The following is a 72089-nucleotide window of genomic DNA, read 5'->3' on the forward strand; positions in this document are numbered from 1 at the left end:
ATTAGCTTTGATTATGTTCAGCTGGATCCTGTTCTTTTCAGGGATCGTTTATGTATTTATTGACCGATGCGGTCGCTTGTATATTGTTTATGTTTTGCCTTGATGGCCGGATTGTATTGGTGTAACCTCTTGTACTCTTAACTTTATTATTTATCAGAGGGGTCTTGCAGTTGAGCAGACCCGGAGATGTAGCCCTTTAGGGGTGAACTCCGAGATCATTATGGTGTTATGTGATGTTATTCTCTTATGTTTCCCTTATTCAGCTTTTTCTTGTATGATTAGCTTATGTTAGAATGGATAAGTGGATAAATGGAATTAACTTTAAATGCTTCTATTCAGTCCTTTCTTGAATGCCATGTTGATCGAATGCTTAAGTGGTTTAGATGAGATTTATCGTAGATGCATGTATGCAATCATTTTTTATAATGCAATAAATTGGAATATGAAATAATGTAACTTAGAGTAATGGAATTTATTCAGTTGTTGTTAAGGAAATTAAGTAGGCTGGAAAAGATCTCATATGTATATGATGAAATTTTAGTGTATTAGAATATTAGAGGTATGGTTTGTAATTTTTAAATGAAAAGCTTGAATGAAGATTATGAATAGATCTTATGGTTGAATCTGTGCTTGTGATTTATATTTCCACCTTTTGAAAGAAATTATCCTGATTAAGAATTATCTCGTTATTAAGATAATCAGCTTATTGGATTAATTGTGTGAGTTAAGTGAATTGTGATATTTAAGTAATCTCGTTGGGAAACTCTTTAGGTGTTAGTTGATGTCTTCCGCTATGTAATCTGAATCTTTGATATCTTGTTGTATCTTAATGTGGTGTAACTTTAAAAAAAAAAAATTATTGCACTCTATTCTTGTGTTATGGCTTAATCCCTTCAGGGTTTCCTGGCGGGGCATTACATCTACCAACTCTTGCTAATACTTAACAAAACAACTTCATCGACCTTAAATACAAATCAATTAGGTTGGTAACACAACAAAAAAATCTAATCCTCTCATCGAGATTACAAATAAGTTGGTACAAGCATGACTATTGGATTCATAGCAATCTCTACACATCGATCAAGAAAACCTCAACCGCTCCTTGATTACCACTTCATCGAGCTCAGTAAATCATCATGCATTTTGCATTAGATGAAATACACTTTATTCATTCCCTAGACAAACAATTGTGCCAAAACATTTTGAACTTGTCTTCATACAATGACCTTACGTGTCACCATCATTACTACTCAACATCAAATCATAAACCAACATAACCAATTTAACAACCTTAATCGGTTAGGGTTTAACAAAAACAACTGGTAGGGTTTGCCGGTTACATAACATAGAAAGGGTTTAACCTTTTACTTTGATTACTGGTTCAACTCACAAATTTACAAACTGGTTTACAATAACCTTCTCAAAGCTCTTCCTACCGGTTATAAGACAATATCAACAATAACAATAATATCAGCACTATCATTAATATCATTACCGGTTCAATTAACATCAATGACAACATAACATATCATTAATGCAATCTTCATGCAAATGCCAACAAGTTCGTGGGGAAGGGATTATGTTAGCTAATGGCTAAAAATGAAATAGAAGATCTTAGAAAAGTTGAGGAAGAATGATCTGAAAGTCTTCCTATGATTTTGTTCGTTAGCATCACAGATGAATTCTATTCTAATATTACTTATTTTCTTACATATGGAGAGTTTCCTTCATATTTGAATCACAAAGAAAGGAGGAATAGTAAGATTCAGGTTGCAAATTTGGTCCTTTAGGAAAATGGTTTGTATAAACGAAGTGTTGACGACACTTTCTTGCATTGTTTTGACAATAAACAACAAATGAAGTTATTGGAACCACTCCAAAAATTATCTTGTGGTGGTCATTTCTTCGCACCAGTCACTACTCATAAGATTTTTTGGGCAAGGTATTATTGGCCCAATTTATTTTAGTATGCATGCAAATGGGTACATAAATGTGATTTTTGTTGGCAATTTATAGGTAAGTAAAAACTTCCAATAGTACCCTTAAAGTAGGTAGTAATTGAGGAACCATTTCAATAATGGGGAATTGATTTTATTGGCATTATCAATCTACCATCAAGTGTGAGACATACTTATGCCTTCACTTCAATTGACTTCTTCACCAAGTGGGTGGATTTCATCGCAATAAAGCATGCTACTTCAAAGGTAGCATGTCATTTTCTCAAAGAAAACATCTCAAGATTTGGTGTTCCTCATAAGATTATGGTTGATAATACTATTGCTTTGTCATCCTATGAGATAACATAATTTTTCGTTGAATATGGTATCACACATGCTCATTTGTCTGACTATTATCCACAAGGTAATGGGCAAGTCAAATCCAACAATAAGAATCTTGTAACTATCACAAGAAGCTAGTGGATGAGAACTAGAGATAATGATAAAAATATTTGTATGATGCATTGTGGGAAGATCGCATAACACCAAAACATGCAATTGGCATGTCTGTATTTCGGTTGTTGTATGGTTTAATTGTTGAAATTCCAATCACTTTGGAGTTACCTACTCTAAAGTTGGCAAAGGCTATTGCTGATAAAACCTTTGATAGTTCCATTGAAAAGCATATCATGTTTCTCTTGGAATTGGAGGAGAAGCGTACACAAGTAGATGATGGGATTATGGAGCATCTGAGGCAAGTTAAATTTCTCTTTGAAAAAAAAGCCAAACTACAAGACTTCAATGTTGGATACCTTTTCATATTATAGGACAAGCGAAAAGAACTAAAGGGCGTGCATGAGAAGTTTGATTCCCTATGGAAAAATCCATTTACTATTCATCATTTGTGGTGAAGGTAGTTATTTCTATTGGCAGTGGGCCAACATCCCTCGCGGGGATTCACGACATGGTTTAACAGCTTCCTGTGGATTATATAAGTCTAGTGGTTGTACTGGGCATTGACAGGTCGATCTTTTGGTGCAACGACAACCCTAGCTTGTAACAAGTGGTATCAGAGCTTGGTCACAGGTTTGAATCACACAGGCCACGATGAGTGGCGCTGGGAGGGGGATTGTTGCCAGTGGGCCAACGTCCCTCATGGGGATTTGTGACATGGTTTAACAGCCTCCTGTGGATTCTATAATTCTAGTGGTTGCATCGGGCATTGACAAGTTGATCTTTTGGTGCAACGGCAACCCTAGCTTGTAACAATTTCTCACATGCCATGATGAAATTCCTTTCTCATTGCCTCACGATAGACAACATCTAAAGATGTTCACTCAATGAAACTCTCGATGATTTGTTAAATGTATGTACATTTTTAGCATCTTTCCTTTTTCATTTTTGCCTTTTTGTGTCATTGTTATTGCTTGACTCTATATCCCAATGGAATAGATGAAGGCACTTAGAGTTTTGGCTTCTACTCCCTTAGTTGTTTTAAAGAATGACTGAGGGAAGTTCCATAGTTAGAGCCAGTTTTTGTCCTCAATATCATAAGTCAAATGAAATTAGGATACCCCCCTTTAAATTTTAATTTTTTTGTGCCAGATGTTCTTTGGCACAAATTTCCAGGTATTTCAAGGATTTTGTGTTTCTTTCATTCATTGATGTTTATGCCTTATTTTTCACTTTTTTATGTTTTTAGTATTTTGGGGGAATTTTAAAGTCTTTTTGTAAAGTTAGGTTTAAAACTCAATTTTATAGCTTTTCACCTCTTGCTAAGTCAAAATTGTAAGAATTTCCCTATAGCAACATAAGATCTAGAGGCCAATGAATAGAACAAAAAAAAGAGAACAAGATAGACAAGAACAAATTGTATTGTCATCAAGATGCAAAAATTGATGAGCTATACAATGTACATGAGCCTGCTTATAAAGGCAAAGCCATAGGGAAATGAGAGCACACAATCATGACATGTGGCCAAATAAGATACAAGGGTAGGTAGGGGTAGATAGGAGAAATAATAGATAATTCCACTAAAGCTAGATCATTCATCGAAGGTGAAATTATCATTCCACTATAAGTGGATATGAAAATGTGATAACAAGATAACACCACCAAAGGTGGAATTTCTCCTACAATCATACTCGCTAGATATGCAATTCCCTAAGTGTCTCATATGCAAATTATTATGAAATGCATTATCCTAAGTCAACTTAAGTAAAGTGTAATTACATGAGACATAAATTACACAAACACCCTCCCTCCCTTAAGTGCAACTTAGGGGAATATAGACTCAAGCTAACACTGCAAGATGGGTCCCAACTACTAGGCCATGATAGGTACCCATGTAAAAATGCAATGCAATCTCTCACAAATGGAGAAAGGGAGAAAACCCAATGGGAAATAACTCCTCCCCAAAAGAGAGACGAGAACACAAAAGAACTATCAAAGAAGAAGGACAAAACCTCGAGAGAGGAAAAAGTCCCCCCCATAAGAGACAATGGAGAAGTCAACTAACCCCCCTGATGAAATATCATGCACCCCTAAGAGAGCTTGCCACTGATGAAACTTACTCTCAGTGAAGGGTTTGGTGAAGATGTTTGCAACCTACTCTGTTGTAGGACAATACTGCAAATCAATGACCTTCTCCTGTATTGGCTCAACGATGTAGTGCATATGAATCTCGACGTACTTGGTCCTTTGATGGTGAATTGGATTCTTTGAGATCTGAAGGGAACTCTAATTGTCACATTCAAGGAGTACAGGTCATGGAGTGGTGAAGCCAAAATCTATGAGAATATTTTGAAGCCAAATAGCCTTAGTAGTTGCATTAACAACCCCTTGATACTCAACCTTAGATGAAGAAAGAGCAATAGTATGTTGCTTCGTGCTCTACCAACAAATGGGGTCAAAACCAAGATGAAAGTTACAACTTGAAGTGGAATTACGATCATCAAGATCACTAACCCAATCAGAGTCTACGTAACCAACCAAGGCGAGTTCTTTGCCTATTGCATAGTGAATCCCAAAGTGATGTGTACCCTATATGTAGTGCAAGATACATTTGGCAACTTTGCAATGAAGCTCATGTGATTCCTAAATAGTTCGTGAAACCATGTCAACCACAAAGGATATATTAGGGCATGTGAGTCAAGTAGATGAGACTCCCAACAAGTTGATGTTGTAATGTGGTGTCAACAAGTGGAGTGGAATAGTTGCCCTTAATCTTGACTCCTAAAAGAAAGAGAGTTGGAGTAGGCTTAAAATCAGCCATGTGGAACTGTGTTAGAAGATCAAGAGCATACTTGGGCTAATTAAGAGTAAAACTAGAAGAAGACTATGAGATCTCAATATCAAGAAAGTAGTGCAAAAGGCCCAAGTTAGACATAGGAAATCTCTCATGCAAAGAATATTTGACACTACCAATGATGGATGAGGTACTACTTGTAATGGTCAAGTCATCAAAATAGAGCACAAGTAGAAAATGAGAGTCATCCTATTGCAAAATGTAAATAATCAGATATAAATAACACCTAGTGAATCTTGTAGAGAGAAAAAAGGAATCCATCTTAGCATACCAAGTTGTAGGGGCCTTCTTGAGGTGATAAAGAGACTTCCTCAATCTATAAACCAAATAAGAATCATGAATGATTTTTTGTGGTTGCCTCATGTAAATCTCCACTTTGAGATCCCCATGAAGAAAGGCACTCTTCACATCCATTGGATGTACAACCCAACTATGAGCTACAACAATAGCAAGTGTCAAGTGAATGGAGTTCATCTTAGCTATGGGTGAAAAGGTCTCAGTATAATCAACACCAGGAACTTGGGAGAAACCTTTTGTAATAAGCCAACCTTTGTACTTATCCATACTACCATTTGCTACAAAATTAGTCCTACCGATCCACTTACATCAAACCATCATTCTCCCCTTAGGGAGAGGGACTAACTCCCATGTTTTTTTCCTCATAAAGGAACTATACTCTTCCTCCATTACTGAATCCCACTCGGGAACCTTAATGCTTCCTTAAAGGATTATGGATCAGAAGCTATAGCAATGTAAGCATGTGGAAGATTAGTGTTGTGACTAAGTTCATCGAGTGTCTAAGGGATCCCAAACAAGAGAACCTGATGACACAAGAGTCTATCGAGCCCAACGAGGTCTTCTAGGAGATGAAGGATGAGCTTCATCAACTTCAACTGGACCCTGTGGAGGTGTGAGCCTACGAGTCGAAGTTGAGGTGGAATCATCATCTGAGTCACTATCATCACTTTCCACTATGGAGGAAGGATGAGGAGGATGAGAGGACAAGCTAGGAAGCTTTCCTCAAAGTGAGCACTCCTCTCAATGAATACCCCATGTGTCTCTAGATCCATAAGTCTATATGCCTTAACACCTTCTAGATATCGAACAACTATGCAAGGCCTATTCTGAGGTTTTGATTCCTTGTGCTTCTATGGAGGAATGTGAGCCCATGCTAGACACCCAAAGACCTTGAAGTGCCTCATAACTGATTTTCTACCACACCAAGCCTCACAAGGATTCATACCCTTCAAATCCTTATGGGGAACTTGATTTTGGATGTGTGTGGCACAACTAATAGATTCTACCCAAAAAGTGGAACCAAGAGAATGAGCATGTATCATGCAACTAGCCATCTCCTTAAGGGTTTTATTCTTCCTTTCTGCAATACCGTTCTATTATGGAGTGTGGGTAATTGAGTGTTAAAGATAAATCCCCTCAAGAGTATAAAATGCCTCAAGTCTATTGTTCACATATTCCCTTCCATTGTTTGTGTAGAGAATCTTGACTAGCTTCCCTAATTGCTTCTCAACATAGGCCTTCATGGCTAGAAATTTGTCAAAATCTTCACTCTCGTGAACAAGAAAGTAGACCCAAGTGAAGTGGGAGTAGTCATAAATGAAGGTGAGGACATAGTGGGCCTTGCTAAATGATGACACTAGAAATGGGCTTGCTACATCACTATGAACCAATTGAATAACTTCCAAAGCTCTCCAAGACTTTCCTTTATGAAACTTATCTTTGGTATCCTTGCACATGGAACACCTTGAACATAAACCATCTGAAAATATAATTTTATGTAGATGTGTAACCATGTCCTTATAGGTTAACCGCTAAAGATAGTGATAATTGAGGTCTCCAAACCACTCATGCCATAACTTACTTTTTGAATTTGAATGAGTGAGCAAGGCTATAGAAGGAGATCTAGGCACAAAGTGGGAGAAAGAATAAAGCCATGTGTTGTGATTTTATTGTCCCACTAATACCAAGTTATCATTCTCAAGTTATTTTAGGACAACTAAACTAGGTATAAACTCAACTTTCTTTCCATTTCCATAGTGGGTGATTAGGTATATTGAGAAAAGGTTGGTGTTCAAGTTAGGAACATAGAGAACATTCTCAAACTTTCCATCATCCATGCAACCAAACCCTTACCTTCTACTTTCACTTGTGTAGCATCACCAATGAAAATGTGAGGTACCTTAGATGGCTCCAATGAGGAAAATTTCTCCCTTGTAGAACCCATGTGATGAGAGGCACCCAAGTCAAGTATCCACTGTAGTGAAGAACCTATTATTACCACAAAAGCTTGACCTTTTCCTTTTTACTGTGAGGAAGTGGATGGAGATGAGTCCTTCTTCTTGTAGGTGGATGGAAATTTGACGTTGTTCTTCATAATGATTTTTGTCAACTCATCAATTTATTTTGAGTTGCAACAATGCTCATCATGACCAACTTTCTTGGAATATGGACAAGTTGTCTTCTCCTTCTTAGGTTTATTTCCCTTCTTAAAAGAATATGAAGTATTTCCTTGTTGTGGAGAGGATGATTGTGGTTTTATCTTATACTGCTTTTGGTTCTTGCCTTTTCCTTGATTCCTTTGATTTCCTTGATCAGCCACCAAATCCTTGGACTTTGAAGACTTGATAATCCCCATGTTGATTGACTTAGCTTTCTCAAGCATCAACGTTTATACGAAGGCATCAAATTATGGTGTAGTAAATGAAGCACTTGAAGTCAACTGATGGGTTTGGAAGCTAGAAACAATAGCCGCATACTCTAATGAAAGCTTGTCCAAAAAATTATAAACCAATTGTACATCCTTATTGTCAATGCCACAATCCTTGATTTTTTCTCTCGGCTCAATTACTTTCATGACATAGTCTTGGATTGTACTAAAATCCTTGAGATCCAACATTGTGAGTTCATTGTCAAGCTTGTAGCCCCTAATCTCATCAACTTGGCCATACAATTTGCCAAATATGTCCCAAGCCTCTTTAACTATAGTACATTTACCAATGTGAAAGATGAGGTCATCTGATACATACTTTCTCAAAGTTCTAAGAGCCATAGAATTTTTAGTGAGTCATTCCATTTGAGCATTTGGATCAACTTTAGTATCTGCTAGTTCTACCATTGTTTCATTCATGTAATGAATTAGTCCTTTTTCCATTTACTTACTCCATGCTTTAATTTTTCATGATGTATAATTATGTGGAGTTAGAAGTGGTAATTTAGGAGAACCCATAACTAAAAATGAAAGAGTCCAAGATAGAGAGAGGCACAATCACACAAGACACCCAACCAAATTCACTCAATCAAAGACCCCCTCCCCCCCTCTCCCCAAGAAATCAATGATGATTTGGCACTTTATACTTAGTGCGTGTACAATGGGCCACTTGCAAGCAAGGGAAAAGTGGACTTTTGATTTCAAGATTACAACTACCTCAAATAGGCTATAGTAGACTCAAACCAATAATGCACAAGACCTTAACTGAGATCCAAGCATGTACATGTGCCAAATTAGGCCAAAAAAGACCAAATTTTGAAAGTGATATTTCTACACACAATAATGAAAAAAGTAATAGCACCACAATAAAGTACAAAAAAAATTATGCACTTTAAAAAAAGTGACACCTAAAAAGGAGGTCATATGAGCCTAAATGGAACCCGGGAAGTTGCAGAAATGAGGATTGGATAGGTACAATTGTGAAAATCATATTTTTTAAAAATCTATCCACCAAATAAGAAACTCACTACACCACTATGGAGAGAATGAAAAATTAGCCCCCAAAAAAAAAATGCACTAAAAAAGAACTCAAAATGACCAAGTTATGAGCTTTCAAAGTTGGATTGCAAAATCAAAAAGCTAAACAGAGCGATTAAATTTTTTTCAAAAGGTGTTGATGTAGTGCTAACATCAGCAATTGCCAGGCTTAAATTTGACAATCGTATGGCCATCATGACAAAAATACCCCTTTCCTACATGGCAATCTATACGGTATGGACTGGTGACGCATCCATATGGAATTATTGACTGTGTTGCTGATGTGTTGGTATAGATTTTGACATGTCAATGTACAAACATTAGGTTGGCAAGTTGGCATGGTCATATGGATTTGACACATGGTTGTATGGATGTTTGCATGGCAAGTATAATAAGTTAACATGTCACTCTAATTGGATATGTGACATGGCATACGACGGATAATGTGTCACATTGACTAGAGAAGTGATGTGGTGTATGATTGATGGTGTGTCACGTTGATTAGATAGGTGACGTGGCATGTTGATTGTGTAGCCCGTACAATGATGTGACCTATTGACTCAGTTGTTGAGCTGGCAGTATCGATGCCTGCGTGGATTGCTGACTAGATAGGTGATAGTGAAACAGAGTGTGCCATGTGGCACTATCATGGATTTCATACATGAATTGGCACTGATGTGGCTTCTTGCATTGCAGATGATTGTATATAGCCATCAAATCAAATGTCAACATGTGGCATTATCTCTATAGGCATGGCCAAATATAAATGTACCACATGGCACTAACATGTCACAGGTAAAGATTTGTATCGGTGGTAGTGATAGAGGTGGTTTCCAAAGATGTGCGATTAGAAGGAAGCAGCCCAGGGGTGGCATTAAGGTGGGTGGCGTCGGCGAATAATGATGGATGAAATGTGGAGTGGAATCCCCAGCGATTGAGGACTTGTGGACCTGTGGCACCGAAGACGTCCGACAGTGGATGGGATAGTGATCGGCGAGGAGCAAGAGACAATAGTGGTTGTGGTCTAGAGGGAGCCAGAAGGTCCTAACGCATGTGATCAACCAATCAGAGCGGGAGGAGTACAAAACATGAGGTACGATAGTAATTGTGATTACGGGGTCATACCCTGTTCGTCTGCAGATGCAGGGTACAAGACCCGCAAAAAAAACATAAACCTCCCCCTAGAAAAACAAACCCCACTTTGATTGCAACAATAATTAATGAAATACATAGACAAAGATTTTATATTTTTTACAAATCTTATCGTCGCAAGAAGGTCGAGTTATACGACTCGGCCTACTAAATTTTTTGTGCCCTGAAAACAACTTTTTTTCAATATAGGCAAATTTATAGTCAAAATTTATGGAAACGGCCTCCCAAACGCAATGGTAAGATCAAATTAGGCATCAGACGCTCCAAAAATTCAATCTTCCTCAAATATAAAAAAATGTAAATCTACAAATGCACCAAGATCTCTTCAAAATGACTACACAATGACACTCCAATAGCTCTTATTCCATGTAAGCATTTGTATATAGCAATACAAGATCTAGAGGCCAATGAATAGCACAAAAGCAAAGAGAGAACAAGCTATACAAGAATAAACTCTATTCTCATCAAGATGCAAAATTTATTCAACTATACAATGTAAATGATCCTGGTTATAAAGACAAGACCATAGGGAAATCATAGCACACAATCATGACATGTAGCCTAATGAGATACAAGGGTAGGTAGGAGAAATAATAGATAATTCCACTAAATTTGGATCACCCATCAAAGGTGGAATTATCATTCCATTATAAGTGGATATGAAAATGTGACAACAAGATAAAACCACCAAAAGTGGACTTTCTCCTACAACCATATTCCCTAGATGTGCAATTCCCTAAGTGTATCATATGCAAACTACTATGAAATACATTATCCTAAGTCAACTTAAGTAAAGTGTAATTACATGAGAAATAAATTACACCAACGGGGTTTTAAACCCGACTTTACATCAAATAATGTTGCAAGTTGCATTTCAGATCTAGAAACCCAAAATGCAAATGTATTTCGAGTTTCTAGACCGAAAATACATTTAGAGTCCTTTTAGGTTTCTTTAGTGCATTTCTTTTTAATCACATTTAAATCATTTGTATTGTTTGTTTTCATTTCATTTTTCTTTCCCAAGCTTTCTCTAAGCTTTATGAATTCTTCTTTTCAGTGTCATGTTTCTTTAATGATTTTTCATTCTTTTTAGGTAAGCTTTTGTTTATTGTTTTTGTTTTTCTATTAGTTTAGGGTCATGGTTTCAAAACCCCAACCCCTTATTTTGATTTTTTATTTGATTTACTGTTATCCTCAATTTTAACATTGGGTAAAATTGAGGTAACCCCACAAATGTTTCGCCTATTTGTGGCTTTCTATCTCTATGCATGCTTTTCGAGATGTCTTCGTCATTACAAGCATGATTGTTACTTGGTTTTCCCATTTTTCACTAAGTGTGAATCCTAGGTGCAAATGAGGTTCATAAACCTGACTTACACCAAGTGTGAATTTTGGGTGTCAATCGGGTTTATAAACCCGATTTACACCTCTTTATCACCTTTTTGCCCTAATATGGAAATCATCTTTGTAAACCCAAAATGCACTTTGACAAGTACAAATTGGGTTTACAAACCTGATTTGCATGTATTTATGACACTTTAAGATATTTATTACCCCCCTTTTTGCAATTTGAATTAGGAGTCTTTCTCTTTATTTTAAATACTTTTTCTTTGCATTTTGACTTTAATTTTCCATTCCAAACTAATCTGAGATTGTGGAAGAGAGGGATCAATTTCGGATTTTGTAGTTTTTTTCTCATTTTTCGAGTAAGATTTTTCCTTCTTACCTCTTGTTCTTCCTTTTGATGTATCTTATCAATTTCAAAACCCTTGTTCTTGATCTTTATTTTTGATAGCATGATTTGAATGCATATGCATTTCTTTTCTTTTCATTTGTTTAGTAGCAATACCCTATTGTGGTGTTGTTCAGGTTCATCGACCTGAACAACACCACATTTGTGGTGTTGCTTGGGTTGATGGACCCGAGCAACACCCATCACGCCAAGCTTTTTGTTTTATGTAGTGTTTCAAGCTACCCTAGTCGTGATCCCCAACTACACCATGTTGGATGTATGGGGATATTGTTGAGATAATGTGCAAATATGTGCTTGTGAGATATTTGAGGATGACTGAGTAATGTGTTGTCAATGATGTCAAAATATTCCTTTGTGTGTTCTAGTGTTGCAGTCAAATCAAGTGAGTTGGTTTGGATAGTGTGTTTTTTATTAAAGTAAAAGTAGGTTTTGAAGGGGCCCCAAAACCCTTTACAAAAGGACCTTACAAGATAAAAGCATTAAGAAACTAGGAGGAATAAACATTAGGAAAACCAGCAAAATAACTAGAAAAAACCAGCTAAAAGCCCCAAAAAACCAGCCAGACCTGAAAAAAGGAACTAATTTATATTTTTCAGGGCATTAGCCAAGTTACTACTAATCCCATATAGTTCTTTGATATTATCCCTAAGATTAGGGATATCCTTAGCAGAAGTAGTAGCAGCTTTCTTAACACTTGCTCTAGTTCTCTTTGCTGCTCCACTAGGTGTAGCTTCCCCACTTCCAATCTCGATTGCATCTTCATCCATGTCGAGGTCCACCACCGGTTTGGGAGAGCTAGAGTTATCGAGGACCTTCGAAATATCCTCTAGGTTCTTTGTAACTGCAGATAGGATATTCGGGATAATACCCAACAGGTTTTTCATTGCCACTTTCCCTTCTTCCAGATGGTCAATCTGAGCTACCATTTTTTTAACTTTTTCCTCCATTTCCTGCTTCTAATTCTTGTCATCTTCCTTCCTTTTCTCATCCATCTGTTTCCCATTTTTTTCCAAGTTCTTCAATAGTTCATATGTCCATATGTCATAACCCAATCTAGCCTCAGTGAGTTTTTTAAGGTTATCCAGGAATAACCCTTCTCCAACACTTTCCTTATCCTCGCTCAAACTATCCTTATCCATATCCTTCTCTGGTTCCTTATTCTTCTCCCTCTTAGAAATCAAATCATTTTCCTCATTATCCTTATCATCCAAATCCACCATAGGTTGGTTGTCGTTGCCTAAGCTAGCACTGTGAATTGGGCTATCATTGTCGGACTCGTTATTGCCTTCTTCATCCTCTACACCCACATCCTCATCTTTCCAACCATCCTCACCCTCTGATTTGTCTGTTTCCATTTCACTACCCTCTTTTCTAGTTTCCTTTGTTTCATTCTTTTCATCATTGGCTTTCATCCCAATGGCACTCTCGCTTTTTTTTTCTAGAAGTAGCCTCCTCCTTGTTGGGTTCTCCTTCCTCCAGCTTTCTCTTGCCTTTCCCTGGAGAAGCAGATAACCTCTTTTTTTTCCTGCATGGCAATGATTTTACAGTACTCATAAATGAGCAACAGGAACCCAAAATGGAGCACCGGATTCGAGGGATTCTTGTTGTGTTTATTGAGTGACCTAGAAAGGGACCTAAAGAGATAGTAGGGTAGAGAGACCCTTTTCTTATGCCTGAAGTGTTTTAATAACACAAAGTGATAAGTGTGGGCCCTAGAAAAGTGGCCCTCAATAGTTATGTATTCCATTATGGCATTCAAAACCCAACCCTAGATTTTCTTGATATTGGAGGCTTCATAATAACCCCCTGTGGCTTTTCCAATTTTATCCCTCCTTTTCCTTATGCGAGAAAAGATTTACCGCATTATTGGAAACTTTAAGATCTCTAAAAAAATTGAGCCCTGAGTGGGGCATACCTGTCACAGTCATGATGAGGCCTACGTCCAATTTGAACCTCACACCATAGATTTTAAAGGACCCATGACTCCAATTTTCAAAAATTTTGGAGACTGCGAGATTAACCCTACCTTTGTCGTAATCAACCAGCTTCTCCATGAAACTCGTTAGGGATCCTTTTTCCACCTTCGCCCAAACTTTTGGCATATCCTTCCATCTGGACATGTTGTCTAGTTCCTCCCTCCTTAAATCACCTCCCATATTCAATTTCAGACTTTCACCTCTATTCTTCTGCAAACTCAAAACTTTCTTCCCGTTGTCTCTCAAGATTTTGAAAAAGATGACCCACAAAGTGTGCGAAGTGATATTATATTTGATTGGGATTCTACCACTTTGCCAAGTAATCATTACCTTTGTGTCAATGCATAAATTACTCATATCAACTATCATGATTATGCAGTCCTTCTTTCCCCGTAAATCTATCCTTTCCGAGGAGCTCTTTAATACTCATATTAATGTCTTCCCCGTGCCAAATTGTTTGAGATTCAGAGTTAATGCCTAGGTTCGCCAGACAGTCCACCACCATATTTTTCTCTCTAAAGGCATGATCTATTATTATTTCTTTAAAACTAGCAATAATTTCCCTAGCTTTCAAAATAATGTTTTCAATGGACCACGATGGCTCTATTTCCCCCTTCAAACACTTAATATTATTAAGTGAGTCTCCCTCAAACCATAATTTATTATGATTTAGGTTCTTAGCAATAATTAGAGTATTCAGTACAGCTGAGGCTTCAGTGAAATGACTGGTTTGACTCCCCAAAGGACCAGCAACCGCCACTAGGCAATTTCTAGCAAAATTCTTGACAATGCCCCCATAACTAGCTTTACCCGGATTCCCCTTAGAAGCCCCATCAAAATTGGTCTTTATCCATCCGTAAGGTGGAAAACACCAAGCAAGACCTTCTCTGCCCTTCTCCTTACTAGATTTGGTAGTGGAAAGGTTCCACCTATCATTGAAGTCTTCTTTAGCAACTGGTCCATCATCAACACCATTGATGCATTCAAAGATACTCCTGTAAATTTTATCCACCGCCACTTCAGGGTTGGCACTTTTATCCCTAAAAATCATGTTGTTGCACTCTTTCCAAATATTCCAGATAACATTAGGGATGGTAAGTTTCCAAAGCTCCACAATATTTGGGTTGGAATTAGGGCAATGCCATTGCTGCCAGGATTCCCCAAGAGAGTTCGGAAAAACCCAACTCAGCTTCCACCTACTTAAAATAATTTTCCAAATTTCCTAGCTGAAAGTACACTGATGGAGAATATGGCAAGAAGACTCTTCTTCCTTGCAACAAAGAGAGTTTGGATAGTGTGTTGCAGATGAGTTGTTGTAGATTAAAAGGTTTTGAGATAAGTATCTTTAGTATATTCATCTCAAGTTTCACTAGTTCCATGGAGATTTAATCAAGTTATGAGATCCGGTATTGCGGTTGTTTTTTCAGTTGTTCAATGTTAATCAGTGTTCTAGATTTTTCTCCGCATTTCTCTGTATTGCAATATCTTAGTTTGCAGATTTGGAAGAGTGTTTGGGATGTTCTGTTGTGTCCTCAATTTATATGGTTCATGATTTGGAGGTCCGCAAGTGGATTTTTCAGTTTGTCAGTCACTGTAGTTAGTGTTCTTGAAGTTCGGTATAATGATGATGATGATTCTAGTAAGTTGTATTGGTGAGGTTGTTGTTGTGGTAATTCATGATGCTTGTGGATGTTTCTAGATTGTGTGCTATTCATGTGGTTTGGTTCTCATTGATCGGTGAGTGCGTTATTGATTATTTTCCTTGATCCGATGGTGTTCTTCATGTTCTTGGTTGACCTGATGATTGTAGCATGTTGTGGATTTCCAAGGCATAATTATTGAAGGTGTTTCATGTTCGAGGTGTTGATTTAGATCCATACCATGTCTTAGCCGACATTGTTTTGGTCCACATTCAATATTGTAGCATGTATGGTTATATTTTTGTAATTTATGATGTGTGTTGAGCCAACCTTGAAAGATAGGTTGATGATATGTATAAATAAATGTAATACTCATGTGAGAGTGGTATTTACGTGTGCAAATAATGCTTTGATCTGTTGGGAGCAGTGAAGTAGTGCGAAGAAGTGTGAAGAAGTGTGAAATAGCAGAATATGTGATATGTGCCTAACCAGAATTGTAACCAGGCATGAGGAGATGTTATTCTATCAGTTCATGATCTTCCGAATGTAATCTGAATGTGTTTGTAAGACAGTGAGTCTTCCCTAGGGTTGTAGCCCTTGTTGTTGTTGTTAATTTTTAGCAGTGAGCTCTAAGAAGTGTGCCTGAATGCATGTGAATTCCCCATTGTAATATTTCATATACTTCTAATAGGGTATCATCATATTGTGGGTAGGTTCCCACCATGGTTTTTCCCTTGACCGAGTTTTCCATGTCAAAAATCTTAGTGTTATGTGTGTTATTGATGTAGTGTTGATTTATGCTTTCATTGTTAATTATCAAATCTAAAATTGTGTTTGAGTTAAGAAAATATTTTGAGAAAATTGATTCACCCCCCCTTAGTTTTCTGCCTTGTTGCCAACATTTGGTATCAGAGCAGGTTCCTCCAAAGAATCTTGATTATTTGAGGTGATTTGGGATGGCAACTTATAAGATGGATAGTCCGAGATTTGATGGATAAAACTACACTCTTTGTAAAAGTTGGATGGAGTGTCACTTGAGATGTATTGGTGAATGTTACTGGAAGATTACTAAAAATGTGTATAACATTCCTCAGAGTGGTCCTACAACTCTGGATGAGATAAAGGAAGTTGAACACAATATTAGAGGTAAGGAAGAATTATTGAGTGCCTTGATTGATTCTGAAATGAAAAATGTGATGGATTTGTAGATTTCTCATGAGATCTCAAAGAAGTTAAAAACTTTGTATGAAGGTGACAGTCATGTGAAGATTACCAAGTTGTAGAGCTTGAAGAGAAAGCATGAGTTGTTGAAGATGGGCAAAGATGAGAACATTACTTCTTTTATGTAAAAAGTGAATGAGCTTGTGTGCAATATCAAATGTGTTAGTGGAGTATTGAAAGTATCAAATATTATTGATAAAGTGTTGAGATCCTTGCCTCTTGCTTACAAGCACAAAGCTACTACTATTGAGGAGATCCGTGTTGGCATATGCACACTCCAATGAGACATTGTATGTGATTGAAGGTTTTGTCATTGATGGCAACCTTACAATCCTATGGCACCGGCAAGGCATTACACCGGCAAGTTAGTGCACCGGCATCAACGATTAGACTCTACACTGGCACTCAGGACACCAGCACCGGCACAGAGAAAGGAAGTATACCGGCACAGAGGCCGATAGGATTTTGTTATATTATATTTTGTTTATTATTGTAAAAACTTTGTAAGATGACTTGGCATGTTGTAAAATGACTCTTATATATAAAACAGATCATTGTAGACATTTTGTAAGGAAGAAATGAATAAGGTTATGTAAGTAATATATGCAAAATATTAAGGAAGACCTATTATACGAAATATAGGGTAAAGGGTTTATGTAAGTAGCAGAGCAGCAACTGGTACTAAATCAAGCATTATAGATGCTATTGTAAAGTAGTACAAGATACTGGATTTGTATAATCCACATTGTAAGTCAGTGAGACTTCCCATTTGAGCAGTGAGCTCTAGGCAATTGGCCTTCCTACATGTGCAGACCCCTATTGTAAGTAATATTCTCTTATTGGCCAGTAAGTGGATATTGTGGGTCACAAATCCCATCGAGGTTTTTCCCACACCGGGTTTCCTCGTTAAATCCTTGTGTCATGGTGTGCTTTTCATGTGGATGTTTTTAATTCTGTTTATTGCATTATTTCTTGCATACCAGTACACTATTACAATATATTCTGCATGTTTTAATATAAGAAATTTTGTACATCGGTTAGATACTGATTCACCCCCCCCCCCCCTCTTAGTATCTGTGGGAATCCTAACAATCTGTACCGTGACTAAAGTGACTAGAGACATGCTAAATGGAAAGATTGATGCCTTTGAATTGAGTCACTTTGGTGGCTCTCTTCCTAAGACTGAATCTACATTCAAAGCTATTATTTCCAAAAAGAAGAGATATAATCTAGGAGAAAGTTCTTCAAGAAGGGTATCTAGATATGAGAAAGAGATGAAGGAAATTGAAGAACAAGAGCGAGAGATTGATGAGTTTGAAGCACTTATTTCCAAGAGATTTCCTAAAGGAAAGTATGAAGGGAAGTTGCCTCTTAAATGATTTTCATGTAATAAGATAAGACATTTTTCTTCAAGGTGTCCAGAAAGAGTTCCTAGGAAGTGATACAAGGCTAAATATCAGAAGAAATGTTATTATGCTATTGATGAAAGTGTAACAGATGATGAATCGGAGAAAGGAAATTTAGGTGATGATGAAAGGGTATTTATTGCTATCAAGGAAGATGATCTAGTGCCTACTAATTCTACTAGCTATATTAATGAGGAGAAAGCTTTAACTGAGAAAATTGAAGAGAAAGATGAATGGGTAATTGACACTAGTTCTCTCATCATATGACATGTTATAAGAGTAAGTTTATGAGTATGGAAAATTATGATGGTGGTGTAGTAAGATTTGGTGATGATAAAGATGGTATAATCCATGGTAGAGGTTCCATTTCTCTTGAGGTAAGAACAATACTGATGATGTCTTGTATGTAGAAAGTATAAAGCATAATCTTTTGAGTGTTGGATAGATGGTTGACCAGGGATATGATTTACAATTCAAGAATGGCAAGTGTAGAATCTTAAGTGGTTCCAGAATTGAGATTGCATCAGGGACAAAGACTAAAGGTAATATCTTTCACTTTAATACTAATGGTAAAAGTCATTTGATTCCTCATATTGATGAAAGTTGGTTATGGCATAGGAGGGTGTGTCATGTGAATTTTGATTGCATGGTTAAGATAAGTTCTACTCAGGCAGTGAGAGATCTTCCTAAGTTGGTAAAGCCTACTAATCCAGTATGCAAGGAATGTCAGTTAGAGAAGTAGACAAGAGTTACTTTTAAAAGCAAACAGTAATGTTCTAATGGATTATTGGATCTTGTGCATACTGATTTGTGTGGTCCTTCTAGAGTGAAAAGATTATAGGGAGACAGGTATTTCATGTTGTTGATTGATGACTATTCAAGGATGATGTGGGTTACTTTCTTAAGGGAGAAGTGTAAAGCCTTGGAGAAATTTAAGTTTTTCAAATCCATGGTTGAGACTGAGATAGGATTGAAGCTAAAAGTGTCTGAGATCTGACAAAGGTGGTGAATTCACTTCCGGTGAGTTCAATGCATTTTGTGAAGAGCGTGGAGTGAAGAGACAACTATCTACACCTAGAACTCCTCAACAAAATGGTGTTGTGGAGAGGAAGAATAGAACAATTCAGGAAGTTGCTAGAACCAGGATGTTGGATGGAAATGTTTTGCATATCTATTGGAGAGAAGTTGTGAGCACTGTTGTATACACTCTTAACCAAGTGCATATCAAAGGTGATACTGGTAAGACTCCTTATGAGTTATGGTTTGGTCATGTTCCTACTATTAGATATTTTAAAATTTTTGGAGGTAAAACCTATATCAAAAGAGATGAAGATCGAGGGAAGTTTGATGCTAGATGTGATGAAGGAATTTTTCTTGGTTATTCTACTAAGAGCAAGGCCTACTAGTGTTATAATAAGAGATTGACAAAGATAGTTGAGAGTGCTAATGTCAAGTTGATGAAGGTAATAGAGCTTTTGGATATGATTCTGATGATCAGAATGATAGATCAGATAAAGGAAAGCAAGTGTAGACCCAGAGTCTAATTTAGATTTTTCTGGAAAAACTAGAAAATCAAGGAGAGACTAGTGCTAGTGCGAAAGAAAGAACTCAAGAGTTTGAAAATCAAGAAAATCCTAAGATTCCCAGCTATGTGAGGTTGAATCATTGAAAAAATCAAATAATAGGAGATAAGAATAAAGGTGTGATGACTAGAAGAACAATTATTGAAGAATATTGCTTAATTTCTAAGATTGAACCTAAATATGTTAATGAAGCATGCAAAGATGAAAATTGGGTTAAAACAATGGAAGAATAATTGAACTAGATTGAAAATAATAATACATGAGTTCTTGTTCCCAGACCTAAGGTTAAAAATATAATTTGAATTAAATGGGTCTTCCAAAACAAATTGGATGAACAAGGTGAAGTTGTTAAGAATAAAGCAAGACTTATTTGTAAGGGATATTCTCAGATGGAAGGAATTGAGTTTGAGGAGACTTTTGCTCCAGTGGAAAGAATTGAATTTGTTAGATTATTTCTTGCTTATGTTGCTTACAAAGATTTCAAAGTATATCAGATGGATGCCAAGTCATCTTTTCTTAATGGTGGGTTGGAAGAGGAAGTTTATATTGAGCAACCAGATGGATTTCAGTTGACTGATTAGAGCAATATGTTGTATCAATTGAAGAAATCCCCTAGAGCATGGTATGCCAAATTGGATAAGTATTTGTTGAAGCTTGGATTCAATAAAGATATTGTTGAGAGTAATCTATATTTCAAGATTGATCATGATAACATTTTGATTGTTGAAGTTTTTGTTGATGACATTATTTTTAGAGGGACTAATAGTTTGTGCAAGAAGTTTGCTGATGAGATGCAAAATGAGTTTTAGATGTCTATGATTGGTGAGATAAAATTATTTTTGGGATTGTAAATTACTCAGTTGGATAAAGGCATTTGTATATCTCAGTCCAAGTGTGTGAAGGAATTGTTGAATAAGTTTGGTTTAGATGATTCAAATCTAATTGGTACTCCTATACTGATTGGATGTAAGCTAACAAAGGATGATGATTCTTCTAAAGAAAATCAAACTTGATATAGATCTATGATTGGTGGATTGTTATATTTAACTCAAACTAGACCAGATATTATGAATGTTGTATGTCTTGTTGCTAGATTTCAAGTTGATCCTAAGGAATCTCATGTTGTAGCTGTGAAAAGGCTTTTTAGATATTTGAAAGGCGCGATTGATTTTGGTTTTTGGCATCCTAAAGATGATTTTACTTTGAATGTTTTTATTGATGTTGATTAGGCTGAAGGTATGCATAACATGAAAACTAATAGTGGTGGTGCATTTTTCTTGAGAAAGAGATTGGTTTTTTGGATGCGTAAGAAGCAAAATACTATTTCTTTTTCTACTTCAGAGGCTGAGTATATTGTTGTTGCTAACAATTGTACTTAGGTGGTATGGATGAAGCAAATGTTAAAAGATATTAGAGTTGTTTATGTTGAGTCTACTGCTATATATTGTGATAATTCAAGTACAATCAACATTTCTAAAAATTTGGTGTTGCATTCAAAGACAACATATATCAATCGAGTTTCATTTCTTCAGAGAAAATGTGAATGAGAAGGAAGTTAGATTGGAGTATGTATCTACAAAGGAACAAATTGTAGATATCTTCACGAAGAATTTGCCTAAGGAAATTTGAGTATCTCAAAGAGAAGCTAGGGGTGATTACCCCTCTTGATCAGAACTAAGGTGCATTGGTATGCATCAGTCTGGTGCATTTCACAATCATATCTTGTGATCTAGATTGATGGGTGGTGGCTTCTAGTCAAGGGGAGTAGTCACTGTTATGGTTTAGATGTTCAAATTTGTGATTTTTTGTGGTGCAAATATGTGCCTTTGATGCCAAAGGGGGAGAGATTCGTGTGAAAAACCATATAGTGATTTAAGGGAGAGAGATTATTTATGCAGAAGGATAAATTTATCTAAGAGAGTTGTTGATTTCTTTGACATTGATTATTTTTCACATCATATGTTGCCATCAATGCCAAAGGGGGAGATTGTTGGATGTATGGGGATATTGTCAGGATAATGTGAAAATACATGCTTGTGAGATATTTGAGGATGAATGATTAATGTGTTGTCATTGATATCAATATATTCCTTTGTGTGTTCCAGTGTTGCAATCAGATTAAGTGAGTTGGTTTGGAAAGTGTGTTGCAAATGAGTTGTTGCAGATTAAAGGGTTTTGAGATAAGTATCTCTAGTTGATTCAACTCAAGTTTTAGTGGTTCACATGGAGATTTGATTGAGTTATAAGATCCAGTATTGTAGTTGGTTTTTTAGTTGTTCAGTGTTGATAAGTGTTCTAGATTTTGCTCTACATTGCTCCGCGTTGCAATATCTTGGTTTGTGGATTTGGAAGAGTGTTTGGGACATTATGGTGTATCCTCAATTCAGATGGTTCATGAATTGGAAGTTCGCAAGTGGATTTTTCAGTTTGACAGTGATGCAGAAGCATCCCCGATTCTTGGAAATCTTGCATCAACCAAAAAATTTCCTTTCTAGTTTGTTTTTTGTTTTGCAGTTTCAACATTTTTTTTCTACATTTTCTTGCATTGGCTCACTGGATCTTGTGGAGCTATATTTTTCTTAAGGACATGATCATCTTCCTTTTTCCTAAATCACAGAGCTTTTGGATCATTCACTGGCAAGTTATTGATTCTGGATTTTGTGACAGTTTTCTGGCACCAGAACCATTTGTACCTATTTTCCATTGGTGAATCTTGTGGATCCCTTTTGTAGTTTGTGAAGACCCAGTTCATTGATTCTAATGTTCCTTGGCATGTGGCTGACATTCCCTATGATCCGCATTTCACCCTTTGGATTTTTCAGAGGAATTTCTTTGGCGGAGGCCAACCTGCTAGTTTTACATGTTTGATCTTGTTCTTCGGTATTCAATCCCTTTTGGGTTGACTGGATCTCCTTGGATCATATAAATCATTGTAATTGAGTATTATAAATTAGTTAGATAGAACATAGAAGATAGATCTTAACATTTAGAGGTTTGGAGTTGACTAATTCTATAATTGAGCATGTATGTGGCAGGCCAGTGAGCTGAATCTTGTAACCCGGATGTCATTGGTTATCTGTAATCAATTTTCATGATCTAATTCATTCAATTTTGCATCGCCTCCATCATATCCTCTTGTTTCTATTGTGTTTACTCTTACTACCCGGTCCAGATTGATCTCTTTGAGGTCCCTCCTAATCGATGAATACACTAGACAGTCATTGTGTAATACCCTAAAAATGGTCATCTAAACCATGGGCCCCTAATCTCAACAACATCACCAAGGTCCTAACCAAAGGCAATTAAATCAACCTTGAGCACCTAATTAATTAATTCTTCAATCATTAATGTTACATGGCAAGTTAATCACTCTATATTAATTAAATATTTATTTAATTAATTAAATCATTCCAAGTAAATCATTTTGATCAATTATCCTATTTATTTAATTAAATATCCTAGCATATTTAATATATAAATGAATTTTCCATTTAATCACAAAAAAAGGAATTAATTTAGAAAAAGAGATTAATAATAAAAAAAGGAATTAATTTACAAAATAAGATTAATCATAAAAAGAGGAATTAATTTGCAAAAGAAAGAGTTAAATTGGAAACAAAAGAAAAGAATTAAATTGAGAGAAGCAATCAAACTTAAGATATTTCTTTTTCTAAAATTGAGATAACTTGAAAAATCAGAAAAACAATTAAATTGAATTAATCATTTTCTCTAAAAATAAAACTTAAAAGTTTTTCTTGAGGAAAGAGGTTCAGTTTTATTAAAAATCCTTTTTCTAAATAAAAATCTTGAGCAAATTAAAGAAAAGTGCATGGAATCGCCTAGTTTTATCTCAAGTGCATGGAATCAACTAAATTTATCTCTAGTGCAAACTCAGACTTATAATCTGAATGCATTCAATCAAGCTATAATTGAAATGCATCTCAAGATTAACTTCTCTGATCTCTCAATTATTTCAATTATCCTGAAATGTGCTTTTTAATGAGGAATCTTAACTGCTCATTGTTAATCGATCTTGACCGTTGGTCTCTCTTTTGAGTCTCTATAAATTCAGCCTTCATTTCTCATTCAAAACACCTTGGAAATTTATTGTTATTCTACAATTTTTGCTCTGGAGTCATTAAAAATATTGTGCTTTGAGATTGTTGCATCTTAGTTTATCTTTTTGCATATTTAGTTTAATTATGATTACTTGATTTCATTTAGCTTAATATTCATTCTTTTAGCTTAATATTCATTCATTTAGCTTAATCTTCATTCATCTAGCTTAATCTTGCATACATTTAGCTTATTCTTGTGCTCATATTGATTAAATACTTCGTCTTCGTGTAGTCTAGTCATTGGTATTGCTTAGACAAATCTAAGAGCAAGTCTATACTCGCATCTTTTAGAAGGCAATAGGTCAATTTGTTATGGTTTTTATATTCATGATTATATCTGTCTAACCATGCATGCAATGACTTAATTGAAATGTTGTGTCTAATAGCTTGCAAACTTATTCCACTTTTCACACACATTTTTGGTGCCCACTGTGGGGCAGAAGACTACATCTTTCGGCCTCGCAGATTAGCTCACTTTTATTTTTTCAGATTTATTTTTTGGATTTTTTTCGTACAGTTTCTGCAAAAAAATCGTATAAGTTTTCACATAGGCTCGAACGACAAACTGCAGGTATCATACAGTTCGTCATGAATTATTGTACGGATCAGTGAGAATACTTGTATGGTATTCTGGTTTTTGGAATTAAAACAAACTGCAATTTTGGGGTTTTTCTTATTGAATTTTTATGGTACTAATGCTGACCCTGGCTTGTTGTCTGTATGCCTGAGAGATTTTGATAGCCTAACTAGTTTTTGCAGAATGCCTGTCGAAGAACACACCTATCACACAAAAACAATATGACTACTAATTCATTGTTTTTACAGGTTGCCTGAGGAGATTCAACTGAACAACATGTATTCTTTAAATTCATTTTTAGGCACTTAAATTGCTATTTGGTTAATGAACAAATATTTTTTTTGTGTTTTAAGAAAATTCTAAGAGGTAGGAGAGTATTCTCTTGTCTGCACAGACAACCAGAAATCTAGACCCTCGAAGCTTTTTCTAAGTTTGAGATTTGTGTACCTTTAGCGGGCCTGTCACAATGGGAAAAAGTAATCACTCTATGATAATGACCCAAGTGAGTACACCTAGACCTGAGTATTCCAACTCACTATAATAAATAGGCCTCTGGTGATTAAATTCTCTGAGGACAAGATTATTTGATTTTTCTCTTTGAGATCTCTCATATCAGGCATTTTGTAGGGCCTCGCGGTCTCAATCACGTTTACGTGAATACAACTTGTTTTGGTACCTTGTCGGACTATAGGCCTCAATCATTCTTGTGTGACTTCAAGGGCTAATTTTGAATGGAATTCCTGACTAAGAACCATAAGATAGAGGCTACTCGGTTCACCTCTGATAGGGGGATAATCTTTGTGCAAGAGAGATAGTAACTCTCCCAAGATACTTTCCATTTTGTGCCCCCATTAGCGTTTGGAGTCGGCTAATACGGTGTTGAGAATCCATTGTGTGAGACTTAACAGCCATATTCTGATTAGCTATTGGGTGTGTGCCTGAGAGTCTCCAAGCAAAGGTTTTCTTCTCTAAGACAACTTTAGTAGGGTTAGCGTCTTATGCTTGAAGTCATTATACATCTTATGTGTTTTCTGTGTTTTCATCCCTGAAACTGAATTTGAAATACTGAAACTGGAGAAAACAATCAACAACATCAAAAACTCAATGATCAAAACTTTGTCCATGTCGGAATCTCATCTTTGTCCAGTCCACTGTCGTACGAGTCTACTAAATTATCGTCTAGCTATATACCTGCTGTCGTACGAGTCTTAATTGGTCCTGTCAGTTTATCGTTTGGTCCTATCAGAATTATCGTCTGGGTCTACAGAAGTGTCATTCTAGTCCTAGAGAATTGTCGTCTGACCTTTAATATATTGTCGTACAAATGATCATAATCCTGATCAGATTGTTGTCTAGAGAGCACTAAATTGTCGTGTGAGTTTAGGCAGCAACTCGTACTAGAAACTGCTTGTGTCATCTGGGAACTATTAAATTATTGCCTGGGTCTGAAAAATCTGTCATACGAATTCCTAATTTTGTTAGTCCAGAAACTTGTCTATTTGCACACTTTTCCAGAATTGTCATATCAATCTACAACGAGTATAAATATGGTCATCATAATTCTGTGCATAAACAATCTTGATAGTGTACCCCTACTGTTGTGTTGCACGATTTTGTCGATCATCTTTCAGTTATTTCAATCAACTACTTATCAAACTAAATCAAGCTAAGTTACTTAGATCACGTCTTATACAGGATAGATCGTTCTTGAAACCAGACTGAGTCTTAGTCACTTCTCTCAAATCACTATGTTAAATGAACAATTAGCTTCAATTTGATCTTGACTTCTGTATCACATCTAGCTCTCGATCACATCAGTCATAAATGCCTACTCAAACCAAAAGTTTTCATAAGAAAGTTGCAAAAGGTAAAGGATCATCCTTTTCATTACAAGATAATCCATTCTTTGTAGAGGACCCCATCTCTAATAAACCTTCTTCATCAAATATACCAATTTTTGATAAATCCTTATCTCCCACCATGTTTGGAAAAAGGCAAGAAAGACAAGTTGTTAAACACGATACTTATGACAATATCAGCACCCATGCTAATGATAGTGATTCCTCATCTAGCGAGTCTGAAGCCTCTGAACCTTCAGAAGCTATTATAAATAGCTATCAAAAGGATAAAGATTTCTGAAAATTGATGAAGATTATCATGGCTAGAGAAAAAGAAGATTATTTTCTAGAGCTAGCAAAACAAGGCGTTAAACTTCCTACTGATTATAACGTTGAAACCCTCATCACTAAAGAGGAAGAGACACCCTTAGCGCTAGTAAACAAACAATTGCAAGTGTTACAGATTGAAAACAAAGAAATGAAAAACAAGAATAAATCATCAAAACAATATTCTTTAGACATGATATGCCCATTCCCATTTGACAAAAACCTTCACGTGTCTCCATTTCCTTCAAGAGTGGAGATTCCTAAGTTTGACAAATATGACAGTAATGCAGATCCTCAAGACCATGTCAGAGAATTTTGTGCTTTATGTATGGAGTTCATGCACGAACAAACATATCTCATGTGCCTTTTCCCGAGGAGTTTAGGAGGACAAGCTATGGAATGGTTTTCAAGCCTACCTATGGGGATTAAAACTTTTTAGGAATTAATCAAATTATTTCTCTAAAAATACTCTTATAAAATTCACCATCCAATCACTAAGATCGAGCTTTGTAATACCAAACAAAAAATAGGAGAACCTTTTCTCACTTTTCTTCAATGTTGGAGAAAGATGTTCTCTAGATATTCACAGCCTATTCCAGATTCTAAGAAGATGGACATTTTTGTCAATAATCTAATACCTGAATTGAAATACAATGTCCAAATGCAAGTGTACCTTTCATTCAACAAAATGGTAGATAGTGCCCTCATAATGGAAGATGTGCTTATAAAGAAAGGAGATATATCACTTTGGAAAGAAACACAACAAGGCTCTAGTTCTAAAGAAAAGAACAAATACTGGAAATACAACAAAGATAACAACATAAATGTTGCTAATGATGGAGTGGTGGACACTATTAAAACAAAATCAAAACCCACAATATTTAATCTAGCTAGCGGCACACAAGCACTCAAAGCAGCTGAAACTGCGGCGGAAAACCCTCTGAAGAAATCAAAAGAGTGATTTAAAGAGAAACCTTGGCTTTCAAAGCCTAAACATGATTTCACTCATCTGGAAGAATCATATGAATCATCTCTTAAAACTTTATTTGCAAATGATCTGATAACATTGCTAGAAAACTCTAGACCATATGATCCAGAAGTTAAACCCAAATGGTGAAGGGAAAATGAGTAATGTGAATATCATCGAAACAAGGGTCATACAACAAACAACTTAATGAAACTCAAACATGAGATTCAAGACCTCATCGATGTTGGAAAAATTATTGTTGGAAATCACACGACTAATGTTGATCACAAAGCTTTTAAAGATCCCTTGCCTGCTTATGAACAAGGTGATTCCTCAAAATCCAAGGGAGGTGCCAAAGTCAATTACACCTACGCTAACAATGACAATGTGATCAACATGATTGAATCTTCCCAATCTGAGTATTGCAACGTGATATCAAAGATAAACAACATAAAACACAAATTGCAAATGTTGTAACCCGCGATCCCAAGAAGGTTACTCTCAAAGGAGCTAGTTCCTCAACTCCTGATCAAACAACATCAAACCTACCAACTTCTTCAAATAGAAATCCAAATACAATCATGGCTAAATCTAAGAAGTTGGCTTCATCATCCTCTCTTGGTTACAACATTGTCAAACAATTAAAATGAACCACCGCTCAAATCTCCATTTTTGAACTGCTTAAGATCTCTTCTTCTCATAGAGAGATCTTGGACAACATTTTTCTCACTACTAATGTCCCCAAATATTTAGATGTAGATCGGTTTCAATCTATGGTGGATCACCTAACTTCACCTCATTACCTTGCCTTCTCTGAAGAAGATGATAATTCACTAAATCACCCACATAACTAGCCATTACACATCGAAGCTATGATCCATAAACACTGAGTCAAACGTGTTTTGATAGATGGAGGCATTGGGTTGAATATCTATACCTACATTTTACTGACATAGTTGGGATTTTCTGAACATGTCATTGATCCAACAAAGAAAATAACAATCAAATCTTCTGATGAAGAAGAAATAACTTCTAAGAGTCTGGTTCTATTACCGGTCAGGGTAGGACCTATGGAGAGAGATGTTATTTTTCATGTGCTTGACCTTCCTCTTTCATACAACATCTTATTGGGAAGGCCATGGATTCAAAAAATGCAAGTAGTACCATCTACCTATCATCAGTGCTTGAGATTCCTTATAATGAAGTTGAAGTCAGTATTCCTACTGATACAGGTTACACCTGTAGTAAATTAAAATAATGTATTGATACCTTTGTCCCTCATAACAGAGTAGCCTCTACAGCTGAAATTTCAAAAACTTTGATGAAAGACCTAGAAAAGAAATAGAAAATCACAGACACTAGCATGGATGGATACAAGATAGAACCTATACTTTCACTAATGTCTCTTCCTCCATCGCCAAGACAGTCTAGAAAACCATCAGAGGCTATGATACCACAAAATTCAAATCCAAATGTCATTTATGATGGTATTTTTTTACAATCCTCTACTTCCCTTGCAGATGAAACAAAAGAGTAGGTTGTTCTCAAATGGCTTTTCAAAGAAGATAGTGAAAACAAAGAAGTGCAACACTGTGAGATTTCCCTTGAACAATATGGTTCAGGCTATAAGATGATTCAACGCATGGGATATTCAAGTACCAATCCTCTAGGCAAGCGTAAAGAATGTATTGTTGAGCCTATTCAACTACAAACGAAGTCTACAAATGATAAAGCTGGACTTGGATACCATTTAGAGGAGTCATCAAAATCAAAAACATACTTCTCATCATCAGTCTAAGTGAAGGAAAAAGATACTACCTTCAACATCACAGGAAATAAATACTCAGCAAAATCAAGAAGAGTATGAAAAAGAACAAGAAGAATTGGCAATCAAGAGAGAAGAAGGATCTTGTAACCAAGTTCCAATTGTATCAGCAGTGACACTCCAAGGAGTAGAAATCCCAAAAGATATTAAGGAAAAAATGGAAAGAATTAACGAGTTGTTTGCACCACTAAATATTTTGGTCACATACACAGGTAGAATGCAAATAGATAATTCAAAACCTAACTCGAATGAGTATGAATGGGGTCCAGATCCTCTCTCATATGCATCTACTGAAGAAACTCTTCAAGAACCTAGTGGTATCATAGATGAAGCACAAGAGATAGTGCACTTAAAACTACAAAAGGAAATAGAGGAAATCAGACTAAAAAGATAAGAAGACTATGAACAACAACTGAAAGAAGAAAGAAGACAAGAAAATTCTTCACCTACTATATCTCCCTCTAATGAGATAGAGCCAATCAGGTACGAAACTATAAATGAAGAATTGGAGGCGACAGAAGTAGGGACAGTCATTAGTCCAGAGGAAGTTGAATGGAAAAGATGACGGAGATTAATAGAGTCATCGAGGTTATGTCAATAGGTATATCAAATACAAGTGATCATAGAAAACTTGCAGTATCAAAGATGTAGATATTGATACTATACATGCTTTCACTAAGCCACTTGAAGAAGAGTCAGAGGCTTCATCTTCTAACTCTGATCACTCTGACATAAGCTCTATTTATGACGTTACCTACTCGACACCAAATTATGACTACTTTGTCATGGATGTCGAAACTTTGTCTGTTGAACCTGTTACTATCGAACCACGATATGTAGTCTAGTCTGAAGTAAATGATGGTGCTAGTGGTAGGTCTATTGGGTTATATCACCTAAATACTAACATAAACTTCTATAATCGTGTTCTAACTCTTCTTGGTCTCGAGATGCTTACACAAGGTAGTATTCTAGAGCTCGACTTGTCAGTTCGCGGTTGTCATGATAATACCGTGAATTCCCTTGAACTTGATAAATCTTAATCCTTGGTACATCCTAAGCTTATTGACTATACTCTCTAAGATTAACCTTTGAATATACCTACCTTTGCCAATGACTATACATTAGCCTGTTATCTTAATGCAGCTGAACAAATGGACTCTTCCACCAGTGAAAAAAGTGAGATCATGAGAGAAAAAAATGTCAAGTATCTTAGTCACAAAAATCAAAAAAAGAAAAATAAGAATTTTGATGGCAAAAACCACACTATGGCGGTGTCAGAATAAAAAATAGTAAAAATAAAGGATGTACCTAACAGTGAAAACCTCTCTAAGACACCTGAAGGTGAGATACTTGACATTTTGCCTGATCACTTTCAAGAGCGATCATCAGTGCTAATTGAACTTACATAGCCAGTAAACATTGTACAGAAGAATCTCAGCATACCATACATGTAGCTCAATCCTTGTCAGTCGAAGAACTAAAAGAATTTTCTGATTTCTTTATGGAAAAGAAGATCAATTTTGAATGGACATATGCTGATATGTTGAGAGTCTAGATCCTAACCTCATAATGCATCTTCTTTCTATAACTCCCGGAGTTAAACCTGTTAAGAAAAAACTCTAAAAAAATGCATCCTCCTATTGCATTACTTGTTAAGGTTGAGCTAGAAAAATTACTAAAAGTTGGATTCATCAGAGCAATTGGTTATACCAAATGGATATCTAATATTGTAACTGTGTCCAAACCTGACAAATCAATACGTGTTTGCACATATTTCAGAGATTTAAACAATGCTTGTCTAAAAGATGATTTTCCACTACCCAACATAGACATGATCGTGGACATGACTGATGGCTATTAAATGTACTCTTTGATGGATGGTTTTTCCAGATACAATTAGATTAAAATTCCACCTCAGGATCAAGAGAAAACAACATTCACCTGTGCATGGGGAACCTTTTGCTGGAATGTAATGCCCTTCAATCTAAATAATGCAGGCGCTACTTATCAAAGAGTTGTAACAACAATTTTTCATGATATTATGTTGATGATACTCTAGTTAAATCCATGAAAAGGTCAACACATCTATTAGAACTAGGTCCAATATTAGACATGATGGAAAAATTCAAACTCGGATTAAATTCCAAGAAATGTGCATTTGGGGTTGCATCTAGTAAGGTCCTAGGATACATTGTTTCAGTGAAAGGAATTGAAGTGGATCCAGAAAAAGTTAAGGCTATCATGGAAATGCCACCTCCAAAGAATGTCAATCAAATGAGAAGTTTACAAGGGTGGCTCCGATCAATAAGATGCTTTATTTCTCAGCTAGCAGATAAATATTGTGAACAACATCTAAAAAAAATCAAGGCATTACGAAAGGCATTCACAAAGGCATTACGAAAAGGATTTATATATAACTAAGATAAATGTTGTGAAAAACATCTAAAGCAAATCAAGGAATATGTTTCTAATCCACTTATATTGATGCCACCAATTCAAGGCAAGCCCTTTATTCTCTACATATCAACTACTGATACATCACTAGGGGCACTTTTGTGCAAAAGAGGATGAGAATAAAAAGGAAAGAGATATATATTATATTAGCAAGACCTTGGTGTCCTATGAGATGAACTATACTATCATAGAGAAAGGTTGTTTGACATTAGTCTTTGCATCACAAAAATTAAGACACTACATGCTAGCACAATCTATCAAGCTAGTGGCGAAGATTGATCTGCTCAAATATCTTCTCAGCAAAGCAACACTTATAGGGAGATTGGCTAAAGGGGTCATGGTTCTTACAAAATTTGATACTGAATATATAGAATGCAAGCTATCAAAGGACAGGTCATTGCAGATCAACTTGTTGAAGCTCCGCTTGAAGACAATCAACCTTTGCACATAGAATTTCTGGATGAATCCATCATGCATCTTACTCAGTGATCATGGACAATGTTCTTTGATGGGTCTTTCACTCAACAAGGTTCTGGTGCTGGAATACTTTTTATCACTCCTCAAAGATATTCAATCCCAAAGGCTTACAAAATTCCCTTTCCATGCACAAACAATATTGCAAAATATGAAGCTTTGGTAAATGGAATCAACCTAGTTATTGAATGGAAGATTGTTGAGTTACACATCTATGGAGACTCTCAGCTGATTATCAACCAAATCAATGATACATATCAAACTCAGGATGATAAACTTATGCCCTATAAAAGAATGGTTCATGACCTCAAGAAATAATTTACCTTTGTATCATTTCAGGAGATTACTAGATTAGCAAACAAAGCAACAGATGCTATGGCTACCTTGGCGTCTATACCACAGCTACAAGAATCTAAGTTCCACTATGAATTCCTAGTGGAAGAGTTACATTATCCTACTTATGATTACCTTGAGTCCCAGATGGTCTATTCTATCATTGGACATGATTCATCTTGCTATAGCCATATATACTCTTACTTGTGTGACCAAACTATTCCTACTAATCTTACCCGTAATGAGAAAAGGAACCTAATCCAAAACGCTTCACGATATGTCATTAGCGCTAACGATCTATATAGGTGAGGTTTAGATAGTACTTTGCTTAGGTGTCTAGAAACTAAAGAGTCCCAACGTGCATTATCTAAAGTGCATGAAGGTATTTGTGGATCTCATTCAAACAGTCTAACTTTAGCTCAAAAACTGCTAAGGGCTAGCTACTACTGGCCAGATACGGAGAAAGATGCTATAAAATTTGCTAAAACTTGTGAGAAGTGTCAGCTACATGGGAACCTCATACATGCTCCAGCAAGGGATCTAATACCTTTCATCACACATTGGCCTTTTCAACAATGGGCATTTGACCTCATTGGCGAAATCTATCCTGCATCATCTAATGGACACAAGTTTATCATAAGAGCAATTGGAATGGCACCTTATGAACCGGTGTATGGGATTGGCACGAAGGTTTCTTTACCTCTGGAAACGGCAGCGGTGAGACTTCAAATTGTAATTGAGCACTCCTTCTTCCAAAATACTCTGGAGAAGAGAGTCATGTATTTGATGAAATTGAAAGAGGAAAGAGAGATGTTAGTGGATAGAATTACTGAGCATCAAAACGGGGTGAAGAAAATATTTGATATGAGAGCTTGACCAAGAGGTTTCCTAAAAGGAGATGAAGTACTATGGTGGGACAAGAGAAGAGAAACAAAGGGCGCACATGGAAAATTTGATTCATTATGGAAAGGTCCATTCAAGATCCATGAAGTAGTGGGACCAAATGCATTCAGATTGAATTATTCTGATGGAATGGTTATGCCCTATACCTATAATGGGCAGGACCTCAAGCTCTATAAACTTTGAAATCTATGATCAAGAGTTCCTGTACATAGTAGGTTAGTTGTTTGTTTCGTGTCTTTTGGGTATGTGTTCTTTTTGTCCCCTTTCTATTTTTGCTATGCGAAACCAGAGATTTAGAGTTCTTTCCATTTTCACAAAATACAATCCCCAATCAGAGCCAATGTTATCCTGTCATTCATCCCTCATAACAAGAGTAAGCCGCCTTACCAAAATTTTATTTGAGTCTTTATCTTTTTAGAAATTCCTTGGTTCAATCCTTAATTCGCTTGTAAATGGTCTCTTAATCCATAGCATTAAGTTTCAATGGTCTGTTTGAACCTCATGAACCCCTTGAACCATTTTGAGAAGAGTTCATAATGTTCATTTAGGTATTGTAGGTTCTAAGTTGTCAAAAAAGTTTTCATGCTAACATTCACTCAAGTGTTTTGCAGAAGTTCTATTTCATGGTTGTGTTTGATGTTTTATATCATCTTCCTCCAGAACGTGAACCATTTGACCCTAGTTCAAACAGTTCAGTGATGTTCAACATGTTTGGTAAAGTTCAAAAGGCCAGCAGCAGTTAACAAAGTTGATCTTTTCAAAGTAAAACTTCCTGGGCACAGCATACGTTTTCAACTACTTGAATCCTCATGAAGTCAGTTCAAATTGTTCGTGTATGTTCAAATTGGGTGGGTCCCATGGACTAAATGACATGATGGTGCATTTATTGCTAAGTAGGATGCAGATTGAACCATATCTCGGGTGACGTCAAATGGCCGATTTTTGAAGGCAAGTAATCATTTTTGGGAATTGGCGGTTACTCAAAAAATGCCACCATGCATTCAATGCACGTGTGTGATGTCAAATCCCAATGCTCGGCACATTTGAGTTGACAGTCGAAATTAATGCACTAAATGAGCTTTTATCACTTTATTTGCTATAAGGTATGAAGTGATTAATTTCTGAAACTTGTTCTTCATTGCTACGGAGTGTTTGATAGAAGGTTTGTCTGCTGGTAATCGTTTGATTGGTTTAAATTGTGAAAGTGAGTTTTGATTCCTATCTTCTCCAAGTGATTTTTAGTTGTTTTTCTCTCTCGTAATAAAATTTGCTGGGTGAAATAAGGGTTGTTATTTATGAATTATGAAATCCACTCTGCACCTTTTCAGAAATATTTTCAGTCTTGCTTGCACAGAACCCATTGTCAGTGATACGGACCTGAAAGGAGAAAATTTGGAAGTTTTGAAGGAAAGGGTGTTTAAAGGAATTGACATTTCATTTGGTTTAGAAATTCTAACTAGTGGTCTCGTAAGAGCGGTAGCCTTTCCTCCTGCTATCCCTTGCCCAAAATTAGTGAGGGAGTGCATTGCGAGGTATGATCTTATTTCTGAAACTATCAAGAGAGATAATGGTGAAACCATCCTCGCGATTAATAGGGAAGTCATTTCCTCTATTTTCAAATTGCCTAATTATAAGTTCTCAAATTTTTCTCCCGCCCAATCAGTCACTGATTTCAATGGAGATAAAACTAGACACCGGAATAATATAGCGAAGCATTGGTTGAAAGTTCCTCAAAGGGGTGGCTCTAGGTTACCTAAGTATCCCAACAAGATTCACATGCTTCCCCACATCCATGATGTTATGTTACTGTTACACCGAGTTAGAGGTTCAGCTGAGGCCTACAGCTTTGATGATTGGATTTACTGTTATGTGCAACTGGTGTTGGAAGGAAAGCAGTATCACAACTGGGCAGAGCTTATTGCCGACTCCATGAGGGAACAGCTAAGCATGGTGAAGAAGTTCAAGCAAAATTTCTTTATGTCCTCGCATTTGATAAATTTCCTAACATGTGTTAAAGAAATAATGGGGATACCTAGGCAACTTGCTGAGGGAGATGTTTCTATGTATGACTTTTACCCCATGTTGCAAAAAGATAATGCATTGCAAGATTTTAGGAGAGTACATAATTCTTTCCTGGGATATTTGTGTTATGAGTTAAAGAACATGAAAACTAAGAGGATGTCTGAAGATGCACAGGAATTAGTGAAAAGATATGGTAGTTTCTTTGTTCAGTTTTCTCATTTCTATTATGTAAGGGTAGGTGGTTTTGAAGAAGAGCCTTTCAGACTTCCTCATTTTTGTTCAGATTGTTTTGTCCTTGCTGAGATCTGTAGGCAGTTGTCTACCATAATTAAGAAAGCTCAACCCAGAGATAAATGGGAGGATAATTTTCCTATTCAATTGGGCATTTTATCTTGCAGTTCAATGTCAGATGCGTTGGGCATAGGAGCTGACTTGAAGAATTTAAATTTTCCACTGTATCATGAAAGGAAGGGTTTTGATAATAAAGGTTTCTCACGGAGTCTTGGTTTGATGTTGCATCTTCCAATCCCACACATGGAGTACTTTTGGGAAGATTGCGGTGATGAGCTTGAAGTGTTCAAAAGAGCAAATATGAGAATGGTTCTGAAACAGGTAGTTTCACTACAGGTGAAACTTGATATAAGTGGGATCGAAGAGGATTATCTAGAGCTTTTTGAACCTAGATATCTAGACCAAGGGGAACCCGAAATGTCCTGCATTAATTGGGATGTGGTAGAAGAGGATGATATACAGCTTAGAACAAAGAGAGTCTTGGAAAGAACCGCAGATTGGGTTAATAGGAAAAGAGCAATGAAATTAGGCGTCAATATTGATCCTGTAAGGGATAATATGATTTCTCTATGTTCCCCAAAATGTTTTTCTAACCCCACTTCTATGCCTGTTCATGCAGGTAAAAATAAGAAGTCACCTCACACCAAGCACAAGCCTAATCCTGCCTTGAACTTTCTTGCCCCTCGATATACAAGATCACGAAGTGTTGCACAGAGGAAAATGGACCAGGTCAAAGACACAAAGGTAAAAGATAAAATCCTTGATACTTAGATTTTTTAGGTTGAGGACCTTGACAGTGACATTGTCAACACCATCGATTCTCATGCAATCACTATAGCCATGACACCCCCATCAAAAGCAACCGGAGGAACAGCTAGTTCAAGTGCAACTCCTAAACGGCTAACCACTTCAGTAAGCAAGAAATAGAGTTTCATCCCAGTGTCCATCCCAATTCAAGACATGGTGGTTAAATACATGGAAATGGGTCCCAAATAGAAGAAGTTCAAAACAACTACCAGATTGGATGCTGATGAAAAGACTGGGAGTTGGATTGCCGAAATTGCTTCCTATAAGCCCAAAGATGAGAATAAGGAAGTAAATGCAGGGGATTTCGAGGTCACCAAAGTGGGTCTCGGGAACATGAGCAGGGATTCTAATAATCACCTTTTCCAAGTATCGGCTAGGAAGATGCTCACCAGGTCAGAAAAAGATGGACAGGAGAAAAGAGAACTAAAACGGCATATCAAGATTCTAGCTCAGTTCATTGATAGCATAGGTTATTTTGGAGCACTTCCCATATCACATGCTTCAGAAAATTTTGACCCCACTTCACTAGAGAACAAGAAACTGATGAATCAAGTTCATCGAGCCAAGAGCATCGCAAGGGCCATAGAGAAATGGATTGAAGGAGTGATTAGAGACGGTGAAAAATATATTACAAGCTCCAGGAAGCTATGCGATGAGATGCAAAACCTCACTTCAGAGATTCAAAATCAGATTGTGCCATGGGAAAAAGAAGAGCATAAATGGGAAAATGTATTACCCATGCTCACCAAGATAGAGGAGTACGGAGCTACAAAGTTTTTAGCAAAAAATTCAATCAAATTGGTATCTGATGAGTGCCAGCTTTTTGTATTAAAGAAAACTATAGCATGGCGTGTAATTACATTTGTTGATGATTTCTGATGCTAGGGCCTCTATTTGTGAGCTTCAACAACTTCAATGTAGCTTGGTCAATGACAATAAAGTGGTTAACCCAGACCATGATTGGCAACTGGGACTTTGTGGGTTGAACACACAGGACGCAGTAAAGGCATTTAGGCTGCACATGGAGAAAGTTAAGGCCAAGGGCAACTTTACTCCCAAAGATATAACACAAATCACCCAAATAGAGTCCATGACGTTCATTGGTAAGGATCAGTTACCTAAGCATGCCGAGAAAATAGTGAAACATAGGTGGGACAAGGAATCCACAAAAGCAAAGATCAAAACCATGAAAAATCTGAGTTAGTCTATAATTCAGGAGCTTGCAACCGCCCATGATGCCCAAAAAAGTGGTGGAGAGGATGACAATGGAGAAGAGGCATAGCATGATGCTAATGCTTTGTTTTTTATTTTATATGCTTTTCATAATCTTGCAATGACTTTGGGACATATGTCCCCTAAATACGCTATTGGTTTCTATAACTGCTTCAAAGGAGGTCGAGTTTTGCGAGAGACCTCCTATGTTCTTTAAAGATTACTATAAATTAGATTAAGATAGATAGAGAAAGGGTTAGAATGATATAGTTAGATTTTTAGAAGTTTTTTTTTTGTTTTTGGCCGGAAGGAAGTGATCGAGTTTTTCAGAATTTGAACTTGGAAAGAATTTATGCGTGTATTGTTATGTCTTTGTTGCATGAAATATATATAAAGATCATATGCATTTTGAGGTGGAAAATGTTTGAGTTTGAATCCGTGAAGTGGTATTTCTTTGTAAATATTAATCTAATCAAAATGTCTGTGATTATCTTTTTGATGGTAGATGTTGTTATTAATCTGACGCTTCTTTCTGTGTTGTTTACCAAGATATTTATCTGAAAAGGGACTTCACTTCTCTTGTTCATTTTTAAGAAGTGAGAAATCGGTGTTATTAAACTTTGCTTTAATTTCTTTTGATGATCTGTGGTGAAGAATTTTGTACAAAGTTATCCTTAAATATTTTACATATTACCTGGCTTCTCATCAAAGAATGAAGTAGGCTACCTTACGTGCTTTCAGGTTAAAAGCATATCAGTTTATTTAGTTAGATTATTCCCTGAATAACTAATGGAGGGAGTTGTACCTATCTAAAATTCAGAGGGAAGTGAGGTATATCACACTTGCCCAATTGTTTAGTTGAACTTTTGTCTTTCAAAGGGGTAACAGAGCTTAGAATCAATTCAATTTAAAGAAAGAGAAAATCTGTTCACTAACAGATTTTTGGTGACTGTTGTGGAAAAATCAACATTCAATAGATCAGTATGTTCTATATGTGTTAGAACTAAAACTCATAACCAACAGTATGAAATTCACATAACCCAAGAACATTGTTGTGGTTGAAAGAGTCGTTTAGAGACCCTATAAGGAATAGCACTGGATTCTCTGATGGGATGGGGTATGTGATAGACTAGCCTAGTCTATGCTCCTGGATCCTTTCCCTAGATCACCTGGTGTTCTCTTCACACCCTAGGGTCTCTAGGACTTCCCTTTCTTGAGGAATCCCATGACCTTGCCCAATCCACCCACTAATGAGTTGCAATGGTGCTCCTAAGGTCTCACCTACTCATGAGACTCAAAAACCCCTTACCATGGATAATAAGGGCTTGGCTTGTTCCATACCTTCCAAGGTCTTTGCAAGGTTATATTAGGTCAACTTCATGGTTTTTCAACCCATTCATGTTCCCCCAAGAGGTTTCAAGCCTTCAACCCCTTACCGATTTCACTATTTTGTGTTTTGCCTACAAAATAGGGCTACAAGGATTAGGACCAATTAGGCCTCCTACCCGGTCCTTTATGGCTCCCTCTCACAAACGATGCACAAACAACCCAAACTCCCAAAATGGACTACCAATCAATTGGAAAGGGCTCAAGGATTTTCTAGGTTTTAGGCCTCCAAGTGGTTGTACAATACCTTGGGCGAATTTTGGGGTTTTTAAGGGTTTTGTGAGGGTTTTGTGGTCTACCTGGGTCACAGTGAGTGTTTTGTGTTTTATCCACCTTGTCTGGATTGGTGGAGGCTCCTCCTTCACACCAATGATTCTTCCAACACTCCTTCACACCTCCTCCAAAGGGTGCACCCTCCTCTGTCCAACCTTGCTCTCCAAGACCTCTGCAACTTAACCCTTCCTAGTCGAGCACTGTTCAGTCTCACCTAGGATTGGGTCTCTTGATGGCCTCCCTGCATTTTCAAGGGCCCTGCTTGCTTTGTAGTATGGTACAAGGTCTGCACTCTCATTCCCCATGGTTTCATGGTGGTTCCACAATGGGGAATGGAGTTATGCAGCCATTTACACAATCCTGTCCAAAACTGGACAGCAAGAAGACAATTTACAAACTATTTACAAACACACTCAATCTGCAAATAAAAACCTAATCTAATTGCTTGAAATGAAATTATTTACACCATGGAAGACATTTCACACAGTTTTGCATGCAAATCAATCCATTAACTGCTTGGTTGCTTCATTCAAACTGATTGGTAACAAACAAAACAGTCACAGTCAAACGTTTCTTGCTTGGTCGTACAATCTCTAACATCCAACCCATTAACTTAGGGTTTGGAAGTACTTAAACCACCTTTGCCTCGGTCGGTGTGCCAAAATTAGGGCTCTCCATGCTCAATAAGGGTCTTTCACCTATTGGGTGGAAAAGTTGCTTGACAACTTTTTAAAGTTGTCATGCAACTTTTGCATCTTTTGAGCAACTTTGCCATTGTTGCTTTTCATGACTCCTAAGCCTATTTTGGGCTATCCTAAGGACATCAACATGCCAATAAGGCCTAACACACATCCAAGGCACACTCAACCTCTCCTGCACAAGAAACCACAACAAAAACACTAAGGACCTAAAACTAGGACCTAGTCTAGAACAAATGAGCTCATGGCTCTTATTCATATACAATGGCTTCTAAAGAAGCATAACACCAACAAAACAAAGAAAGAGGAAGAGCTTGGAAGGGTGCTTCTGCACCATTCTTGTCCTTATACTAGATCACAATGGAGAGAGGGAGTTGTTGATAATTGTTTTGAAGAATTGCAGGGGTTATCTTTTTCCACAAATTTCACTCCCAAGAGGAACGCTAAAAGCAGACCTTCTTCCCCTACTAAAACTACTCCCAAAGTACCTCTCTCTTCTAGCCACTGGCAAGAATTAACGCTTCCTAGAACTCAAGCTCCTCCTCTTGTAACTATTTACCCTATTTTCATCATGGCCCAACCATGGGGTGCCGCAATCGGGCCTCTTGCCCTCGATGCTCATAATTCTCTTTCGAAAGGGGCTAGGGATGTTTTACCTAAGTTCAATGGAGATGGGAAAATCTTGGTTGAAGAACATTTGAATTCCTTTAATGTAGCTACTGGGATACTGGTAGTGTAGCACGAGGATGTGGCTGTCAGGGTTTTTGCTCAAACTCTTACCGAGGGAGCAGCAAATTGGTTCAGTCATCTGCAGGCAGGATCAGTAACTGATTGGCAAACAATGAAAATTGCTTTTATGAAAAGTTTCAAGAGTGTTGATAATGAGCACTCACTTTTGGCTCAGCTCACACAAATGAAGAAAGAGATTCATGAGCCAATGAGAGATTATGTAGCTAGATATAATAAGATTATTCATAAAATTCCCCAAGCTAAAAGACCAATTGTTGATAACCAACAATGTTTCTTCATCAACTCTATGCCTCCTGATGTTGGTTTCCATCTCCAAAGGAATAGGCCAACTGATCTTGATACTGCACAAAACCAGGCTATAGAGCTTGAATATGATCTAATAACAGTAGGGAAGTGGAGAAAAGACGTCCAAATTTCTCAAGGTCAATCTCAAGCTTCCACTTCTTTGACTAATCCAGTTGTCCAAAGATTAGTCAATGATATGATTGCCTTGAAAAGGCAAATTCCAAAAACTGGAGGTTCTTACCCACAACCATATCAAGATATAAGTAGAAAACAACCAAACCAGTATAATTATGGGCGAACTTTGCAACTTCCTGCTAGTCCGCAAAGATTGCAAATAGAGGCTCCTCCTGATAAAGGTGCTATGTTCTCTTTTCACCTTACCTCAGATCATGATGGGAATTATTGTCCTGATATGATAAGGCATGTCCAAATGGGAAGTGCTAAGGATGAACTCGGAGAATTTGTTGGAAGAAAGAAGATTCAAGAAGTACTTGGCGACTCTGGATCCTTTTACCTTGAATATGAATCAGATTCAGAAAGAGGTGGAAATATTTTGGTAACTCTTGAAGACCCTGCATGTGCAATCCTTACAAGGAATCAACGAACCCCCCAACCCACTCCTTCTGCAAACTCTACTGGAACTAGTTTCAAGGGTAAGGATCCCGCAAGCAATGATTCTTCCTTTCATGCAAAGACTCCTGAAGTTAAGATTTTACAAAGGAATATTGAAAGTAAAAATAATTCTCCTCTTTCTTCTCCCTTTGACATAATTGAATTTTGCAAAGCTTCAACAGTTCAACTTTCCACCGCTGAATATTTGAAACTAAACCCGAGGGGATTAGACAAGTTGGTCAAATATGTAAAAGGAGATCTTACCTCAAAGTCCTCATTGCATAAGTGTGGGGTTGATAATGATTTTTTTGTTGTTGAAAAATCTACATCTGCTTCTTGCCATCCCACTGATTTGATTAATCCTTGTGCCTATCACAATGCTGAAGATAAGCTTGGCACTGAAGTTCTGAAGCCTGAACCTTTTTATATCTCTCTCCTCCTGAATGGTCAGAAGCTTAGGAATTGTATTATAGATTTAGGGGCATCAAATAACATAATCTCATCATCTACTGCTAGAGCTTTAGGTTTAACACTTACTAAAACATTTGGGAGATGTTACTCGATGGATGGAAAGCAGGTCCCTCTCATTGGGCAGGTAAAGGATGTTCAAGCAGTGCTTGCAGCATGTCCTGATAAAAGGGTGAAACTGACTGTTTTGGTTGCTGACATTCCTACAAGTTATGGGATGCTTTTAAGTATGACTTTCTGCAAAGAGCTTGGAGGTTAAATCAAGATGGATTGGTCAAAAGCTATCATTCCTCTAGGAAAACAAAAGATCAAACTTGAACCTGAGCCGAAAAACAAATATATAGTCTTTCCTTCTGATAATCCCAAAGCTCAGATTCTATTCCAAGAGTGTGAATTTGGGAATTATCTCATTCTTGCACCTAAAAAAGAAGAATTAGAAGAAGTAATTGATAAACAAGATGAATTGTGGCAGATGGAATTTGATGGAAGTTGTGCCAACTCTGGTTCAGGAGTAGGCGTAGTTTTGCTTTCCCCTAACGGTAATGTTTTCCCTTTTTCCTTTAAATTAGATTTCAAGAATACAAATAACACTGTTGAATATGAGGCATTACTTTAGGGTTGAATGAAGCTAAATATAAGGGCATAAAATTGCTTAGGGTTAAAGGTGATGCAGAGCTGATTGTTAAACAGGTAAGAAATGTTTATTCTATTAAAAATGATAGACTAAAACATTATAGAAATAGAGTTTGGGATGAGATAGAGTTTTTTTATGCTTTCTCAATTGAAGATATACCAAGAGAGCAAAACACTAGGGTGGATTCATTGGCCGTTTTTGCTTCTCTCTTGTTACCACACCCACACTTTAAGAACGATTCTTATAGGGTTGAAATGGTTTATAGGCCTAGTGTCCCAGACAATGTGAATCATTGGCAAGTATTTGATACAGATGCTTAGATTAAATATTTCATGGAGTGTACGCGTTCCTTCGTCCAATCATATTTTGAGGGTTCTGAAGATATATGTAAAGAATTTTGCCCAAATCCTAGTATTGATTCTGATAAGAGTTTCATTCAGCTTAAGGGAAACAAAATCCCGAAAGGTTTGGTGACTCTAGAGAGGTTTCTCACCCGTAATGATGTGTTCACTAGCAAGAAAGTTCTTGATAATGACAGTAAGGTGGGTTGTGAAAAGATCAATTTGGGTGATGAATCTAACCCCAAAATGGTAACAATCGGCAAATGTTGTTCTCCTGAGGAGAAACGAATGCTCAATGAGTTACTACAAGAATACATTGATGTGTTCACTTGGTCTTATGATGATTTGAAGGAATTTAGGAATGGTCAGTTTCAACATCAAATTCCGTTGAAGCCTGGTGTTTCTCCTTTTAGACAAAAACTAAGAAATTTCAATCCCATGATGGCAGACACAATTTTCAAGGAGGCAGATAAAACGCTAAAATCCAGAATTATATATCCAATTCATCACTCTACTTGGGTGGCCAACATAGTACCTGTGAAGAAGAAAAATGGGGAAATTCATATTTGTGTAGATTTTCACAATCTAAAGCAGGCAAGTCTTAAGGATAACTATGCTTTACCTAATATGGACCATATTCTGTAGACAGTAGCTGGATCGGAAATGATGTCAATGTTAGATGGTTTTTCTGGCTACAATCAAATTGGTGTTGTAGAAAATGAACAACACAAGACAGCATTCAACACTCCTTGGGGAACAGTTGCATATAATCGTATGCCTTTTGGTTTGATTAATGCCGGAGCGACTTTTCAAAGAGCCATGGATTCTTCTTTTAGGGATTTTCGTGATAGAATTATTGTTGTTTACCTAGATGACTTGACCGTGTTTTCTAAAGATAGGAAAAATCATCTCAAATATCTGAGGGCAATTCTACAACGTTGTCGAGAACATGGTATCTCCTTGAATCCAAAAAAGTCAGTTTTCTGTGTAACTGAGGGCAAATTATTGGGGCACATCATTTCGAAAAAAGGTGTCAATATTGATCAAGAAAGAGTCAATGCAATCCAACACCTCAGCTTGCCTTCAAACCGGACTGGAGTAAGGTCATTTTTCGACCAGGTAAACTTCTTGAGAAGGTTTGTACCCGAATTTGAAGAAACTACTAAGCACATCATCAACTTGTTGAGTGAGAAGTATCCTTTTAAATGGACTGATGAGGCCAAAGAAGCCTTCAAAAAGATCAAGAACTCAGTTGCCAATGCCCCAACCCTCATCAACCCAGATTTTACAAAGAATTTTGTCATATACTGTTATGCCTTAGAACATACAATGTCAGGAATATTGTTACAGGTAGATGAATCTGAGACTGAAGCACCTATAGCATTCATGAGTGTCCCTCTTAAGAAACATGAAATTAAGTATTCACTCTCAAAGAAACAAGCCTTTGTCGTGGTTAAAGCAGTTAAACAATTCAGGTATTATATTTTGCATGCCCACTCTATGGTGTTTGTTCCAGATTATGCAGTAAAAAGTATTCTGACTCAGCAGGAAGTTGGACTCAATAAAAGAGCAACATGGGTAACCAAAATTCAGGAATATGATCTAGATATTCATCCTAAAAAGACGGTTAAAGGACAAGGCTTATGCAAATTAATAGTAGAAAATAAGATGGAGACAGAAAAAGAGCTACCATTAACTCTGTTCATTGGGTTGCAAGATACATGGTTTTCTGATGTAGCTTATTATTTGACCTATGGCAGTTGCTCGAGTCATTTGTCAACTAAAGAACAAAGGAATCTCAAATTGAAAGCAACTAAGTATGTTATTTGGCAAGACATTTTGTACAAAAAAGGCTTGGATGGTACCTATTTGAGGTGTGTAGATAAGCCTCAACAACAAAAGCTTCTGGAAGTTTATCATGATGAAGCCTGCAATGGATATTTCTCATCCTCGGTAACTGCTTTTAAGATTTTAAGAAATTGCTTTTATTGGCTTGGTATGTTTCATGATGCATATACTTATATTAAGGGATGTGAAAAATGTCAACTCTTTTCTGGAAAACCACATTTAGTTGCTCTACCTTTAAGGCTCATGGTAGTGGATGAACCCTTCAAACAATGGGGTATTGATTTCATTGGTCCAATAAATCCTCATTCCAGTGTTGGTCATATGTATATTCTGACAGCAACGGACTATTTTACTAAGTGGGTGGAGGTTGTCACCACTAAGAAGGCAAACTCAAAGGTAATATGTAATTTTCTCAAAGATTGTATTTTAGTCCATTTTGGGGTCCCTCAAAAGATTGTCGCGAATAATGCATCATATTTATCTTTTGAAGAATTGACTATGTTCTGTTATGAACATCAGATCTCCCTTTCACATTCCTCCTATTACTTTCTGCAAGGTAATGGGTTAGCAGAATCAAGCAACAAGAACTTGGTAGCCATCATGAAGAAGTTAGTTGATGATAATGCTCGGAACTGGCATAAAAAGGTATATGAAGCCTTATGGGAAGATAGAATTACTCCTAAAAGAGCAATTGGAATGGTACCTTATGAACTGGTGTATGGGATTGGTGCGAAGGTTTCTTTACCTCTGGAATTGGCAGCGGCAAGACTTCAAACCGTAATTGAGGACTCCTTCTTCCAAAATGCTCTGGAGAAGAGAGTCATGTATTTGATGAAGTTGGAAGAGGAAAGAGAGATTTCAGTGGGTAGAATTACTGAGCATCAAAACAGGCTGAAGAAAAACTTTAATATGAGAGCTTGACCAAGAGGTTTCCTAAAAGGAGATGAAGTAATATTGTGGGACAAGAGAAGAGAACCAAAGAGCGCCCATGGAAAATTTGATTCATTATGGAAAGGTCCATTCAAGATCCATGAAGTAGTGGGACCAAATGCATTCAGACTGAATTATTCTGATGGAACGGTTATGCCCTATACCTATAATGGGCAGGACCTCAAGCCCTATAAACTTTGAAATCTATGATCAAGAGTTCCTGTACATAGTAGGTTAGTTGTTTGTTTCATGTCTTTTGGGTATGTGTTCTTTTTGTCCCCTTTCTATTTTTATTGTGCGAAACCAAAGATTTAGAGTTCTTTCCATTTTTCGCAAAATACAATCCCCAGTTAGAGCCAATGTTATCCTGTCATTCATCCCTCATAACAAGAGTAAGCCACCTTACCAAAATTTTATTTGAGTCTTTATCTTTTTAGAAATTCCTTGGTTCAATCCTTAATTCACTTGTAAATGGTCTCTTAATCCATAGCATTAAGTTTCAATGGTCTGTTTGAACCTCATGAACCCCTTGAACCATTTTGAAAAGAGTTCATAATGTTCATTTAGGTACCGCAGGTTCTAAGTTGTTTAAAAAGTTTTCATGCTAACGTTCACTCAAGTGTTTTGCAGTAGTTCTATTTCATGGTCGCGTATGATGTTTTATATCCTCTTCCTCCAAACCGTGAACCATTTGAACCTAGTTCAAATAGTTTAGTGATGCTCAACATGTTCGGTAAAGTTCAAAAGGCCAGCAGCAGTTAACAAAGTTGATCTTTTCAAAGTAAAACTTCCTGGGCACAGCATACGTTTTGAACTACTTGAATCCTCATGAAGTCAGTTCAAATTGTTCGTGTATGTTCAAATCGAGTGGGTCCCATGGACTAAATGACATGATGGTGCATTTATTGCTAAGTAGGATGAAGATTGAACCATATCTCGGGTAACGTCGATTGGCCGATTTTTGAAAGCAAGTAATTATTTTTGGGAATTGGCGATTACTCCAAAAATGCCGCCATGCATTCAATGCATGCGTGTGATGTCAAATCCCAATACTAGGCACATTTGAGTTGATGGCCGAAATTAATGTACTAAATGAGCTTTTACCATTTTATTTGATATAACATATGAAGTGATTAATTTCTGAAACTTGTTATTCATTGTTGCGGAGTGTTTGATAGAAGGTTTGTCTGCTAGTAATCGTTCGATTAGTTTCAATTGTGAAGGTGGGTTTTGATTCCTATCTTCTCCAAGTGATTTTTAGTTGTTTTTCTCTCTTGTAATAAAATTTGCTGGGGGAAATAAGGGTTGTTATTTATGAATTATGAAGTCCACTCTGCACCTTTTCAGAAATATTTCCAATCTTGCTTGCACAGAACCCATTGTCAGTGATACAAACCTAAAAGGAGAAAATTTAGAAGTTTTGAAGGAAAGGGTGTTTAAAGGAATTGATGGTTCATTTGGTTTAGAAATTCTAAGTAGTAGTCTACTACAAGCGGCAGACTTTCCTCCTGCTATCCCTTGCCTAGAATTAGTTAGGGAGTGCATTGCGAGATACGATCCTATTTCTGAAACTATCAAGAGAGATAATGATGAAACCCTCCTTGCGATTAACAGGGAAGTCATTTCCTCTATTTTCAAAGTGCCTGATTATAAGTTCTCAAATTTTTCTCCCACCCAATCAGTCACTGAGTTCAATGCAGATAAAACGAGACACCTGAATAATATAGCGAAGCATTGGTTGAAAGTTCCTCAAAGGGGTGGCTCCAGGTTACCTAAGTATCCCAAAAAGAATCACATGCTTCCCCACATCCATGATGTTATGTTACTATTACACCGAGTTAGAGGTTCAACTGAGGACTACAACTTCGATGATTGGATTTACTATTAAGTGCAACTGGTATTGGAAGGAAAGCAGTATCTTGACTGGGTAGAGCTTATTGCCGACTCCATTAGGGAACAGTTGAGCATGGCGAAGAAGTTCAAGCAAAATTTCTTTATGTCCTCATATTTGATATATTGCCTGGCATGTGTTAAAGAAATAATGGGGATACCTAGGCAGCTTGCTAAGGGAGATGTTTCTGTGTATGACTTTTACCCCATGTTGCAAAAAGATAATGCATTGCAATATTTTAGGAGAGTACATAATGCTTTCCTGGGAGATTTGTGTTGAGTTAAAGAACATGAAAACTAAGAGGATGTCTGAAGATGCCCAGGCATTAGTGAAAAGATATGGTAGTTTCTTTGATCAGTTTTCTCATTTCTGTTATATAAGGGTAGGTGGTTTTGAAGAAGAGCCTTTCAGACTTCCTCGTTTTTGTTCAGATTGTTTTGTCCTTGCTGAGATCTGTAAATAGTTGTCTACCATAATTAAGAAAGCTCAACCCAGAGATATATGGGAGGATCATTTTCTTATTCAATTGGCCATTTTATCTTGCAGTTCAATGTCAGATGCATTAAGCATAGGAGCTAACTTGAAGAATTTCAATTTTCCACTGTATCATGAAAGGAAGGGTTTTGATAATAAAGGTTTCTCATGGATTCTTTGTTTGATGCCGCATCTTCCAATCCCACACTTGGAGGACTTTTGGGAAGATTGTGGTGATGAGCTTGAAGTGTTCAAAAGAGCAAATATGAGAATGGTTCTGGAACAGGTAGTTTCACAAGAGGTGAAACTTGATATAAGTGGGATTGAACAGGACTATCTAGAGCTTTTTGAACCTGGATATCTAGACCAAGCTGAACCCAAAATGTCTTGCATTATTTGGGATGTGGAAGAAGAGGATGATATACAGCTTAGAAAAAAGAGAGTCTTGGAAAGAACCACAGATTGGGTTAATAGGAAAAGAGCAATGAAATTAGGCATCAAGATTGATACTGCAAGGGATAATGTGGTTTCTCTATGTTCCCCAAAACATTTTTCTAACCCCACTTCTATGCCTGTTGAAGTAGGTAAAAATAAGAAGTCACCTCACACTAAGCACGAGCCTAATCCTGCCTTGAACTTTCTTGCCCCTCGATATACAAGATCATGGAGTTTTGCACAGAGGAAAATGGACCAGGTCAAAGACATAGAGGTAAAAGATAAAATCCTTAATACTCAAATTTTTGAGGTTGAGGACCTGACAGTGACATTGTCAACACCATCGATTCTCATGCAATCACTATAGCCATGACACCCTTATCAAAAGCAACCGGAGGAACAACTTGTTCAAGTGCAACTCCTAAATGGCTAACCACTTTAGTAAGCAAGAAATGGAGTTTCATCCTACTGTCCATCCCAATTCAAGACATGGTGGTTAAATACATGGAAAAGGGTCCCAAATAGAAGAAGTTCAAAACAACTGCTAGATTGGATGCTGATGAAAAGATTGGGAGGTGGGTTGCCGAAATTGCTTCCTATAAGCCCAAAGATGAGAATAAGGAAGTAAATGCAGAGGATTTTGAGGTCACCAAAGTGGATCTCGGGAACATGAGCAGGGATTCTGATATTCACCTTTTCCAAGTATCAGCTAAGAAGATGCTCACGAGGTCAGAAAAAGATGGACAGGAGAAAAGAGAACTGAAATGACATATCAAGCTTCTAGCTCAGTTCATTGATAGCATAGGCTGTTTTGGAGCACTTCCCATATCACATGCTTCATAAAATTTTGACCCCACTTCACCAGAGAACAAGAAACTGATGAATCAAGTTCAGCGAGCCAAGAGCATCGCAGGGGCCATAGAGAAATGGATTGAAGGAGTGATTAGAGACAATGAAAAATATATTACAAGCTCCAGGAAGCTATGCGATGAGATGCAAAACCTCACTGCGGAGATTCAGAATCAGATTGTGCCATGGGAAAAAGAAGAGTATAAATGGGAAAATGTATTACCCATGCTCACCAAGATAGAGGAATATGGAGCTACAAATTTTTTAGCAGAAAATTCAATCAAATTGGTAACTGATGAGTGCCAACTTTTTGTCTTAAACAAAACTATAGCATGGCAGGTAATTACATTCAAGTCTGTGATTTCTGATGCCAGGGCCTCTGTTTATGAGCTTCAAGAACTTTAGTGTAGCTTGGTCAATGACAATAAAGTGGTTAACCTAGACCATGATTGGCAACTGGGACTTTGTGGGTTGAACACACAGGATGCGGTAAAGGCATTTAAGCTGCACATGGAGAAAGTTAAGGCCAAGGGAAACTTTACTCCCGCAGATATAACACAAATCGCCCGAATAGAGTCCATGACGTTCATTGGTAATGATCAATTACCTAAGCATGCCGAGAAAATGGTGAAACACAGGTGGGACAAGGAAGCCGCAAAAGCGAAGATCAATGCCATGAAAAATCTGAGTTGGTCTATAATTCAGGAGCTTGCAACCGCCCACGATGCCCAGAAAAGTGGAGGAGAGGATGACGATGGAGAAGAGGAATAGCATGATGCTAATGCTTTGTTTTTTATTTTATATTCTTTTCATAATCTTGCAATGACTTTAGGACATTTGTCCCCTAAATACTTTGTTGGTTTCTATAACTGCTTCAGAGGAGGTCGAGTTTTGCGGGAGACCTCCTATGTTCTTTAAAGATTACTATAAATTAGATTAAGATAGATAGAGAAAGGGTTAGAATGATATAGTTAGATTTTTAGAAGTTTTTGTTTTTGTTTTTGGCCTGAAGGAAGTGATCAAGTTTTTCAGAATTTGAACTTGGAAAGAATTTATGCGTGTATTGTTATATTTTTGTTGCATGAAATATATATATAAAGATCATATGCATTTTGAGGTGGAAAATCTTTGAGTTTGAATCCGTGAAGTGGTATTTCTTTGTAAATATTGATCTAATCAAAATATCTGTGATTATCTTTTTGATGGTAGATGTTTTTATCAATCTATCGCTTCTTTCTTTGTTGTTTAACAAGATATTTAGCTGAAAAGGGACTTCGCTTCTCTTGTTCATTTTTAAGAAGTGAGAAATCAATGTTATTAAACTTTGCTTAAATTTTTTCTGATGATCCGTGGTGAAGCATTTTGTACAAATTTATCCTTACATATTTTACATATTACCTGGCTTCTCATCAAAGAATGAAGTAGGCTACCTTACGTGCTTTCAGGTTAAAAGCATATCAGTTTATTTAGTTAGATTATTCCTTGAATAACTAATGGAGGGAGTTGTACCTATCTAAAATTCAGAGGGAAGTGAGGTATGTCACACTTGCCCAATTGTTTAGTTGAACTTTTGTCTTTCAAAGGGGTAACAGAGCTTAGAATCAATTCAATTTAAAGAAAGACAAAATTTGTTCACTAACACTTTGCAAGGTCTTGTTACTGATGAAAGACTACAGAATATCTAGATTGCAAGAACTCGAGTTGTTGGATGAACGTCGGCAAGTGGTGTTTGATCATCTGAGAGCGTACAAAAAGAGAATGTCTAGAGGTTATAACAAGAAAGTTTGAGAAAGAGAATTTCAAGTTGGTGACCTTGTTTTGAGAGAAAATCCTAAAATTCAACAATTTCGAGACAACAAAGAGAAGTTTGAACCCAACTGGTTGGGTCCCTACATTGTTACTGCAGTCTTTGGCTCTGGTGCCTATCAACTCTCAACATCGAAAGGAGAACAACTCCATGAACCAATCAACACCATTCACTTGAAGAAATTCTTCACTTAGTATTCTCTGCTCCAACAACCTATACAGCTAAAAAAAAAATTAGAAAAAAAAAAAAAAAAAAAGAGAGAAAAATTAAATGCCTTGGTGAATACCTGGTAAACATGCACCTCTTGTACTCAAGTGCTCCATCTATCAACGCCAATTTGGCATTCCCCATTTTCATTCCCACTTTCTTGCATCTTTTCTTTAGCTTGTACAAATCTTTCAGTCGCTTTTGTGACATCTAGTTCTTTTGGAACCCTCATGGCTTGAAACTGATCCATGTCCTAGTCTTAGGGTAATCGACTGATCAATTTACATGTCCTAAGTAGTATCAACCAAGTCATATTTTTTTTGGCAGTACCAGGTCATCCAGTCCGAGTTAGTCACCTATCTCCAAACTACTAAAGAGTTTCATCACTGAGTAAACAAGAAAAACAAGACTACTGAAAACAATCACTAAATTGTTTGAGATATGATTAAATTTTTCTTTGTGTGTTCTCTTTTAAATTGGTTTTTGATTATTATTCCCTCTGATTAACTCGAGGAAGTCTATCTTGACTAAGAGGAGCAAGGATTGGGGGCATAATACTTTTCTTTGTTTTCTGCTTGTAGGAATGATTCCAATGATCTGGAAACATCTAATCAGCTGGGTATTTGTGATAAGTGCCTTCACATCAGGGTGAAATTGCCACACATACCTTGAATCCACTTATTTGTATGCTACAGGGAGGTTGGAGTCATTTCTTTTTCTGCTTGAGGGAATTTCTTTAATGTGCAATCTGGTTGCATGCGTAATTTATCCAAGGATATGAACGATAAAAGGGTCATTGCGGACAAGATAATTAATATTGCATATGAAACAAAAGGAACTCTATTTTGCATGTTGTGTTTGTAAAATGCTCAGTGATGAAAATTAAGCATACCAAATCTAGTGACTAAGTTTAAGTTGCATTCATTCTAAATTTTATGCATTTCAAGTGATTTCGGCATGATAACAATGATCTCTTTATCTTTTGAATGAGAGTCTAAAGCAATCGTCATTTCTCAACTAAGTTGTATCTTTTTCATCATCATTTTTATGATCGAGTACTTGTGTATTGAGATGTTAGCTGCATACATGAGCATCTTATATAGATCCATACATTTCATTATATACTTATTTGCATTCATATTATTGCATATAAAAATAAACATTTGCATTACTCGTTACTTATTTCATCATTTATTTGCATATGAAAAAAAGAAACAAAAAAACATCCATATTCATCTCCATTACATTCATCCATACTGAAAAGATATGGATACATATAGAATCAAGAATATAGAAAGACATCTCATAATCAATCAACACAAGTACGATGAAATCAAATCAAGAGCTCAAGTACAAATGATATCAACTGTCAAATACAATGTCTCATTGGAGCAAGAATCGTATATGCTACAAAAATTGGGTATATAACAAAATCTAGGAGATATAACAAATCTAGCTCTCTACCTCTCCCTCATCGTCAGGTGGAGGAGGTGGTGCCTTCTGACCGACGTCTTATCTAGGTGCCCTATCTCCCTTAGATCGAGTCATATACTGAGAATATGAAACAACCTACTGTGCTACTAGGACCGCTACAACGTAATAAGTTGCATGACTTGTCTGATGCAAAACCTCTCACTAAAGAGCATCACGCTCTTCTCTCACCTCTGCAAGTTGTCGATCTTGCTCTGCTCTCACCTCTGTAAGTTGTCGATCGTGCTCAGCTCTAATCTCAACAAGCTGTCAATCTCGCTCTCCAGGCTGCATCTACACTACTGTCAACTGTGACTGCAAACCTATCAACCTCAATCTCAAAGATCATACTACATCTGGTACTCCCTGCTCTCTCCCAACATCCCCCTCTCTGCCTCCCTACTCATCTCTCTACTGCCAAACCTGCCTAGGATCCCCTCTCTCCTCCTTACCTCCAAGCTCTGCTTCCCTAGAATCACCAGCCTCCACCCCAACAACTCCTAAGGATCCACCCTCCCCTCTATGTCGTTGTCTACCTCTCATTGTTGCCCTGCTACTACTAGCACTAGGATCACCTCTTGTCTTCCTAGGTGTATCCGCTCTCTGTCCCTGTACCTGACTTGGTACATGTGCATGTGCTTGTGCATCCTCCTCAACCTCTTCTACAAGAGGTGCATGCTCTCCCGGATCTGTAAACCGAGGAAAAGGATGTCTCCAAAACCAATCTCTATACTGGGGCAATTCCCTCGTGTCTTCTACATCCTCTAGATAATCCCATCTCTGTGGTTGTAAACCCGCTAACTCCTGCATGCTCAACACATATGACAGTCTCAATGTCCATCCTCATCTCTCCTCCTCCCCATATCGAGAATATGTTGTCAACTCCTGGGATATACTCTACGGTCTCCCATACTATCTCATCACCCTAGATACTACAAATCGCTCAATGATAGACACCAATCTACCAATAAGCGATCGATTCATGAACATATCCTTCCTTTGTGCTCTCCAATCATCCCACAGCTCTAAACCCCTATACAGTCTCCATACTACAGCAATCAAATCATCCAACTACCTCCTCCAATAGTCAATCTTTCCCAGGTGGGGTTGAGTAACAACCTGAATAACAATATACAATAGGCTGGTATGCCTCTCTAGAATCATCTACTATAGGTATACATACTGAGATGTGCTCCCATGCCCATATGTGTAAAACTAACACTCTCGATGCCATACTATTCCCCTCCTGATACACAATCTCATGCATCTCATGATACATATGGGCGAGTAAGCATGATCCCCACCCTAATCTCACTGGATGAGTCAACAACCTCTCAAGCATTCTACCCCAACCACATAGAAATCCATGTTTTCCCCTATTAGGCATCACAAAACAACCAATCATACCAGCCAAAATGCAAGTTAGAGGGTACTGCACACCATATCTACTCATCAAATCATCCCAAGTAATAGCGCGATCAAGAATAGTCTCGTCATAGAATATCCGTCTAATGCTAAAATACCCGATCGTGGAGTAGAATCATAATCCACCTTATCTCTAGCAAATGGAATCCTCAAAATCCTATTTATATCCTCTGGCATGATGGTCATCTCTCCAACTGGTAAATGAAAGGTGTTATGCTCTGAATGAAAATGCTCAACTAAAGAAGTCAACATACCGTAATTCACATGGATTTTAGACATCTATAACAGGTATCTAAATCCACAAAAACCAATATGACCTCTCTTTGCGTCTAATAACTCATGAACCAGCCTCATCATCAGCGGAAATGTACACCGAAATTGAATATCAGGAAACTAAATCTTCAAAATTGAACATATAAATTTTCAGTACGTGATCAAATTTGTGCAAAGAATGTGATAAACATGCTATAGAATCCAAATATACAACATTCAAAATCAAAAATTGTTGTTTACACTCTCCAAAATGCTTTTTTTTTTAATTCGAGTTTCCATAGACAAGTGGAAACTCATACGAGCCAAAATTACATGTTGAACAATTAAACACTATCATACGACAAATAATAATATGTCACACAACAAAATGGTCTATCAAGAACACTATCGTATGATTCAAGGGTATACATCAGACAAGCAAACCCTACTTGCTCAAATGACAAAACACAAAAGGACAAATACTCGTACAAGTAACAGTATAACACCGCATGATAAAACGATAAAAATGACTTTAAACGAAATTAAAATGAAAAAATTCAACAAAAATTCAAAAATTAAGAAATGCAAAGGCTAAAGATCGATCACTTACTGTTGGGGCATAGTTTTGCGGTCAATTATGACGTCGTTGGTGCTTGAATTGATGCTCTTGAATTGGAATTGATGCTCTTCAATTTTCTAGTCGAAATTTCACGGTGTTGACCACTTAGCACTTTCATCCTCATGTCAATTTTTGAATCATTTTGCATTCAATTCTAAACCTCAATTTCCATTCTCAAATCAACTTTGAATTTAATCTTCAACAACAATCTTCATGCTCAAATAATTATCATTGCTAAATATTTTTATGTTTTCAAAATTGTCTAAAATCATTGTACCCTCGCTAAATTTTGATTTCACTCCCAAGGGGGCATACTCATTATCATTATTCAAAAGTCGAGAAATTTTTCAAATCCTCTTCACAAAGTCGAGTAAAAATCTTTTCAAACAAAGAAAATCAATTAAACCTTGTTACTAGGGGCATCTTAACTAAATCGCGTAGTATCAAGTTGAGATTCTTCGATGTCAAATAAAGCAATCTCTAGGGGCATGTCAATCTTTGTCCTTATCTGAATCAATCTTCAAATCAATGTTCAATTTCATCACATCAAATCAAGATGGACATTTTCTCTTGCTAATTGATTCTTGTTCAAACAAGTTCAGAATCGGTTTGCTTTGCTCAGTCGATTCTTGTTCAATCATTTTTAGAATCGGTTTTATCTCTCACTCGGTCGATTCATGTTCAATCAAGTTCAAAATCGGTTTTATCTCTCACTCAGCCGATTCTTGTTCAAGTAAGTTCTGAATCAATTTTATCGCCTCGCTCAGTCAATTCTTGTTCAATCAAGTTTGGAATCATTTTTCGTCTCTTCGCTCAATCTAGTTCAATCAAGTTCTAGATCGATGCTAATTTCTTGATCCATCAAGTTCAAAAATGATATCTTGCTCTTTGTCGATTATTGTTCAATCAAGTTTAGGATTGATATCGATTTAATCAAATCTGTTTAGTTTCATCACTTCAAATCAAGCTGAACATCTCGCTCTTCATCGGTTTGTGATCCATCAAGTTCAGAATTGATATCTATTTGACATCAACTATTATTTGAACCAATGCGTTGCTCGCACATTAATTCAAAGAGGGCCAAATGTAATACCCTAAAAATGGTCATCTAAACCATGGGCCCCTAATCTCGACAACATCACCAAGGTCCTAACCAAAGGCAATTAAATCAACCTTGAGCACCTATTTAATTAATTCTTTAATCATTAATGTTACATGGCAAGTTAATCACTCTATATTAATTAAATCATTCCAAGTAAATCATTTTGATCAATTATCATATTTATTTAATTAAATATCCTAGCATATTTAATTAATAAATAAATTTACCATTTAATCATTAAAAAAAGGAATTAATTTACAAAAAGAGATTAATCATAAAAAAGTAATTAATTTACAAAAAGAGATTAATCACAAAAAGAGGAATTAATTTGCAAAAGAAAGAGTTAAATTGAAAACAAAAGAAAAGAATTAAATTGAGAGAAGAAATCAAACTTAAGATATTTCTTTTTCTAAAATTGAGATAACTTGAAAATTCAGAAAAACAATTAAATTGAATTAAACATTTTCTCTAAAAATAAAACTTAAAAGCTTTTCTTGAGGAAAGAGGTTCAGTTATATTAAAAATCCTTTTTCTAAATAAAAATCTTGAGCAAATTTAAGAAAAGTGCATGGAATCACCTATTTTTAGCTCAAGTGCATGGAATGAACTAAATTTATCTCCAATGTAAACTCAGACTTATAATCTGAATGCATTCAATCAAGCTATAATTGGAATCCATCTCAAGATTTCCTTTATTTGTTCTCTCAATTATTTCAATTATCCTGAAATGTGCTTTTTATTGAGGAATCTCAACCGCTCATTGTTAATCGATCTTGACCGTTGGTCTCTCTTTTGAGTCTCTATAAATTCAGCCTTCATCTCTCATTCAAAACACCCTGGAGATTTATTGTTATTGTGCATTTTTTGCTCTAGAGTCATTAAAAATATTGTGCTTTGAGATTGTTGCATCTTAGTTTAGCTTTTTGCATATTTAGTTTAATTATGATTGCTTGATTTCATTTAGCTTAATATTCATTCATTTAGCTTTATCTTCATTCATCTAGCTTAATCTTGCATACATTTAGCTTATTCTTGTGCTCATATAGATTAAATCCTTCGTCTTGGTGTAGTCTATTCACTGGTATTTCTTAGGCAAATCTAAGAGCAAGTCTATACTCGCATCTTTTAGAAGGCAATAGGTCGATTTGTTATGGTTTTTATATTCATGATTATATTTGTCTAACCATGCATGCAATGACTTAATTGAAGTGTTGTGTCTTACAACTTGCAGACTTATTCCACTTTTCACACTCACACATTGCAATTAGTGTTCTTGAAGTTTGGTATAATGATAATGAAGATTCTAGTAAGTTGTGTTGGTGCAATTGTTGTTGTGGTAATTCATGATGCTTGTGGATATTTCTAAATCAATCGTTATTCGTGTCGATGGTCCACATTTATCGATGAGTGCATTATTGATGATTTTCCTTGATCTAGTGGTGCTCTTGGCTGACAGGATGATTGGAGTGTGTTGTGGATGTCCGAGGCATAATTATTGGAGGTGATTCATGTTTGAGGTGTTGATTTAGGTCTATAATATATCTTAGTCAACATTGTTGTGGTCCGCATTCAATATTTTAGCATGTATGGTTATATTTTTGTAATTTGTGATGTGCGTTGAGCCGACCTTGAAAGATAGGTTCATGATATGTATAAATAAATATAATACTTATGTGAGAGAGGTATTTGCATGTGCAAATAATGCTTTGATCTTTTGGAAGCAGTGAAGTAGTGCAAAGAAGTGTGAAGAAGTGTGAAAGAGAAAAATATGTGATATGTGCCTAATCGGAACTGTAACTAGGCATGAGGAGATGATATTCTATTAGTTCATGATCTTTCAAATTTAATCTGAATGTGTTTGTAAGACAGTGAGTCTTCCCTAGGGATGTAGCCCTTGTTGTTCTTATTTTTGAGCACTGAGCTCTGTGCAATGTGCTTGAATGCATGTGCATTCCCCAATGTAATATTTCATATACTTCTAATAGGGTATCATCATATTGTGGGTAGGTTCCCACCGTGGTTTTTCCCTTGACCAGGTTTTCCATGTCAAAAATCTTGTTGTTATGTGTGTTATTAATGTGGTGTTGATTTATACTTTCACTGTTAATTATCAGATCTGAAATTGTGTTTAAGTTAAGAATTTTTTTTTAGAAAACTGGTTCACCCCCCTTCTCAACTTTTTGCATTGTTGCCAACACACCAAACTTTGGTGGAGTTTGGGTTCATTAACCCGCACTCCACTTCCCTTGCAATTCCGTTTGTGTTGGCGGTGTGTGGATGCACTGAAAGCCTTAGTTGATGTATGGTGGGTCTATGACCCTGCCATGCACCTTGCATTCTTTGTTCCATAACCTTAGTGTATGGCAGGTTTATGAACCCACCTTACACTAGCATTTTAGCCTAAGTGTATGGCAGGTTTACAAACCTGCCTTACAATAAATTTTTTTACCATAGTGTATGGTGGGTTTGTAAACCCGCCTTACACTAGGATTTGAGTTTTTCCCTTCCCAAGTGTCGGGTTTATTAACCCGCCTTACACTATGTTATCCTTGTTTCCGTTTCAGTTGAAAATAAGGTAACCCCCTTGATGAGTCACATTTTTTATCGTTCTATATGAACTTTATATTAAGTTAGATTGGTCATTTTATGACTCAAAAATTATGGTTGTGATAGACATAAGACATTTTATGTTTAATTTATGAACTTTGTTATCTATTGAACAACCTTATAAATGATATACTAAATCCATATTAATGATAAGGGAATGCTTGATTGATTGGTGATTAAAGGTGATATGATGCAAAGGTATGTTGTGTGTGTTAAGCTCTGTGTATGTAGCTGGAGGAGGGACTAGGTCAACAAAGGATATTTATTGTTGTTTCGAATAATTCCAGTCATAATCAAATAGGACTATTGAATCAGTCAAGCCAGTAGTTGATGACTATGACAAAATTCCTAGTTGTTATTGATGCAGTTATTTGTTTCTGAACATGTGTCGGATTGTCGAGGAAATCTAGAGGGAACCTTGGCCTATATTTGTGTATGAGCTTGAGTCCTAGAATGATTCATCTTTCTATGCTTCTATTTCTAATAAAAGTTGTCCTCCTAGTTTATTGGGACTGGATCGACTATGTAGTAAGTTGTAGAATCTCTTAGAAATCCATCGGTTGAGTATGTAAAGTAATTTTTATCTTTCTTGAGTATTAAGTGTACTTTGTTTCATAGTATGACTAATAAATAAATTTTAGTTCTACATTTTGTTGTCGAGAGTATCAATGTGTTTATAATGTTGTTGTAACTTTTAGATCTGGTTAAGATTTTAGAAGCTCATCCAAGGGGTCCCACTTGAGGAGCATCCACGTCCATTTACTTCCATGCCCTAGTGAGTGAGTTCATTAACAAACTTATGTTCGTTGGTTAAAAGTTTTCAGTTGACTGCCCTGCAGCCACATAAACTCCATTTTGTGTCTATTCGTGTAGCCAAAGGAAAGAAAAGTTTAAGATCACCAGTTGATTATATTATTTTATGCACGAAGTTATAAGTTTCATATTTGGTAGGATAGATTGATATCAATAGAATTCAATGCATTCCATTAATTCCTTATTCAGTTTCTTCAAGCTAAAGTTAGTGTTCCTTATGAGTTTCTTAGTGCAGACCTATTTCAAGTATACATTGTTGGGTTGACAAGTGAATGAGCTTATATTAATTAATCAGTAACCAAGTGATGGAGAGAATTGAACCATTAGGTCAAGGAAATGTGTCTTAATTACTAGGATATTATTAAGAACTGACATTTTTGTCGCCATTGTCGGGGATGGTGTCAAACTAAGAACTTATTGGGAATATAGGATTTAAAATTTTAAAGCTTCTAGATTGATGTTATTAGAGGTAGAGATACCTTTGAATCATTTGAAAGTACAAGCACAAACCTATCACCCAACATTTTGTGTAGGCATATTGGTAATTGAGAGAAAATTTGCATGCATAGGGAAAGGAGGGATGCATTAGGAAGATTCCTTCCTTCTCAGTCTAATATTAAAATAAATCCTTACAAAGCCCAGATATAAATCATTTTCCTCAACTCTTTGTGGAAGCTGGAAAGCGAGATGCTTTTGAGTTGTTGGAAGGAGACCTTAATTTCTTAAACGAACCTCTTGAAGAGAATATTTTACCTCTAGTTCCTTATCAAATTCCAATGGTAGCTCTTGTTGGAGGGGGTAACCCATCTCTTAATCCTACTTTTGAATTCCCTATTCCTGACCAGCATGATAATGCAAACCTAAAGAATACTACAACATCCTCTCTTCCAAAATTCTATGGCCTAGTCACAAAAGACCTAGATACCTTTTGTTTGAATTTGATATCCTCTATAGAAGTTATGATTATACCACTGATGCCCATAAACTCAAGTTGTTCCCTACTACATTGAAATAAGTTGCTCTTAGGTGGTTTATGAGATTAGGTAGGGATGCAATAACTACTTAGGATGAAACCAAGACAAAATTCTTGGAGAAATATAAGGACTATTATAGAGGAATTGATCGACATGGTGATGACATCTTCAGAATGACACAAAAGGAAGATGAGAGTCTAGTAGATTACCTTGAAAGGTTCTTTTTCAGTGTCAAAACTTCCAAGCACAACACTTTAAGTAATGAATCCCTGAAATTGATTTTTCTAAGGGGAATCAATTAGGATTGTATTGAAGCACTTGACCTCATGGGAGGAGGAGACATTGCTCAAGCTAAATGGGATTAAATCAAGAGCATTTATTAGAAGTATACCAAGGCTTATGTCAATTAGGGAAGACACTAAAGGACTGGTTCTACAGCAGCAAAAGCACCTTCAATAGTTTCCAGGATGGAGATAACTCATATGCTAAAAGTTTTTAAGGAAGATATTATCAACAATCCAGCAACACAATTGGACACACTTCAAGCCAACAAGAAGTATGTTGAAGCAGGAGCTATGTTAGCAAAATACTACCCTCATTGCAGGCAGAAGAAGAGAGACTGCAGATGTAAAAACATTGAGAGAATTGAGAGCGGGTCTGGTTATCTAGAGTTTTGACCAATAGAGGATGAGGAAGGACAAGTTTTCTTTTCGGCATAAAGGAGACCATGGGCACCAAGACAAGGTATGCCTCAAGGTCCTCTTTCTTTCAATCTTCCTTATGCAAATCCAAATGATAATAACAACAATTGGTAATCCTAAAATCCACCCACTTGGTCAAATTTTGCGCAAAATTATTGGGGAAACCAGCATCCTTCATGGCCAAATTATCAGAATATGCCATCTCAAGGTAATTGGAAACCTCCTTTGGGTAATTGGCAATCATTACCTCAATGGAGAGGAGGACAACAATAGCAGTGCACCTAGACCCACTCAATTACCAACACAACCTGCACCAAATCCTAACAACAAAACACAACAACAAATATTTTCTACTGATCCTATCCAATACCTTGCCTATTCTATGAATATCAGTAATATGCAACTACGCTCAAGAAAAGACTTGAGGAACCCCCATTCTCCTATTATTACTAAACTTTCCTCTAAATATAAGGGTCAAATAGAAAATGAATATCCTCAAGTCACCAAGACTACTATAGTAGGCCAACCTAAGCATACACAAACAGTTGAGCAAGAACTTCCATTTCCTCAAAGGTTAGTAGTAAAATATCCTAAAGGAATGCCAACCTTTGATTTTCTAGACCAGCTTAAACATGTTTATGTCAAAATACCCTTATTTCAGGCCATCAAAGATATACATATCTATAGTAAATCCATAAAGGAAATGTGTCTAAAGAAACCTGGAAGAAAAAGAAAAGATTCCCAAACCATTCATGTCATGGGCCAATTAGCAGATACTATGTTGGGGAAAGTTATAATTTCTAAGTATTTTGATCCTGGCAGTCCAGTGGTAGAAGTGACCATTAATGGGGTTTTGGTTAAAAATGCTCTTATAGACTTAAGGGCTGCTATAAATGTAATGACCAAAAGTCTAATGCAAAATTTAAACATCACAAATCTAAGGCATACACCAGCTAAGCCTAATGAAGAGAATGATATTGTAGTTTGGCCTGACTTGGGTGATGATGTTTTGATTAAGTAAAAGCAGGTATTTGAAAGGTACCCGAACCTTTTACAAGCCAGGAAAATAGAAACTGCTAAAAAAGTGCCTGATCACTTCAAAAAGACAAAATGAACCCACCGAAAGGGGTCAACTTAACACAACATTACATTAAAAACTCAGAACAGACAACAAAAGGAAAGCACAAAGACAGCAAAGAGACAGAACCAAGGACAGCAACTGAAACTAAATACTATTCATAATTTCCTTAGCGTGAACAACCATTTGTTTCATGTTGTTCACTGAGGTCTTCAGATTCTCCAGCTCATGACCATTGATGTCGCCCTTATTCTTTGTGTTAGCTCTGGTCCTCCTTTCATGACCCTTCTTGTTCAGCTGCTCTTTATCACCATCCTTCTCTGCATTATTCTCAAACCTGTTGATAAGGATGTTCATGTTGTCCACCGAAGATTTGAGGATTTGGAAATTTTGATCAGCAATCTTCTTGACGTTGAGCTCCAGCCTGTCAATTTTGCTATCAAAATATTTCATTTTGTTTTCCATTTCCTTTCTATCTCCCATCTTATTGACCTTTTTTTCCATTGCTATGCTTTTTCCAACCATACATTCAATAGCTTCCTCATTATGTAGAACGGCCACTAACTCTTTAACATGATCCGCCAAGGGCTTGTCACCAACTGTAATTCTTGCAATGGCCTGTGTATCGGTTTTCAAACTATTAATATCCTTCACCATAGTAGCGATGGTCTCACAGAAGGCCTTAACAGTATCTTTGTCACCACTGTCACTTTTATCCCCTTTTTCCTCCTTATGCAGACTTGTGGTATTCATGGCCTCCAAATTGTCCTTAACCGGGTTACCCTCCCCTTCTTTGTCCTGACTATCGACCCTCTTGTTTTCTTCAGCCTCCTCAGATTCAACCAAAACATAATTGAAATCAGGATTGCTACCCTTTTTAGTATTCTTTTTCTGAGCCTTCTTTCCAGTGGCTTTCCCTTTCCTCTTTTTAACAGATTTTTCCTCAAGGGATTCAGTTTCAGAATCCGACATTTCAGATTCCACAAGAGTCCTCCTCTTCTTGGCCCTATTCCTCCTTTTTTTGTTAGTTTCTTTCGACTCTCCCTCGGTCTCTAAATCAAAGTTAAAACCACTATCCTTACTTTCCGTAGTCTCATCTCTAGCATTTTTGCCTTTAATAGGCTTTTCAATGCACTTCCCCTTTAGCATTTTATAAACCAGGACCATAAGCCCTTGGTGGAGGGCATGATCACCTTTAGGATCCTTCTGGATCTCCTTTATAGTATGATCCATAGAACAGGCGAGGTAATAGGGAAGGCTAACCCTTTCTCCATGACGGAATTGATTGAGTAGGACGAAGTGATGCCCGTAGGCCCTGGTAAACCTACCATATAAGGTAATGTATTCAATAGAAGCGAAACAAACCTCCATGGCCTACAAATTCTCTTCTAGGAGTGGTAGGAGTTGTCAATTTTGATCATCTTTCTCCTCTCTCCATTTATAACAGGAAACTTGTCTGCTGCTTTGTCTGATATTCCTCTGTCCCTGTAAAATTTCATACCCTCAGTAGTCATCCCCGTGGCCTCAACGATAACCTCTTCATCGACATTCATCATCTGCGATCCAATCAGAATTTTTTCATTTTTCCAGTTCTTGATGAAATAGCTAGTGATTGTGGGGTCTTTCCCACTTAGTCGTTCCATGAAAACATTCAGACCCCCCTGCTAAAGGATATCCCAGACTTCTTCGTTCTTTCTCCAGTCAGAGCAAGAAGCAGGTTCAAATCTTTTCTTGTTACCTCCCATTTTTCCAACACCTTCCTTGCAATGCCTTCTCTCATTTTGATAACTTCTCCTCTGGTTTCTGTGGTTATTCTGTAAGAGCGCCTAGAATCTATGCCAAATAATAATGATAAGACACCTATTTAAGAGCTCATTATCTTCAAGCAAGCCCTGCATCGAAAAAGGCAGAAAGGTCATTAGAAATAATGATTAAAAGTACCATGTTGCCTTGTATAGCTTCGGTCCTGATTGAGAAAGGATTTCATTTCACTTGCGATCTCCATTTCACCATAACTAGTAATGATGTCTCCCAATTGGCAAGCCAAGTTGGCTGCCCAATCAGCGCAAGAGTTGGCCTCCCTATAAACATGTGTAAAAACACACATATCAAACTCTTCAATGATTTTCCTAGTACCTTTAATAGCATTACTAATTGACCAAGATGGCGGGAATTTCATATTTAAACAATTGATAATGTTTAAGGAGTCTCCTTCACACCAAACTTTAGTGCAATTGGCTTCCTTGGCAAGGATCATCCCATGATAAGCCGCCATAGCTTCGGCAACATGATTGGTCTGATTTCCTATGGGAATACATTTTATGATTTAATATATTCCCCATTCATCCCTTAGGACCACTCCACATCCTGCAACCCCCGGGTTTCCCTTAGAGGCCCCGTCAAAATTGATTTTCATCCATCCCCTAGGCGGGCTGATCCATATCACTCCCTCTCTAGGATTGCTCTGGATGCTCTCTTGAGCCTTTAATCTCCACTTTTTATAGATAAATTGATCCTCCTTAGTGTTAGGATTATCAATACCACCTATAATATTCATATTTTCCACTATACTTCTTCTTATGTTTTCAAACACAATTTTAGCCTTAGTAGTCTTTTCTCTAAAAACTCTATCATTTCTCTCTTTCCATAAACCCCAACACATGTGAGGTAAAGCAATTTTCCATAATAAGGTTGTGGTTTTCTTTTTTTAAGGATGATGCCATGACTTGAAAATCTCCTAAATCGAGTTGGGGAAGCTCCAACTGATATTGAATTGATCCAGACAACTTCCCCAAACATCAATAGAGAAGGGGCAATGAAAGAGCATATGATTTATAGTCTCCTCATTCTGCTTACAAAGAATACAGAAACTAGGCATGCTGATACCTCTTTTTCTAATATTCTCAGTAGTAAGAATTTTGTCTTGAAGGGCTATCCAAAAGAAAATGTTGATCTTGGGGGTGAGGCCTTTCACCGAAGCTTTAGCCCAACAAGGACTTTCCATTTTGTTGAACTGTTGATGATATAGAGAGGCCACTATAAAATTACCACTAACTGTGAGTTTCCAAATTAAGTGGTCTTCTTCTTCAATCCTCACCATAGAGTTCATGACTTTATTCAAACTACCCAGAGACTAATCCACTTGAGATAAGTCTTTCCACTGTCCATCTTTCCAATAATCCTCCACCTTGGTTCCAAATCTTTCCTTGCATTGGTTCTGATATCTGTTCCACTCAGCGTTTTCATTCAAAGGGGACTCCAGAAGCCAAGGGTCCTCCCAGAACTGAATAAGATTCCCTTTCCCCAACTTCCATTTTGTGCCTTTGATAATTAAGTCTCTAGTCCTAGAGACATTTTTCCAAATATTAGATCCAATTGGGATAATATCCGCTTTGAGGAAACTTTGAAGATTCGGACATTGGCTTTTATATTTGTTGTCCCATATTTTTTTCCACTCTCCTTGATTTCTATATCCTCTCCAAATCTGCTTGGCCATGAGGTAATCATTTATGTCTCTTATTCTTCTAAGGCCCAGACCTCCTTTATTCATAGGCTTATAGACCTTCTCCCAAGCAATTAAGTTCATTCTCTTCTTCTCCTCAACCCCTGTCCATAAAAAAGATCTCTGAATTTTTCAATGGCCTCAGCATACTTAGTAGGAATCCTAAATAGACTGATGGCATAGAGAGGGATACTTTGAAGAGTGGTTTTTAGCAATTGAACCTTACCTGCTTGACTAAGAAGAGCTCCCTTCCATCCAGATAGCTTTTTGTGAAATTTATCCACCAAGGCTCCCCAAAAGGTATCAGGAGGATCTTGGCCTAAGAGGGATATTGATCAAATAAACAAAGCTTTTAGACCAGTTTATAAGCTGACCAGTAGCCTCTCCATAGTTATCCAAAGCCTTTTTTAGTCTTCTAGAATCCTTCACAGTGGCTTTTCCCATTATTATAGAATCATCAACAAACTGCTGATGAGAACATATTTGATCTATCGAAGAAGGATTCAAACCACAAAACTCCCTTTTCTCAACCAGCTTTCCAATACATCTCCCCAAACATTCTGCCATGATGATAAAGATTACTGGAGATAGAGGGTCCCCCTGCTTGAGACCTCTTGAGGCTTTAAAGAAAGGAGAGGGGGAACCATTCATTAAAACATAGAAAGAAGTCGAAGAGACAAGTTTCCTGATAAGGCTAACACTTATGGGACTAAAACCAAAAGCAAAGAGAACATCCATCATAAAATCCCAATCCACTCTATCGTAGGCTTTAGAGAGATCAAGCTTTAGAAAAAAACCTTCTTTTTAGAAAAAGCCAGAGAGTGGATATTTTCATGAACAGAGATGATAGAATCCAAAATTTACCTTCCAAGGAAAAAACCGCTTTGCTGAGGCGAGATGATGGAGGGAAGTAACTTTAGAATTCTAGAGGTAAGGACCTTAGATATTATCTTATAGAGAGAGTTGCATAAACTTATAGGTCTGAAAAGATCCATAGAATCTGCCCCCATCTTTTTGGGTATAAGAGAAATAAAAGTACCATTAACTTCTTTCAAAAGTTTTCTAGCACCAAAAAACTCTTTCACAGCTCTGGTAACATCATCTCCAATAATATGTCAGTACATTTGGAAGAATAACATGGGAAAGCTGTCCGGACCTGGGGCCTTGTTGCCCTCAAAGGAATTAACAACTATCAAAATTTCATCATGGGAAGGGATGGCCATCAAATGATCATTCTGATCATCCCCCAAAATGGTAGGTATACTGTCCAGTAGTTCGCTTTGGGCCTGTATATTCAAATTCTGATCCTTAGCAAGTAAATTAGAGAAAAAATCCATAGCAACCTTGCTCATGGAATCATCATCTACAACACATCTTCCATTCACTTTAATCTGAACGATTATATTTATGGCCTTATGTCTTAAGGTGGACATATGGAAGTGTTTAGTGTTCCTATCCCCCTCCTTTAACCAGACATTTCTTGATCTTTGTTTCTAGTAGGTTTCCTCTTTAGCTATTATATCATGATATTTCATAAGAATAGACTTGGGTGATGATGTTGAGGAGGTTAATTCTCTACAATTACTGACAATGACTGGTAGGATTTTTGTATTTCAAATGCAAGATGGTGATGAAATTTTGTCCCAAATTATCCAAAATAATTATGAGTTGGGAACTGAAACAAAGAATAATATCTCATGTCCCTTGCAAATGCTATTACCATCACCCTCTACACCTGAATTCCATAACCAGTCACAACTTTTGCATACATTACTCCCACATAAAGTCAAGAACCCCACTATTAGTACAACATATATGATAGAACTGACTAAGGAATTAGATGTTTCTCCAGGAAGATTCCTAAATATTAACAATAAATTGACTAGGACCCAACATGAGTCTTTGACAACCCTTCTACAAGTCCACCAACATGCATTTTCTTGGGATTATCATGACATGAATGGATTGGATCCTATGCTTTGTACGCATATAATTTACATCAACAAAGATAGCAGACCAATCTGGCAACCTTCAAGAAGAGTGAATTAAACAAGAATTGCAAAAATTGTTAGATGCAGAATTCATCTATCCTATCTTTGATAGCCAGTGGGTATCTCCTTTGGTCATTGTACCAAATAAAGGAGGTAAGTGGAGAGTGTGTTTTGACTACAAAGAATTGAATGCAACCACTAAGAAGGATTACTTCACATTACCTTTTAATGATTAGGTATTAGACAATCTAGCAGGGAAGCAATATTTCTCCTTTCTGGATGGGTTTCGTGGATATAATTAGATCAGAATTGCTCGTCAAGATCAAGAGAAAACTACCTTCACCTACCCTTGGGGTATGTATGCTTATTCAGTTCCTCCTTTTGGCTTGTGCAATGCCCCTACAACATTTCAAGGGGTAGTTATCAAGATCTTCTCTGATATTTCTCTCAACCATATGGAAATATACATGGATGAATTCACAACCTATAGAGGCACATTTTATGGAGTCCTATCCAATTTAGAAAAGGTCTTACAAAGGTGTGAAGATCATCATTTATCCTTAAACATTGAGAAGTGTTTCATAATGATGACAAAAGGTATAGTTTTAGGCCATCACATATCTCAATCAAGCATCAAAGTGGACCCTTCTAAAATAGAAGTCATCAAAAATCTATTAGTACCTACAAAACAAAAAGATGTGAGAAGCTTCCTGGGCATGTAGGTTACAAGGGATTTATCCAAGACTTTAGCAAAATTGCTAGCCCACTGTATGGCATATTAACAAAAGATGATAAATTCAACTGGACAGATTCTTGTGATCAAGCATTCTCCACACTCAAGGATGCTCTGACTAAAACACCTATTCTCCATGGACCTAACTGGGAACTTCTATTTCATGTCCATACAGATGCCTTTGAATATGCAATTGGAGCGGTCTTCGGTCAAAAAGAAGGATCTAGTGAACATGTCATATATTTTATCAGTAAGAACCTGCAGGGAGTTGAGTTGAATTACACAATGATATAAAAGGAAATGCTAGCAATAGTCTATGCCTTGAATAAATTCAGGAACTATATCACTAGCTATCCAATGTTTGGTCATACTGAGCATGCAGTCATCAAGTATCTTATGAACAAACCTTTGGTAGCAGGCAGGTTAGCTAAGTGGTTGTTATTACTGCGAGATTTTGATATAACAATAGTGGACAAGCCAGGGAAGGCTAATGTGGTAGTAGATTTCCTTTCAAGGCCTGCCACATCTAGTTCTGAGCCTGTCATTGATTATTCATTTTCTAATGATCACCTATTTTACATCAGCACCTATACCCCATTGTATGCAGACATAGCAAATTATGTAGCTTCAAGAAAAATTTCCTCCCTATTTTTCCCCAAAGGAGGTTGTTGGTTGAAAAGAGATTTCCATATTCTTGGATTGTAGGATGTTTATACTTGTTGGTATAAATAATTATTCATCTTGGATATTATTACACCTTACTTAAGTTTACTTAGGAAATGCATTTAATAGTAGTTTGGGTATGAGACACTTGGGTGTTTGTGCCACATTGGGATAGTGTGTGTAGGAGAATTTCCACCTTTTATGGTGTGATTTTATTGTTACACTCCACATTCAGTGGGTGATCCACCTCATGTGGACTATTATATTGTTCCTCCTACCTACCCACACCTATTTCCTATCTACCCTTGTTTCTTATTGAGCCACATGTCATGTTTGTGTGCTCACATATCCATATAGCCTTGCCTATATAAGCAGACTCATATTCATTGTAAACAACAATCGATTGATGATCCAATTGATAAATATTTTCATCTTGATAGAATACAGTTTATTTCTATCATATATTTTGTCTCTCTTATATGTGCTTTCCATTGCCTCTTGATCTTGGCAAAATCTCACATGGTATCAGAGTTGGTCCATGTCTCACAATACTACACTGGACCAAACCATATGATGCACAAATGTGTTAGAGAAAATGAAACATATGATAATCTGCATGCCTACCATGATGAGCCATCTAGAGGAAATTGTGTTGTAAAAAGGACATCAATGAAGATACTCAGCACTGGTTACTATTGGCCATCACTTCACAAGGATGTCATGAAGTATACAAGAAAGTGTGACAGATGTCAATGAATGGGGAGACCGACTAAATCTGATGAGATGCCTTTGAAATTCTAGCTAGTTGTCACTCCATTTGACAAATGAGGAATGGACTTTATTGGTCCTATTGATCCGCCTTCTAATGAGAACTCTTATATCCTTGTTTGTACTGATTATGTTACCAAATGGGTAGAGGTTAGAGCTATGAAGCATGCTAGGGATAATAAAGTTTTAGAGCTCATTTGTGAATAAATTTTTACTAGGTATGGAGTTCCTAGGGAGTTAGTCATTGATCAGGGGCCACAATTTACTTCTACTTTAATAACAGCCCTGGCGAATGAATATAATATTTGTCATAAAAAATTTACTCCATACCACCCCAAGCTAATGGCTAGGTAGAGGTCACCAAGATTGAGGCCATTCTCACAAAAAATATAGATCTCTATAAGAAGGACAGGGCATCTCGGTTACTTGAAGAAGTTTGGGCTTATAGGATCACATGGAAGAAAACCACTAGTTTCACACCATTTGAGCTACTTTATGCCAAAAAAACTCCTCTTCCACTAGAATTTGAATACAAGACTCTGCAAACAACCCTTGACTTAGATATAGATATTTCTAAAGCTCAATAGGAATGCATCATGCAGCTTAATTCCCTTTATGAATATAGAAATCAAGCTCTCCATTATACAGAGATCATTCAACAGTAGCGTGTCAAATGACATGAAAAGCATATTAGAAATAAGAAATTTGCCCCTGGATAACCAAGGCAAGTTGCAGACATGTTGGATGGGACCATATGAGATTGTTGAGGTCTTTGACAACGGTGTTGTGTGACTCACCACAATAGATTCGGTTTGTTTTAGGTTGTCGGTAAATAGCCATCAACTTTGCCTTTATCACAGGCCTAGTTCTAAACAAGAGTTCCTACAGCAATTGTCGGACAATTAAAATTTACACTTTTCTATAGAAGCATTTGGCGGGCTTCCTAGTTCACCACATGTTGAATAAATTTTCATTTTCCATCTTCCAAATAAAGTTTTCATGCTCACATGAAAAATCTTTCTTTTGTCTTTCGCCATCATTCCACCTCATCTCTATCTTTCACTTTTCATTCATACTCATTTTCTTTGGATCAGTTGTTATATTGCACACCTATTGGCAATCACATCAACGTCAGTACTTATTACTTGTTATGCATCCAAACATCAAGTACGTGTGCACATATTTTTTTACATATTACTATTACTCGCACTTCATTTAAGTTATTTCCTTATCATTATTATCAATTATTTCCCAACCTGCTTTTATTGATATCCCTTCCCATGTGTGGGTCCATGTGAAATTTTGTTTGGGGGAGAGATTATTTGATTTTTTTTGCAAAGTGTGAAAAGGAAGTTATAAGAACATATGCAAATTCACACAATAGTCACCTTGCAAAAAGATTAATTTTGGCTATCCTAAGTGTCGAGTCATTTTCCTTTCAAAATATCCTTCTTGCCACCCTATTGTCTTCAGTTCATGTGTGTGATGAATAAAGTATTGTAATTAGTTTCGAAAAATGTGAAGGTTGTGGGTAGCAAGTTAGGAAATTGATAAGCTTTAGAAGGAAGTTGCTCTGTGTTGAGAAAGTATCTGAGTCTGTAGAAATGGGTGGAGCAC

Source organism: Cryptomeria japonica, chromosome 8, assembly GCF_030272615.1.
Source record: "Cryptomeria japonica chromosome 8, Sugi_1.0, whole genome shotgun sequence".
Lineage (NCBI taxonomy): Eukaryota > Viridiplantae > Streptophyta > Pinopsida > Cupressales > Cupressaceae > Cryptomeria > Cryptomeria japonica.